At 37.7% G+C, this 72,089-nt stretch overlaps 3 protein-coding genes across 3 annotated transcripts in view; 2 read left to right on the top strand and 1 right to left on the bottom strand.

Annotated features, from left to right (window-relative positions):
• LOC108953220 (exocyst complex component SEC6) overlaps window positions 1-2,607 on the top strand; it is a 15,588-nt gene extending 12,981 nt beyond the window's left edge. Inside the window, exons 5-8 of the mRNA XM_065153113.1 lie at window positions 1-23; window positions 169-248; window positions 672-721; window positions 2,482-2,607. The exon at window positions 1-23 is cut by the window's left edge and continues 67 nt beyond it. Of these exons, the coding sequence (XP_065009185.1) occupies window positions 1-23; window positions 169-234 (89 nt within the window). The 3' untranslated portion in view covers window positions 235-248; window positions 672-721; window positions 2,482-2,607. The remainder of the gene's footprint in view (window positions 24-168; window positions 249-671; window positions 722-2,481) is intronic.
• Window positions 2,608-14,741: 12,134 nt separating this feature from the next.
• Window positions 14,742-42,459, top strand: LOC135639378 (exocyst complex component SEC6-like). The gene is made up of 9 exons (XM_065153114.1): window positions 14,742-14,997; window positions 15,081-15,878; window positions 15,964-16,007; window positions 25,246-25,301; window positions 39,463-39,532; window positions 40,177-40,264; window positions 40,345-40,434; window positions 40,679-40,795; window positions 40,968-42,459. Exons 4-9 carry the CDS (start codon window positions 25,253-25,255, stop codon window positions 41,037-41,039), a joined length of 486 nt encoding a protein of 161 aa, XP_065009186.1. The 5' UTR covers window positions 14,742-14,997; window positions 15,081-15,878; window positions 15,964-16,007; window positions 25,246-25,252; the 3' UTR covers window positions 41,040-42,459.
• Window positions 42,460-42,598: 139 nt separating this feature from the next.
• LOC135639379 (small ribosomal subunit protein uS17-like) lies at window positions 42,599-45,668 on the bottom strand. The gene is made up of 6 exons (XM_065153115.1): window positions 45,554-45,668; window positions 45,022-45,062; window positions 44,841-44,941; window positions 43,696-43,847; window positions 43,546-43,628; window positions 42,599-42,897 (listed from the first exon to the last, which is right to left on the bottom strand). The coding sequence occupies exons 1-6, from the start codon at window positions 45,563-45,565 to the stop codon at window positions 42,804-42,806; spliced, it is 483 nt and encodes a 160-aa protein (XP_065009187.1). The 5' UTR covers window positions 45,566-45,668; the 3' UTR covers window positions 42,599-42,803.
• Between the last annotated feature and the right edge of the window lie 26,421 nt (window positions 45,669-72,089).

The raw sequence follows: 72,089 nt of genomic DNA, 5'->3' as shown, positions 1-72,089 counted from the left end.
AGGAACTCATTCACACATTTGAGGTGCCAAAATTTCTATTTAATTATAACAGAGCACACGATTTATTGACTCATGCAACTGGCTCAGTTATCACTGCACTACAAATTCTGAGCTGCTTATACATTATTCACCGTGTTATTCTTTCTTTCTTCCTTGTTGTGGTGATAGAGGTTAACAGCACTGGATGGTAAGCGGCGTTTTGCATTAGCAGCTGCAGCATCACACAAGGAATAGGTTGGAAGGCTGAGGTAAAATTTAACATTTTATTTCATTTTTGGTTCAATAATTGATCAATTTTGATATGAAATTGGTCAGTCTGCTTATTTTTCTCTCCATACTACACTTAATAATTCACATATTGATGTTTGGTCAATGCATCATTATTTTTCTATTGCTATCTAGTTGATTTATTGCTGTTGCTTGGTTGGTCCAATTATTGCATTGTCGTTCTAGTTAAAAACAGGATCAAAAGATGCAAACTTTTTTATCACTTTCATTGATAAATGAGGAAGATGAATGCAAATTTATCATTAGCATTATGATCTACCTCATTTTCCTATTATTTTATGTTTGATAAAGCGTGTAGTTTAATTAGTTTCTATTATCTGATGATGCCATTGTTTTACTTCTTTTGCTTGATAGTTTCATGATGAAATTCATGTTGTTTACAGAGAATACTTTGGGGTCATATCTCCAACTTCTTTAAGCTGGCTAAGGAAAGGTAAAGGTTTCATCATGAGAGTTCTTTGTATTACATTCATGGTGCAATTTAAGTTAGTTTAAATTAGTTTTTTTTATTCTTTTATGTTGTTGTTCTCAGTAATGATGATTCCGGTGGAACTTTTGCTACCTTAAACTATCTTTATAAAAGTTTCAAACTTTGGTTTCATTTCTTAAAGGGAGTTCTGTCACCACTCGAGCCTGATAGGTTAATTGGCCTATCAACTTCGTTTGGCCCAAATCACTAGTCAAAATGCTTAAGTTGAAGTTGACAATAGTACACCGATCAGACCCTTATAAGTTAATCTTAATCTTGCCCACTTTCGATATGGGACTAATTGGAGATGTTACAAATTCCGCATATATTCTTTCGTGAGTTTTATATTTGAACTCTTCCTTCAAGCAGTTCTTTGAGTATATGGCATAATATTCTGTTTTTGTACTTATTTAACATTTTGAAGGGGCTCTTGGTGCATTCTTTTGTTGTACATATATGATGATGTGAGTCTACCCAAACTTTTATTACTAAAGGAGAAATTTCTTTCCCCAATTTCCTTTTCCTTTCCACCCATCTTGTGTTAGTATTAGATATAGATATCAATCTTCCTTGATCTAATAGACTCTGGTTGAGATATATCTTTTAAACAAAAGCTTCTAAGAAGGATATTTTACCAGCAGTTAGTTGATTAGATAGATACCATTGTGATTGTTTACATTTTTTTTTTAGTTTTTGTGGTCTTTGGAAGTCTAGTTGCAGGCTATAGAGAACAAGAGTTTGTTATATGGATTTTTATCAATGAAAATGCATTGAATTGTCAGTTCACCATCCTCTTTTGCCACCTCATCACCATCTTCTTGTCCACCATTCATATGCCATTTTAAATCTCTTAAGTAGTCCATATCTGTTATAATGTTTGCATATATAGATATTATCTTGATGCTCTCTGAATGTTTTAAACCAAACTAAATTGGAGCGGCTCTTTAACACACCATGTCATTCCATGTCTATTTGATTTTTTGTTCTTCCAGCTCAATTAAACAAAATGCAATGAGCTAGGCACATTTAAAGTTGTCATATACTATGCTAGAGTTTATGGGACAAACAAAATACTGACATGCCAACTCTGAGAATTGACAGCTCTATGGTAAGGGTTTTCCATATATCTGGCTCTTTATATCATTTCTTACCTGAAAAAAATGAGCTACTACAAAAGAGTGAGATTAACTAAGAGAATATAACTGAAACCGAAGAACACTAAATTGTAATCTTTGTTAGCTTGTTAGCTGCACCTACTTTCACATTTATGTAAAACATGATACTACTCTGTCTCCAAAATGCACAATTGTCCTGAAATATGACAATTCATGAATTTAGTCCTATTTTGATCTATCTTACACACATTGTTCGTTCTTATGTGAAAGTAACAGAAAAATAGCAGCATAATTTGCATACAATGATTCTGATTCATAACTGACCTGAAGTAGTCTGATTAGTACATGTTATAGTGCTCTTTTTGGCTGCCAGTGAGATGATCTGTTTAGACATGGTCTCATTAATTTGTCTTAGAGCTTCCTTTTGGTCAGACCCACTTGTTCAAATCTATACAAGATACCATAACTTGATCAGATCATTTTATATGCATACCTATTCTCTTAATTACTTTGTCTGATAGTATGAGCTTATGCTTTATGTGATTTCTTAGTTTGTTTGAAGTGACATATTCTATCCAACTTTTTATATGATTTTTTCTTGCATTGCAGTCCACAGACAGACACTGGTGCGAGCTTTAAATTATGAATTATTGTTTCAACATGTATTGCTCCTTCCCATTAATCCTATCTTGGTATGGTGGTAATTGGCTCTGACTTTCTGGATGTTTGTTATTTTTTGAAACAGTGCTCGGATTTCTAAAACTAAATCTTTATTGAGCAAATCTTTGAAATGCAATTAAAGTGATAGTGGTCTGTGTAAATTTCTCTGACATGTAGTCCATTTATCTGACATGGAGTTTCCACAAAGTCTTATAGCAACATTATTGCTGCTTGGGCTCTACTTGTTTCTTCTCTTCCCTTCCACTATAGCACCTCATCTTTTTTTCCCTACGAAATGCAACCACGATGTTAGAACCCTTGCAGATTCTAAACTTGGGGTTGATCTCTTTAGGGGATCGGCCTCCTTTGAACTCTATAGGGGTTCCTCCCTCCAAGTTGCTGCTCAAAGGCTGCAAAAAAGATTCATCTATTGCTTATGAAAAGAGGTGGAATACATGACTATTTATAAGGCTTCTAAACCCTAACTCATAATAGGACTCTTACTTAAGACTCCTTTTCTAACCAACTCATAATAGGACTCCTACTCAAGACTCATACTTCTAACCAACTCCTAATAGGACTCCTACTCAAGACTCCTATTCCTTTACAACTCCTTATTCTTCTCTAAGAAACAACCTCCTAACCCTAGCCGGCCTCTTCACCTCTTTAATAGGGGTCAGCTTAGGTAGGTTTTACATGAATATCCCTCTCAATTAAGACTCTCCAAGCTAAAGTCCTAACAGACCCGCCCCTCTCCAAATCAGCCTTGTCCTCGAGGCTGATGATTCATGAATTCTAGGAATTTGATCTTCAAGTCATCATAGTTCTCCCAAGTGGCATCTTCTATTGGTAGGTTCGCCCACTGTATTAGCACTTCATTAGTGGGTCGTCGTCGTCGAGTCACGATCCGTCGATCAATAATGGCACTTGGTTGAGTCTGAAGTTCTCCTTGGGTAGTCATATTTGGTGGGTGGCTTTGGGCTGTCTCCAAGCACCTATTTACAACTTCCGTCTGGCCGTCGGTTTGTGGGTGATATGCCATACTCCTTTTCAATTTAGTACCCTGCATATGGAATAACTTTATCCAAAATCTGCTCGTGAAGATGCAAGTATAATATATCATAAGCACAATGCGTCCCTTGTAGTGTAATTCTTTTGAGTCCCAATTGTAATGAGCCATGGGGCTTGGTGCTTCATCCAATTTTTTTATAATCTTACTAGTCTCTGAATCTTCCTGTCATTCCATCTTAATATCCTTAAGAAAGTCGCTGGTCGGAAGTGAAATGGCCGAAACTTCAACTTGCTCGGGTAGTTGCGAAAGCGCATCTGCAAGAACATTCTCTTTCCCCTTTTTGTAAGTTATATCATAATCAAATCCAATAAGTTTTGTTACCCATTTTTGTTGCTCAGGGGATGATATCTTTCGCTCCAAAAAGTACTTGAGGCTTTTATGGTCGGTTTTAATTTGAAATCGTCGGCCAATCAAGTAGGGTCTCCACCTCGTTATTGTGCGCATAATGGCGAGCATCTCCTTATCATATGTTGACTTATTTTGATGGGAGGGAGATAATGCCTTGCCAGTGTATGTGAGTGGTCGACCATCTTGCATGAGAATGGCTCCAAATCCGACTCCAGATGCGTTGGCCTCAATAATGAAGGGTCGGTTGAAATCTGGTAGTGTTAGCACCGGCGTCGTCGTCATGGCTGCCTTAAGTTTGTCTAAGGCAGCGGATGCTCTATCCGACCATTGGAAGACATCTTTTTTCAGTAAGGAAGTAAGTGATGCACTGATCTCTCCAAAGTTTTTCATGAACTTGCAGTAGTAGCCTGTTAAACCCAGAAAGCCATGTAGCAATTTTATGTTCCTCGGGGTCAGCCAGTTTTGCATTGCTCCAATTTTGAAGGGGCCTACTATCACACCTTCCTCTGATATGATATGCCCAAGATATTCCACCTTCTTTTGAAGAAAGCAAAAATTCATAGTGGTTGTTGTGTGTTCAAAAGGTGGTTTTCGGTATGTCTTCTTCGCATACTCGTATTTGATGATACCCGGATCGAAGGTCCAGCTTTTTAAAGATTTGTGCTCCCTTTCATCTAGCAACTCATCTACTACTGGAATAGGGTATTTATCCTTGATGGTTATGCCATTGAGAGCTCGGTAATCAACACATAATCGCCATATTCCATCCTTCTTTCGTATGAGGAGCACCGGTGAAGAGTAGGGGCTGTAACATGGCCGAATAACTCCTGTTTTAAGCATCTCTTTTACAATCCTTTCTATTTCATCCTTCTGGAGATGTGGATACTGATATGGCTGAGCATTTGCTGGAGATTTGACTGAAAAAATCATTATACAATGATCATGCCGACGATTAAGAGGTAGGTTGTGCGGCTCATCAAATATATCTGAAAATTCAGCAAGCAAAGGAAATAGGTTTGAATCTTCAAATTCTATTGGCTCTCCTTTAATTTGCTGCTCAAGTTGTACCAAAAAGCCCCTGCATGCTTTATGCAAAACCTTCTCTATTTGTTGTGTGCAAATCATCGTTACGTCGCCCTCACGTTTCCCGTGCAGTATCACTTGTTTCTCCTTACTGTAAAATTTTATAATTAGTTACATAAAATTCCAAGAAATATCACCTAATGTCATCAACCATTTAATTCTGAGTATGGCCTCATGATCATCAAGAGGGAGGAGGAAGAAATATGCAATTATTTCTTGGTCCTGCAGCAACAATTTCACCTGCGGGCACCTATGATCACACTTCAAAATCCGTCCGTTGGCGACCTTAACGACAAACCTGCTGCAATTCTCAATAGGTAAGTTCATATGGACATCAACCTTACTGTTTAGGAAGTTATTAGTGCTGCCCGTGTCGATGAGAACAGTGATAAGTTGTTGTTTGAGAAGGCCTCCAACTTTCATCGTTTGCGGGTTTGAGTAGCCAGCTAGTGTATGTACCGTAACTTCGGTCGGTTGTGGCTCTTATTCTACATCTTCTTCTTTATGTTCAAGGCTCTATTCTGGATGTTCAATGACCTCTTCTTCTATCGATTCAATCATAAGAAGTCCCCCTTTACTACAGCGATGCTCACGGCTCCACGGCTCGTCACAATGCCAACATAACCCCTTCGCATATCGCTCCCGAAGCTCTTCTCTTGTTAATCTTTTTGGTGTAGGAACTTGGTCGACAGTAGGGGGGGCTAAGGGCTTCAATATTACTGGTTGAGCGACCCTAGTCCTCCGAGCTTCATGGTTCAATTGCTCCTCTTGATGTCGTACGAAAGAGATGGCTGCCATAAGCGTATACGATTGTCGCGCTTTAACTTCTCCTCGGATCTCCGGCTTCAAGCCCTTAATGAAGGTCCTCAATAGCTGTTTTTGAGACCAATCATGAGTTTGATTAGATTACTTTTCAAACCTGGTTTGGTAGTCTTGAATGGTAGAGGTTTGTCGGATCTTTGCTAGTTGTCTGTCAATATTCTCGTAATCGGTTGGTCTGAAGCGGATCAGCAATCCTTCTTTGAATTGTTGCCATGAAAGGACTCCATAAGTATGTTCAAACCAGTCAAACCACTGTATAGCATCCCCTTCAAGATTTATAGCTGCAATTTTCACCATAGATGCATCCGCGATTTTATGGTACCGAAAATATCGCTCCGCGCACGAGATCCAACCAATTGGGTCTCCTTCTTCCCATCTAGGGAAGTCCACTCTCATGCATGGATAGTTAGGGTCGGTCATAGAGCTTCCCCTCTTTTGGAAGTCATATCTTCGAGCTTGGTGCAATTGGGCAAAGCTCTCTCCTTGATGTGATTTCTTCGGGCTTAGTGGTCGGCCCAATCTGAGTTCGGTAAAGAGCATCCGAATCTTATCCTCCATTCGCGCCTCGAAGGCTTCAAATTTAGCATTGATTACCTCCTCAAATGCCATAGTATATCCCGCCAAATCTGTGATGTTAAGATCTCTCTTTTGTTGTCGGGTTAAAGGCTTGTATTGGTTGAGAGAGGTGATGGTCGAAAGGGTTGGTGGATTGGTGGATCTAGGCTACGGTTTAGGCTTGTTTTGTGGCTATTTTGGGTGCAGTTTAAGGATGTGGTTTGGTGGAGTTTTAGGGCTGTGGATGAAAGTTTTGGATCTGTGGTAGATGGCAGCAAAGGTTTGATAGAAATCAATGGAAGTTGCAGCAAGTATGTGCTGTCTTGTAAGAGCAGAATTGTCGTCAAAGAAACAGCGGTTTCTCGATGTAATTTTCACCAAAAACTTGAGAGAATTGAGGAGGGAATTAATAGCAAAATCACAGTTTATATGACAGCAAGGATGACTAATTTAATCAAGAAAATTTCAGCAGTATAACAGCAAGGAAATTGGTGCAAGTTGCGATAGCAGAATTCTCGTCGAAAAATTTTAGCGGGTTACGATGAAAATTTGCAGCAACACAAAATCGTTTTTAGAGATGAATTCCTTAATATATCAATCTTAGATGGAAGCCAAGATGATCTATGAAGTGTATAAGAAATTTCATTTAAAAAAGATTGCAAATAGATGGGTTAAGGAAACAATATGCCGCTGAAATTTTTTGCAGCACAGATTTTTAAGTATAGCAGATTGAATGTAAAAGATTAGTGGTTTATATTGATAATTTTTTGATGAAACCAAAGGAAAATCCACTGTTAGGAAGTGTTAAAGCTATCATAAAAATTTCGTAGAGATTTGAATAGAAACAATGTAATATCAAGATCAAATAAACAGTGCTATGCGGCTGAAATTTTACAGTACAGATTTTCAAGTATAGCAGATTAGACGTAAAAGATTAATGGTTTATATTGAGAATTTTTTAAAAAAACTAAAGGGAAATCTGCTGTTAGGAAGTGTCAAAGATGTCATAAAAATTTCATAGAAATTTGGATAGAAAAAGCACAGTAGCAAGATCAAACAGATGGTGCTATGCAGCTGGAATTCTGCAATGTATCTTTCGTCGTAGAGATGAAAACTTTGTGACGAAAGGTTTATGCAGCAATATAGGAACAGTTTTTTTTTTGGATTTTCGAATAAGGATAACTAAATTGCAGCAGTAGTAAGGTAGGAAACCAGAACCTATTGCAATTCACAGGGAGATCAAAGGATGATCCGCGGTGGTGGAGATGATGGCGGAATTCGACGACGATCTTTTAAGCAATTATGGGAATTACTTTGGATGGTTGTGGAGGGTTGATAGATGGCTGTGGAAGGGCAGCGAGACGCCAAGAACGCTGCTCTGATACCAAGTGTTAGAACCCTTGTAGATTCTAAACTTGGGGTTGATCTCTTTAGGGGATCGGCCTCCTTGGAACTCTATAGGGGTTCCTCCCTCCAAGTTGCTGCTCAAAGGCTGCAAAAAAGATTCATCTATTGCTTATGAAAAGAGGTGGAATACATGACTATTTATAGGGCTTCTAAACCCTAACTCATAATAGGACTCTTACTTAAGACTCCTATTTCTAACCAACTCATAATAGGACTCCTACTCAAGACTCCTACTTCTAACCAACTCCTAATAGGACTCCTACTCAAGACTCCTATTCTTTTAGAACTCCTTATTCTTCTCTAAGAAACAACCTCCTAACCCTAGCCGACCTCTTCACCTCTTTAATAGGGGTCGACTTAGATAGGTTTTACATGAATGTCCCTCTCAATTAGGACTCTCCAAGCTAGAGTCCTAACACACGATTCTAGTTTCGCGTCAAACATTTTTGGCTCTTTGATATGAATGTAAAAAATTGTTCACAAATGTTTGTATCTGCTTAAGAATGAGACCTTCATACCATTCCCTGAACATTTATATAGTCGGGCCTATGTACGTATTTTTGCCATTGCTCACACTGTCGTAGACTCCTATTGTATCTTTCCTCTAACTCCTATTTTGCACCTTTCACAAATTAACTTGCAAAATTCTTTTTTCATTGTGCACACTATTTTTATCTTAATCATACAGATAAGCTTTACTGCCTAATATTCTCATATCAAGCACAGCTGCTAACATATGTTCATGCCCATATATGTTTGTGATGACGCCCCTCTGCAATTTTAACCTTTGTTTATCAGTCCCAAGAAAATGCACTTTCAGGAAATTTTGCTGACTTCCATTAGAAATTAGTGGAAATACAACTACTGTCAAATCATTAATTTTACAGCTATTTTTGGTGGTGGCACTGACTGTTGATAATAATTTTTTTGCTGAAATGAATATGTCATCTTCTGTCATAAGTGTATAGAATGCATAAGGAAATTAATTGCTAGCACTCTGAAGCTTTGGGTTCATAAATTTTGAACATGTTTGTTACTTAAGCATTGTCAAAACCATCATTCATCCCAGTGTGAGAATGTAGGCACAAGGAAACTAGATTGCCAGTAGTTTGTGGCTTCATAAAAGTTGACGTTTGTTTATTTCTTTGAGCTTTACCCAAAGTGACAAGTTTAATCAGCCTAGTGTTTTTTAAGTTGTCTTTCACAATTATTTTGCTGAAGAATGGAGTTTAATAATAGCTACTCAATGGCTACGATGAAGCAGTGCAAGAGTACTTTTCACTTTAAAGCACAAATTCATAGCCTAAAAATGATAGTATGATATGGCAACAAGCTATTCTACTACTTGTAAATTAAAAACTGACTCTTATTTTAGACCTAAATGTGAACTTGATGTAGAGTATATTTGTAACTTATACTTTGGTCATGCCGGGATTAGGTTTGCCTAAGCTTAATTTATTAATATTCTTAATGCTGATTTAGAGCACTGGAATTATTAGTCATGTATATTTTCAATAGTCGTTGGCGACTATGTATTAGTCTATTAGCTATATATCAATTCATGAACAGCAACATAGGTATCCATCTTATACTTGCATTTTATCACTCCACTGGGTTCATCCTCTTCCAGTCATAAATTATTATAAGGACCAGTGTATCATGATTTTATTAATTCAATATTTAATAAGAATTCGTGGAGATGTACCATGGGTGATAAGACTTATGGTTCTAGGACCAGCAGTTCTGGGGATTGACTCAGCTCTCTCAAAACCACTAATGGTGGTTGCAATGGCCCTATGGGGGTCAATAAAGGTAAAAGTCAAATTCATTTGGGTTATTCGCTCAATTCCAATCGAATGCAACTGGATCTAGCAGAGTCTGAATTGGCGTTCAGAACATATATGGGTAGAACTTATAATGGGATCTCGAAAAATGACTAATTTTTGCTAGGCCTGTTTCCTTTTTTTTTGGTTCACTAGGATTCTTAGTGGTTACAATTGAAAGACTTTGAACTGTGGCAATCTTGGATTGATTGAACACTTGAGCTCTTCGCAACTATGGAGCATTCATAGGATTATGGACTAGGTGTTGTATCTTGACCTGCATTGGGGTTTAGAGCATACTAGATCGACTTGAGCGGTTGCCATTTAACTGTAGACAGCTAGAGATCAGATCAATTTACATGGTCGATTTCTTTTTCCTGCAACCATCTATTTCAAACCTGCATAAATAGCTAGGCTTTATAGGGTGGGCTCGTTTAACTATATGCATTGTCTTTTACGTTGGGACTTTGGTAAATTTCACCACTCTGTACTATATCTTGGGCACGAAGCCTTTTAAGAAGATAAATTTTGGAAAAAAATCAAGTAAGAAGGTTAATAAGGTTTCACTTTAGAAGCTTATACTATCATGAACCATTCGTCGCTCTCGTCTACATGTACAACTGCTTGGCAGCATGTTTTGGCTTGGTTTTAAGTCCTTTTGCTTTAAAAATGTAAGTTCGAACAAGTTGTAGCGCTATAGTGCGATCGCTCACCGAACCGAGCAAAACAGCCCAAAACAGTTCCGTTTTCGCGTGCCACGGGCTGTTTTCTGCAGCCTGCTGTTGCACGCGAAACGTCAGCCATCTCAGCACCCTGGAACCACTCGAGTGGCACCATGGGGGATGGAGTTTCGGTATAGTGTCGGGCGTTGAACACTCTTTCGCAAGTTCGCACGTTACCTTAACGGGAACTTGTTGTCGCACCCGGCACCCGGTGAGTAGCTGTTTGTGGACTTGCAGCTATTCGTTCAACCCTCTAAAGTCCTTGTTTTCCTCCTGTCCCTCTTTTCTCTTGTGCACGCAAGGTGCTCATTGAATTGCTTGTAAAGCTTCCCCTTTTTGCGAGACGTCGAGACTTGTCCGTCGCTCGTTCTTCGAACTAATCAACTTTCTCTTTTACAGGTCCTTCGGGACCTATGAGAGGTTGCAAGTGGGCTGATCTTTGCGGACACAAATCGCAAGGGCGAAGCGCGACTTAGGCAACGCAAGCTAAGTTCGCGTCTTTGCCGCAAGAGTGCCTCGCGACTTAGGCAACGCAAACTAAGTTCGTGTCTTTGCCGTAAAGGTGCCTCACGACTTAGGCAATTCCAGCTAAGTCCGTGACATATAATTGCTTATTCTTTTAGCATTGCAAACTTAAAGTGTTCTCCTTACAAAAATTATGATTCTCTTGATAGTTTTTCATACTTTTGTATGGATAACAGACCAGTAACCTATAAAGAATAGAAGTATTGTAACATATGGAAATCACTTTATTATTTTTATTTGAGATTTTAGTAGATTTTAGTAAATTTATGATTATTTGAGATTTTAGTAAATTATGCAAATATCACGGAATGGTACTTCAAGTTTACGTCATACGATCACAAAATTCAGATTTGCATCAGAGGAGAGCATCACAGTAAAGCATCTTCATCAGTCAGTTTTGGAATTGTTCCTTGTGAACTTTTGTTGCATCTGGCAACATGTTGTCATTTAAGCAGCATATGTGGTGCTAAAAATTCTTCGTTCACATAGATCTTAAATTCATCATTCACATATATCTTAAGCACTAGGAATGTTGGTTTGAAATTTGATACTTTTGTACTTCATGGCTGCACACCTCTGTTCATACCTAGTTATATAGGATAATAGGAATAAATTTTTGACCTAGAGGAAAGGATATGATCACTTGTAATATGTTCATTTTTTGTTTTGGTTTAAGATCATGAAACAATATAAACTTTGGTTTCTTTTACATCTATTGTAGTATTATTTAAGCATGTACGTAATTTGACAGTATTAAGACCTTTCATGTGTGAATCTGTTATTTTTCCATTGTGATTTCCAATGTAGTCACCAACAACAAGTTGCAATGTCTCACCCTTTTGGTGTTCACTAGATGGATATATATATTTTTTGCTATTGAGCTTTGAGTAAGGCAACATCTATAGTTAAGCTAGGGCATTTGAAACTCTTGTTGTTGTTTCCCTTCTCATATCATTAATCTCAATCAACTCACCTCCTTTACTTACAACATCCATAAGTTCAAATATCTCCCTTGTTCTTATAAATTGGTATCTAAAGCCCATCCTTTCTTTCTTCATTAGGTTTTTTTTAATTTCCAAATTTTATAAAATAAGCTTACTTTTACTTTGTATTTGTTGTGTTTGAACTCATAATTGTGTTGTTTAAATAAGTGATTGCAAAAGGCGCTCGGGCGCTCACCTAGGCGCTCGGGCGAGGTGAGGCGAGGCCCGAGCGCCTCGCTAATGTCCTAGGCGGCGCGCTTCAAACAGGCGCTGAAGTGTGCCGCCTGGGCGCTCGCCCAAGCCCAGGCGCTGGGCGCTTCGGGCGAGCACCTGGGTAAACCAAGGCGACCGAACCAGAATTTTAGGTCTGGTTCGGTTGTTAGTTGGTTCAATCGAACCAACTAAACCGATATAACCCCAACCCTAACCCTAACCCTAACCCAACACTAACCTGCTGCCGTTGCCGCTCTCGATCCCGATCGCGATCTCGTCGCTCGCTGCCGCTGCTCCCGCTGTCGCTGCTCGCCACTGTCGCTGCTCACGCCTCCCGCGAGCCTTCCCGCTGCTCGCGCCTCCCGCAAGCCCTCTCACTGCTCGCGCCTCCTGCGAGCCCTCCCGCTGCTCGCGCCTCCCGCGAGCCTTCCCGCTGCTCGCGCCTCCCTCGAGGCCTCCCGCTGCTCGCGCCTTCCGCTCCCTTTCCCTTTCCCGCTGCCGTTGCCGCCGCTCGCCGCTGCTGCTGCTACTGCCGCTGCCGCCGCTCGTCGCTGTTGCTGCCGCCGCTCGCCGCTGCTGCTGCCGCCGCTCGTCGCTGCTGCTGCCGCTGCCGCCGCTCGCCGCTGCTGCTGCAGCCGCTACTACCGCCGCTCGCCGCCACTGCTGCCGCCGCTCACCGCTGCTTCCTCGTTTCTCCATCAGGCTCAATATACTCTTAATATTAAGTTTATTTGAATTTTGAAATGATTAATTTTCTGTTAATAGATTAATAATATATTATTTTGATTTTAATGTTATTAATTTTTATTTATTTGAAATTATTGTTAGGTTTCAACATAAATGGCAAGTGCAGAAAGCAACTCAATAGAGTCTCCAATGGTATAAAAAAAAGATCCTGCATGGAAGTATAATTATTTGAAGGATCCGAAAGATCCTAATGTAGTGACTTGCATATTCTGCGATAAGACTACCAGAGGTGGTATTTTTCGTGCAAAACAACATCTAATAGGAAATTTCAAGAATGCAGCAGCTTGCAAAAAATGTCCACCTGAGGTAAAAGAAGAGTTGCTGAATTATATGAATGAAAAGAAGACACAAAAGAATGAATCTTATGGGAATTTACCAGAAGACAATGTTGAACATATCAGAGATGAAGAAGAAGATTATTCTACGAGTATTAACCCAAGTGAAAAAAGAGTATACGACAAAAAGGGAAAAGAAGTTATGAGTACTAAGAAAGGTAGAAAAGGACCGATGGATCTATATATGCTTCAAGGATCCCAGAAACAACAAGGGCAAGCAGGAGGCTCAAAATTGAGACAAACAAATATAAGTGATGCTTATGATAAAGAAATAAGAGGAAGAACAATTCAGCACATTGCTCGCTTCTTCTATCAGGCTGGTCTTCCCCTTAGTACAACTCGTTTAGATAGTTTTAAGGATATGATTGAAGCTATTGGAAGATATGGTGCAGGATTAAAACCTCCAAGTTATTATGAGATGCGAGTTCCATTTCTACAAAAAGAGTTGAATTATATAAATGACTTACTAAAGGGTCATAAAGAATTATGGGCAACACATGGTTGCTCTATTATGTCATATGTTTGGACTGACAGGAGGCGTAGGAGTATAATTAATTTTATGGTTAATTGTTCTTTAGGGACTATGTTTGTGAAGTCAATAGATGCTTCATCTTTTGTAAAATCTGGAGACAAGATATATGATTTACTTGACAACTTCGTGGAAGAAATTGGAGAACAAAATATCGTTCAAATTATAACCGACAATGGAAGCAACTATGTTTTAGCTGGTAATATTCATCTTTTGATTTTGTTAATTATTTTATCTTCAATTAAGTGTGTTAAACTCTGAAGTCTTATCATTTTTGTTATCCTTTGTCTCAGGTAAATTGCTTGAATCAAAAAGACAACACTTGTATTGGACTCCATGTGCAGCACATTGTATTGATTTAATGTTGGAAGATATTGGAAAGATCTTAGAAATCAAGAAAACCTTAGAAAGGGTAATTTTTGTTGTTGGATTTCTTTATAATCACATTGGGACTTTGAATATGATGAGAGAATTTACAGGGAATAAAGAATTAGTGAGACATGGTGTTACCCGATTTGCTACTTCATTCTTGATATTGCAGAGCGTGCATCGTCAAAAACATACTTTGAGAAATATGTTTACCTCTGAGAAATGGGTGATAAGCAAATGGGCAAAAGAAGCAAAAGGCAAGAGGGCTGCTGATATCATCTTAATGCCATCCTTTTGGAATCATGTAGTTTATATATTAAAGGTAATGGGCCCTCTTGTTCGAGTCCTTTGGTTGGTGGATAATGAAAATAAGCCTGCAATGGGATATATTTATGAGACTATGGATAGAGCAAAGGAGACGATTAAAAGATCTTTTAATAAAAATGAAGAAAAATATGAAAAAAAATTTTACAATCATTGACGAAAGATGGAATTGTCAACTTCATTGTCCCTTACATGCAGCAGGATATTATTTGAACCCTAAATTCTTTTATAAGATTAAATCTGTTGGATTTGATGCAGAAGTTTTGGGTGGGTTATATCAGTGTGTTGCAAGATTAGTTCCCAGCATTGAGGTTCAAGATAAGATTATTCATGAATTATCTTTATATAAAAATACTGAAGGTCTTTTTGGAATTCCAATTGCCGTTCGATCCAGGACAACTACCTCTCCAGGTATTAATAATTTGATATAATTAATTTCATATATATTATGTTACTATGTTATTGCTAATAATAACATAAATTTTACAGCTGAATGGTGGAGTCTATTTGGAAATTCCACCCCGAACTTACAGAAATTTACTGTCAAAGTACTTAGTTTGACATGTAGTGCTTCGGGTTGTGAGCGAAACTGGAGTGTCTTTGAGCATGTAAGTATTACTAAATATTTTTATTTTAATTAATTTATTTAGATATATGTATTAATATATTTTTAAATTATATGACATGACAGATTCACTCGAAGAGAAGAAATTGGTTAGAACATCAACGATTGCACGATCTTGTTTACATAAAGTATAATCAAGCTTTGAAGACTCGTCATGATTTGAAAAATAGATTTGATTCAATCTCATTGCAAGATATTGATGATTCAAATGAGTAGTTAGTAGGAGAAATGAGTGCTAACTTGTAAGATGCTGAAGACGAGCTTGTATTTGAAGATGATAGATTGACGTGGGGAGATGTGGCAAGAGCTTCAGGTGCTGGAGAATTACAAATGTAATATCCCATTAGTCCCACATCGGAAGTGGGGAATGTGTATGATTAGCTTATAAGGGCCTGATCAGTGTACTATGATAAACTCCCACTTAAGCATTTTGGTCCGCTAGGTTATGTCGGGCCTTGACGAGGACGTCAAGCTAGGCTCCTGCTATTGTTGAAGACATAGAGAATGAAACATATCTTGATGAAGAGGAAGGAATCGAAGAACAAGAGGAAGAAGACGAATTCAATGAAGATGATTTGTGTGAAAATGACGATAATATTGATTATGATAATATTTTTATATTTTAGCGCCTCGCTTCGCTCGGGCGAGCGCCTAGCGCCTCGGGCGTTTTTGGACCTTGGCGCCTTTTGACGCCTAGCGCTTTTTAAATCACTGGTTTAAATATTTTCAATTTTAGAAAAGGTGCAAATTCAACAGTTGCTTCCAAAAATATGGTGGTTAAAGAGTCACGGAAAAGGTTAAGACAAGTGCTATGAGCATATCAGGAAAGCTGTTGAGGCAAGGTTCAACAAGTTGTTGACTGAGGTACTTCATGATTCTACATGTAAGTTTTCATCAGACTATGAGAATCATTATTTAACATGTATCTAATTGTAATTTGTTTATGCAGATGAATTTGAAGATCTAAAATCTGCCCTAGAGGAAGCTAAAATGGTATGCGATCTTTACTTATGGAATACATTTTTAAGTTGTCACGTGCACTATGTGCTTTTACGGAATAGCTTGTTGTCTGACATGTTTGATATACAGCAAAATTTTAAACCTTAATTGATATAAAAAATGAGATAAATGTAGATTTTTCTATGCGCACATTAGAATTCTTTTGTGCCCTTTTCAATAGCCAATTAAAATAAGTCCCCTAAACATTGCATCAGACTTCCTAGGAAAGAACTCATCTTAAGTTCAGGTCAAACTGAAGAAGGTGATGTAGTCCTATGAACACTTCTACGGTTGCCCTTGTACTACTATTGGTTTTTTTGGTAATCATTCAACTGCCAACATACACTAAAGTTGGTAACTTTGATTTCTCAGAAAGAACTCATATGTAAAGTCAGGTCAAACTGAACAAGGTGACATAGTCCTATGAACACTTCTACGGTTGCCCTTGTGCTACTATCTTTGCTTTCTTGAACTCATTCAATTACCAACACACACTCAAGTTGGTAACTCTGGTTTTATGGAAATTCATTCTTATAATGGTTGATAATTGGTTGGCTAAGTCTTCAACTAATCAGCTCAGAACTATTTATCAAATACTCAAACTTTAAGAATCTTGATAAATTGTAATGAAAATACTTCACCTTGAATTGAGCGGATGATCAAAATGCTAAAAGGAGTTAACGTAGAGGGGAAACATGAGTGCTAATTTATCATCATAGTACTTAAGTTTCCAGGAGAAAGAGTTGAATGGTGTTGTGAAAAAAAAAACAATAAAAATTTACCTAGATGCTCTATTTTGAGAATTTTTAAAGTTATTGGGCTTTGGTCACTTATGTCAGGCAAAGTAGTTGTCCTCTATCCTCATAGTTGTTTGATCAAATAGGTCACGACATTGAATTGCTTAGCCAACATCATATGTTATCTATATTGCTTTGTGGGAATTCAATTCTTTATTGAAATCCAAATTTAATGACGAATTGTAGATGTTTAAGTGTCATATTTCCTTGCATGGACTTTACTTTGGAAAGACTTGACAATGATATTCATTATAAGTAGGATCACTGGAATCACCCTCCAAACTCACATTATTAATTCACACATTATAATCTGATGTGGTTTCTTCCTCAAGTTGGGGAAGAGGAGTCAACTATTTGGCTTGTCAATGGAAAGGGTTGATGATTTTTTAAGAGATCCGTTTCAGTTTATGGTCTTCCTGACGTAATTCCTTGCATGAAGTATAGTCTGAAAGGATTTGACAATGATATTCAATATTCAATTATTCATTATAACTAGGATCACTGGAATCACCCTCCTAACTCAGATTGTTAACTCACACACCTTATAGTCTTGTGTGGCTTCTTCCTAGGTTGGGGAAGAGGAGTCAATTATTTGGCTTGCCAGTATAAAGGGTTGATGAATTTTTAAGGATTCTATTTCGGTTTATGATCTTCCTGATGTAATCCGTTAAGACTGTTACCAGTGACGTTGCACCATGGAACTCCACACAGACTTGCTCTATCTATATTCATAACTACTGACACTAGACATTTCATGCCTCCATGATAGCATCAAGGCATTGAGACCATTGTAGTGAACCATATTTAGATTGTCCATGCTAGAGAAAATAGCTTAATTAGAATTTTGTTGGTACAAAAATAGTGCATATGAACTTGCTGGTTAGAACAGCTATAATAGAGAATCCACTCGGCAAGATGAAAGGAAGAAGCAGTTGGAAATCAACCTCAACCCACAAGCGTTTATATTTCACTCAAACCGAGTCATCTTCTTAAATTGTCAACAGTATAGACGTGAACAATCCTTGAAACACATGTTGTATCCAATCATGCATAAAACTTAAAAGTGAACAATTTATCTCAAAGTACATACATGTGAACAATCTGTTAAAACCATCCTGTATCAAATGATGCATGAAAGTTAAAGAGAATGAACTTATCTAGGGCAAGATAAGTTTTCCCCATTTAAGGTTCATATTTAGCAAACAATAGGCAATTCAACTTTTTGCATGAGCATCTGTTCGTTGATGTTGATATTGGAACAAACGATGTGATGAACAAATTCCTTGATATGAAGTCTAAAACAGATGATGAAACCTTGAAATTATCACTTGGAATTACATCACCAAAGTGATAATCTTTTCGATGATGGTGGTTGAAGTTGGTACAAGTCAATACTTCTTCGGTGTTACTAATATCAATAGCATTAATTTGAGGTCAACATTTTAGAAGTATTAAAGTTGAATCTAGGTCACTGTAAACCAAGGATTTTAATTTCGAATGATACCGTCCGTACCGAGCGGTACATACCAGTCACCAGTAGACCGGTACATAGACCGCACGCTACCGGGCGGTATCTATTAGGATCAAGAGGTCGGCACTAAGAGGGGGGAGTGAATTAGTGCAGCGGTGAAATTATGTCAACTTTAAAAAGTTTCGTATGATAAAACCGTTTACGTTGAAAACTGATTTCGGAAACTTAATTTAATTTGAAGGCGTACGTAAACGTATTGAAGGCAGTAAGCTATTAAAGAGGTTTGCAGTATGTAAATGGCAAGAATAAAATGCAAACCAGAGAATACGACAGTTTTAGAGTAGTTCGGTCAACGTGACCTACATCTACTTTTGGCTTCCTCCGACGACGAGGTCACTGGCGTCCACTAGAGGCCTTCCTTCAATAGGCAAAAGCCAATCACCTTTTACACCCCTCTTCTCCTTTTATCGGGTTTAGGAGATAACCCTTATAAGCACTCACACTCCTCTTACAGAAATCTAAGTATAAGTTAGAGGAGGGAATTCACTTATGATCGCAACAGCATTTTCTCAATTTTAATCTCTTTGTGCTTGTGTACTTTAACCAGGGATGAGAGGGGTATTTATAGGCTTCAAGTTAATTCAAACTTGGAGCCTAAAACTTTCCCATCCCGGGTTCCTCGTGCACGGGCGGTACCACCGCCTAGTGTCAGTCGACGCTAACACTGTCCTGGGCAGTACCACCACCTAGGGGGCAGTGTTGGGCAGTACCACTGCCCAAACTGGCGGTACCACTGCCTGGCACCCTGCCAGGGGCGGTACAACCGCCCAGATTTGCGGTACTATCGCTTGACACAGTCTCGAAGACTGTGCCACGACGGTGAGACTTCTTGGGGCACTGTTTCGACCTCTTATTATACCAAACACAGTTCTTACATGGGCGTAGCTAGCTCCTAATTGGGTTGGCCAAAATCCAAGCCCAATTACGTGACAACTATGAAATCTTAAGACATTTGCTAAGCAAAACAAGTCCCTATGTCTATTCTTCCGACGAGCTTCCGATGAACTGCCGACAAACTCCTGGACTTCACGACGATCTTCTTGGTGAGTTCCGACGGGCTTCTCTGGCAAGCTCCGAGACTTCTCGGCTAGTTCCACCAGAACTTCCGATGAACTCTCGAACTCCCAACGTGATCTCAATCTTGACTCCGGGACTTCATTTTACTTCATGCCTTGCTATCATAGTTAATCCTGCACATGTAAAAACACACTTCGATCTAGACAATTAATACCAAGCATTAATCAAGTTGTCCGGCATCTCATTGGTCCCTCGACGCTTCGTTCGATTCCTCGGCGCATCGTCCTCTCTTGCGGCCTATTGCTCAATCGGCCAATTGACTCCACAACTCCGATATCCTTGGCGTAATATCCGCTCTTCTTAGTTCGATGCCCAAATCCACGACCCGAAGCCTTCTATCGATACGTCGACCAATCCACCGGCCCGACGTCTAATCTTCTGACATGTTCCTCCAGCCCAACATAATTTTTTCTGGTTTAATTGTCTCATCCTGATCGAAGCATCCTGCGTCACTCAAAACGCAGATTAAAACATAAACACATATCGATTGGTTTTATTATCAAAATCCGAGATTCAACAATCTCCCCATTTTTTATGATGACAACCAATCGACGACGGAGTTAACCTTAACTCCCGGAGTTTAAACAAACTCCCCCCTATCAATATGTCATAATGATAGAGACTCTTGGATTCAAAAATCCAAGCAAACATGTTATGATCAAATCATGCATGACATTAACATACTTCTCCCCCTTTGTCATCAACAAAAAGGAGAAGTTCCACTTTCTAGGTGTTTGGAAATATAAGTTCAGCTTATTGCATAAAAAACATAATATCAAGTTTTATCATCATGCAATTTGAAGCTAGAAAATTTAGAGTTTTGCAAGTTTATAAATTTTGCTAGATGTGTAAGTTTGGCATTTTTGCTTCTCGAGGTAGGCAAGATAATACTTCTTTGTAGTGTTCAAGATAACAAGTTCTACATCATGCAAGCTAGCAATTTAGAGAATATTCAAGAAAGCAACACTTACTTCGTGAAATATGTAAGTTTTACAACATACAAGCTAGCAAATTTAAAGATATGCAAGTTGGCATATTTGCTTTTCTTTGCGATGTGCAAGATAGCATATTTTTACATCTTCTAGCAATTCTTGGTGATGTTCAAGATATTAATTTCTTCTCTTTTGAGAAGTGCAATTTTTGCTTTCTTTGCAATGTTTGAGCTAGCAATTTTGCTTTCGTTGCAAAGTGCAAGTTAGCATGTTTTCCATCTTGAGCTAGCAATATTTCTCCCCCTTTGTCATTGTCAAAAAGAAGGGAAGACCCTTTACATCAATTTTTACATCATGACAAAGGTATGTATCAATCTTATTTGTGCATCATTATATTTTCAAATTAAAACATACACAATTTCAAAACCATACATTTCATTTTTCATGCATGATAAAATAAACCAATCATTATTATGATCATATCATACATGACATTAAAATTTTTAATTATTTATCAATATTTTGATCATGATATCAAACATTCATCATTTAAAGTATTCATGATACCAAACATACATCATTTTAGTAATTAATCATAGCATTTTAAATCATGATGGTATCTAAATGTCAAATTACATTGCATCTCATATTTCATGAATATTTTTATTTCATCATATTCATTTCATCTTAGCAAGAAAAATTAATTGGGTGATGAATACAAGGAGTTATACAAAAATAAATCATATCATGAGAGATATAATCATGTAAATAACAAGAGACATGATTCATATATTAAATCTCCTCTTAAATAAAATACCAAGAAGAAACAAGGAGAAAAAAAGGATCTCAATTCATAGAAAGATCCCAAGTTATAAATCTCGAAAAATCAAGATAAAGCTCATTCAAATTTGAATCGTCAAATCAAAATCGTTTTCAATAGTTAAAAAATGATCCAAATAGATTCATCAAAATCAATTCATGGTTCACAAAATTCATAACATAAATTGATTTTAATTCCAATGATAATATATTTTCCTTTTTATATGTTACATTTTAAGTGATTGATTTCATATTAGTATGCCTTTTTCATTTATGTCAAATCCAAAAACATGCATCAACGTTTAAAACCGAAAAAGTTACTTTCATTATAGTAAAATCGATAATCCATAAATCGTAAGAATCATCATGCATAATTTCAAAAGAAAAACTCATTAAGTATGATCATTATGCATTACTTCAAATCAAACATGATTTCATTTATTTTCAAAATATTCATCATGATAGGACATACAAGCCAAAGAAATCATTAAACATAAAGCATATTCATCAATCATGGTTTCATTGAGCATAAGGCATTTTCAACCAAAATTATTTTGTTATTAAACATATAATTTTTACTATCATTTTCGAAATTACTAGCATGATCCTAATTTTTGTATTTTTATTATATTTTTAAACATGTAATTTTCAAAGAAAATAAATTTTTTAAATTAAATAAAAAAAGAAAATACATCTTGAAAAGCATATGTAACTTTGAAATAAATTAAGGGAGTTTCGATTATCTCATCGTTGAAAGCCGTTAAGACGTAGTTTACCACCTCGCCTTTGTTGATTTTCTCCTCGTCTTCGGAGGAGCTCGATTCATCTTTTGACAACTTCTTCTTGTGTTTAAAACAAGTAGTTGTATTCTTTTTATTCTTTAATTTTTGTTTCATGAACTTTTTAAATTTATTAGTGAGGAGTTTATGTTTACCATCACTTGAGCTTATGCTCGAGTGGTCTTCAATTGTTCTAAGTTCAAAACCCTTCCTGTTCTTTAGAAAGTGGTTCTTATGTTCGTCAAGTGTCACATTGGTCATTTCGTAGGTCATTAAAGACCCAATTAGTTCTTCAATTGGAAAATAGTTCAAATCTTTTGATTCTTGTATTGTCGTTACTTTCGAATTCGAATTTTTAGAAAGAGATCTTAAAATCTTGTTAACGAGTTCAAAATTTGAAAACCTTTTACCAAATGCTTTAAGACTATTGACGACATCCGTAAAACGGGTGTCCATGTCTCCAATAGTCTCTCTTGGTTCCATACAAAAAATCTCAAAATCGTGCATCAAAAAATTTATTTTAAAATCTTTTATACTATTTGTGCCTTCTTGTGTGATTTCAAGAATATGCCAAATATCGAAGATCGTTTTACACATAGAAACCCGATTAAATTCATTTTTGTCTAAAGCGCAAAATACGACATTCATAGCCTTTGCATTTAGAGAAAACATCTTATTTTCTAAATCATTCCAATTGTTCATTGGAAGAGAAGACATTTCAAATCCGTTTTCGGCTATATGTTATAAATCAAGATTCCATGAAAACAAGAAAACTCTCATTCGAGTTTTCCAATAAGTGTAGTCCGTCCCATTGAAAAAGGGAGGACGAATGAGAGAGTGACCCTCTTGAAAGCCGAAAAGAGCCATTTCTATTTTGGTCTTAAACCAAATTAGAAAATCGTGGCTCTAATACCAATTGTTTAGGATCAAATGGTCGGCACTAAGAGGGGGGGGGGGGTGAATTAGTGCAGCGGTGAAATCACATCAACTTTAAAAAGTTTCTTACGATAAAATCGTTTACGTTGAAAACTGATTTCGGAAACTTAATTTGAAGGCGTATGTAAACGTATTGAAGGCAGTAAGCTATTAAAGAGGTTTGTAGTATGTAAATGACAAGAATAAAATGCAAACCAGAGAACACGACAGTTTTAGAGTGGTTCGGTCAACGTGACCTACATCTACTTTCGGCTTCCTCCTCCGACGAGGTCACCGGCATCCACTAGAGGCCTTCTTTCAATAGGCGAAGGCCAATCACCTTAAGTGAATTCTCTCCTCTAGCTTATACTTAGATAACCCTTACAAGCACTCACACTCCTCTTACAGAAATCTAAGTATAAGCTAGAGGAGAGAATTCACTTAAGATCGCAATAGCGTTTTCTCACTTTTAATCTCTCTATGCTTGTGTGCTTTAACCAGGGATGAGAGGGGTATTTATAGGCTTCAAGTTGATTCAAACTTGGAGCCTAAAACTTTCTCATCCCGGGTTCCCCGGGCATAGGCGGTACTATCGCCTGCGTTGGGCGGTACCACCGCCTAGTGTCAGTCGACGCTGACACTATCCTGGGTGGTACTACCGCCCAGGTCTGGCGGTATCACTGCTTAGGGGGCAGTACTGGGCGGTACCACTACCTAGATTGGCGGTACCACCGCTTGGCACCTTGCTAGGGGCGGTACCACCGCCTGACACAGTCTTGAAGACTGTGCCCCGATAATCAGACTTCTTGGGGCACTGTTTTGGCCTTTTATTGGGCCCAACATAGTTCTTACATGGCCTAGCTGGCCCCTAATTGGGTTGGCCTAAATCTAAGCCCAATTATATGTTAACTACGAAATCCTAAGACATTTGCTAAGCAAAACAAGTCCCTATGTCTATTCTTCCGGCGAACTTCTAACGAACTCCTGGACTTCACGATGATCTTCTTGGTGAGTTTCGACGAGCTTCTCTGGCAAGCTCCGAGACTTCTCGGTTGGTTCTACCAAAACTTCCGACGAATGTCCGAACTTCCGACGAACTCTCGAACTTTCAACGTTATCTCGATCTTGACTCCGGGACTTCATTTTGCTTCATGCCTTACTATTGTAGTTAATCCTGCACATGTAGAAACACACTTTGATTTAGACAATTAATACTAAGCATTAATCAAGTTGTCCGGCATGCAATTGGTCCCTCGACGCTTCATCCGACTCCTCGGCGTATCGTTCTCTCTTGCGGCCTATTGCCCAATCGGCCAATTGACTTTGCAACTTTGATATCCTTGGCGCAATATCCGCTCTTCTTGGCCGATGCCTGAATCCACGGCCCGAAGCCTTTTATCGATACGTCTACTGATCCACCGGCCCGACGTCCAATCTTCTGACATGTTCCTTCGACCCAACATGATTTTTTCTACTTTAATTGTCTCATCCTGATCGAAGCATCCTGCGTCACTCAAAACGCAAATTAAAAAATAAACACATATCGATTGGTTTTATCATCAAAATCCGAGATTCAACAGTATCAACCTGGTTGCGGTGAGGGAAGAAGTGTCGAGGGAGAAGAGGGAGAAGGTGCTCGAAGAAGAGGGAAAATCGGGAGAACCTCGACGCTTTCCGATCCAGCACCGCCTTGCCTCGACGATCCCGATCCAGGAGGTTACAAAGAGGCGACAACTCGGCTTCTTCTTCACCATGTTCTTCGCCGAAGGCTAGAGACACCTACAGCCTTCGCGCATTCTTCACCAAAGGCCGGAGACGCTTACGGCCTTCGACGTGTTCGTCGAATGCCGCAAATGAGGAGAAGACCGCATTCTTCTCCTCGTCTGACACGACGAGAAGAAAAGGAGGCGACGTCGCCGAGACAGCATACGCCACCTTTTTTTAATTTTTCAATAATTTTAATCTTTTTATTATATATATATATATATATATATATATATATATATATATATATATATATATATATATATATATATATATATATATATATATATATATATATATATATATATATATATATATATATATATACGTACCATAACGTACGAGCAAAGCTTGAAACACTAGTACGGTATAAAATTCTGAACCTTGCTGTGAACATATTTCTCCCCTCAAGCCATAACATTTAGAGTTAGAAAGTATACACATTTCATATTTATAGATTATAAGGTTTATATTATTATGCAAATTTATTGAGACATAACATTCCAGTTGCTTTTTGGTAAATGATACACCTGCCCTTAAAATTGAAGTATTTTATTTTCCTTAGCATAAATAGTCCAATTATATGTCTATTATTATATTGTTGCTATCATTTTGTAGATTGGCGATGAGCTTGCTGATATTTATGATTATGTGGCCCCTTGTTTTCCACCAAGGTTTGTACAGTTAATGCAGTTGCTACTTCTAGCTCCGTCTTCTAAATATGTATTGTTTTGTGCTACTAATTATTGCTTTCCCAAAATCATTGAAACATTTTGTTCATTAAAATTGTTACCCTATTATGGGGATTCTATTAGTGTTTCTCACAATGGATACAATTTAGAAAAGCATTGTTTAGAGTGATAATTTAAATAAGTCATCAAGTTCTAATTAATTGTTGGTCTCAATCCCACATGAGAAAGATGGAGGGTTGTGTTAGGTCATTGATAACCAACGTAAAATTATATCAGATCTCATGAACATGGATCTCAATCGATTTTAGTATAGAGCTAGGTTGTCATTCGGAAATGATTATTAGGAAAGGGTCGGCACTAAGAGGAGGGGGGGTGAATTAGTGCAGTGGTAAAATCACGTCTTCAAAAACTTTCGTATGGTAGAATCTATTCCGATGAAAACCGATTTCGGAAACTTAACTTTGAAAGCGTACGTTTATGAAGTGAATGCAGTAGACAAGTAAAGATTCAGTTTGCAATATGTAAATGACAGGAAGTAAATGCAAACCAGAGAACACGCCAATTTTATAGTGGTTCAATCATTGTGACCTACATCCACTCCGCCGATTCCTCCTCCGTCGAGGCCACCGGCATCCACTATCGATCTTCCTTTAATAGGCGAAGATCAACTTTCTTCTTACACTCCTCTTCTCCTTTTCACGGGTTTAGGAGTCAACCTTTACAAGCACACACACTCCTCTCTAAACAGAATTCTAAGTTTAAACTAGAGGAGGGATTTCTCAAGAGATTTAGATAATGTTTTTTCACTTTTAAACTCTCTGTACTTGTGTGTGTTAACCAGGGATGAGAGGGGTATTTATAAACTTTAAATTAATTCAAACTTGGAGCCTAAAAAGGTCTCATCCTAGGTTTCTTGGGTACTGGTGATACCACCGCCGTTCCTAGGCGGTACTACCACCCAGGAATCCCGGTACTGGGCGGTACCACCGCTGGCAGCATTGTTGCCGGCGGTACCACCACCCAGGAATCCTGGGGTGCTGTTCCCCAGGTGGTGCCACCGCCGGCCAGGGTTGTTAGGATCGAGAGCACTAAGAGGGGGGGGGGGGGGGTGAATTAGTGCAGCGAAAATCTTTCAGCGATTAAAAACGAAAGTTGCGTTCGTTCGATAAAAAATATTTTGATGCAAAAGCTGATTCTAAGATTACTTATGATTAAGTGCAGTTTACGTTTAAACACAGTTAGCGTCTAAACGCAGTTTGCGTCTAAATGCTTATTGCGTCTAAACTCAGATTGCGTCTAAGCGCAGTTTGCGTATAAGCGCAGATTGCATCTAAGCGCAGTTTGCGTCTAAACACAGTTTGCGTCTAAGCGCAGTTTAAGCAGAAGTATAAAGACAATGTGCTGCTATTGTACAGCTCAAAAAGTAATCTGCAAAAAGCAGATTTACGTCTAAACGCAGATTTACGTCTAAACGCAGAATTACGTCTTAAACGTAGATTTACGTCTGAACTTTGAAACTCGTTTGTATATTCGCAGAAGGCAGTATGCAATTGAAATCAAGATGTAAACGTAAACTGAAATCTGATGATTGTGCGAGGAAAGCCGATTTACGTCTAAATGCAGTTTTACGTCTAAATGTTGAAACTCGTTGGTAAAATTGCAGAAGACAGTTTGCAGTTATAAATAGAATCAAAATGTAAATGTAAACTGCAAAGAAACTCGTTCGTAAAAGCGCAGAAGACAGTTCGCAGTTATAAACAGATTCAAGACGTAAATGTAAGCTGCAATGTAAAGATCGTACGAAAACACCTTTTGACGTCTGAATGCAGATTCGGAAAGATTAGAACTTAGAAGCTTGTTCGTAAAAGCGCAGAGAGCAGTAGCTATGTAGGAGGTTTGCAGTAATGATAAAGTGCTCAAAATAAACGCAAACCAGAGATTTAGAGTGGTTCGGTCAGTCTTGACCTACTCCACTTTTGGCTTCCTCCACCGGCGAGGTCACCGACGTCAACTAGAGACCTTCCTTCAATAGGTGAAGGCCAACCACCCTCTTACAGATTCACTCCTTTTGGCGGTCTTAGGAGACAACCCTTACAGAAGTTTTCTCTCCTCTCTTTACAACTCAAACTTGAAGAATAGAAAGAGGAGAACTAGCAGTTTTGAGCTCTAAGAAACACAGAAAGATAGCAAGATTTCGAGTGTGTGTTCTGTGCTTTTAGTGCTGAATGGGTGGGGTATTTATAGGCCCCAACCCAGTTCAAATTTGGAGCTCAAAACGATCAAATCCCGGAATTCTGGGATCAGGCGGTTGCACCTCCTGACTGGAGAGGTTGCACCGCCTGGCAGAGCTCGAAGACTGAGCTCAGGCGGTTGCACCTCTCTGTCAGGGGCGGTTGCACCTCCTGAGTCTGGCTCGGAGACTGAGCCCCAGGCGGTGCCACCTCTTGACTGAGGCGGTTGCACCTCTCTGCCAGAGCTCGAAGACCGAGCTCAGGCGGTGCCACCTCTCTGTCAGGGAGGTTGCACCGCCCAGTCTAGCTCGAAGACTGAGCTCAGGCGGTGCCACCTCCTGGCTGGGGAGGTTGCACCGCCCAGTCTCGCTGGGAGGCTTAGCCCAAGCGGTGCCATCTCCTGGCTGGGGCGGTGCCACCTCTTTCACTATTTCAGCTCACTTGGTTTGGCTCCAAACTTGGTCTAAACCAGTCCGAACTTGGGCCTAATTGACCCCTACTTGGGTTATAGGACTAACACCTAATCCTAACCCTAATTAACGTGCTAACTATGATTTTAAAGACATTTTCTAAGCTATTACAAAGTCCGCAAGTCAAGACTTCTTCTGGCGAGCTTTCGGCAAACTTTCGGCGGTCTTCCGATGAACTCTCGGAAACCATTCTGCGGACTCCCGACAAGCTCCTAGACTTCACGATTTGATCTTAGCGAGTTCCAATGAGCTTCTTCGGCAAGCTCTGATCTTTCTCGGCGAGCTCCGCGAACTTCCAACGAACCTTCCGGCGAGCTTCCGAAAATCCTTCGGCAAGCTCCCAACTCATTCTCGGCTAGTTCCGGTAGCATTCCCGATGAACCTTCGGACTTCCGTCGAACTCTCGAACTCACAACAAATCCTTCGCGCTTGACTCCGACACTTTGTTTCGCTTTATGTCTTCATCGTTATCATAGTTAATCCTGCACAATTAAAACAAAACTTCGATCGAGACAATTAATCCTAAGCAATTAACCAAGTTGTCCGGCATGTCATTGGTCCCTCGACGTTTCGTCTGATTCTTCGGCGCATCGTCCTCTCCTGCGGCCTATTGCCCAATCGGCCAGTTGACTCCGCAACTCCGATATCCTTGGCACAATACCCACTCTTCTTGGCCCGATGCCCGAGTCCACGGCCCGAAGCCTTCTGTCGATACGTCGACCGATCCACCGGCCCGACGTCCAATCTTCTGACATGTTCCTCCGGCACAACATGATTTTCCTGCTTTAACTGTCTCATCCTGATCGAGGCATCCTGCGTCACTCAAAACGCAGATTAAATCATAAACATATATCAAGTAGTTTCATCATCAAAATACGAGATTCAACAAGGGTTTCAGCACCTTGGTTGGGCCTTGAATCCGGCCCAAACCACTCCAGCTTTGGGCCCAGTTGGCCCCTAACAGAGTTGATGGGATTACCTCCCAATCCCAACTCTAATTATGTGTTAACTACGATTCCTAAGACATAATCTAAGCAAGATAAGTCCGTATTCTTCTATCGAGCTTCCGGTGATCTTTCGGTGAACTTTCGATGATCTCTCGGCAATGTTCCCGCGGACTCCCGGCAAGCTCCTGGACTTCATGATGATCTTCTTGGTGAGTTCCGATGAGCTTCTTTGGTCAGCTCCTGGACTTCTCGATTGGTTCCGGTAGAACTTCCAATGAACATCCGAACTTCCAACGAACTCTTGAACTCCCAACGAAATCACGTTCTTGACTCCGGGACTTCATTTTGCTTTATGCCTTGCTATCGTAGTTAATCCTGCACACACAAAAATACACTTCAATCTAGACAATTATTACAAAGCATGAATCATGTTGTCCGGCATGTCATTGGTCCATTGACGCTTCGTCCGATTCTTCGACGCATCGTCTTCTCTTGCGGCCTATTGCCCAATCAACTAGTTGACCTCCGCAACTTCGATATCCTTGGTGCAATATCCTCTCTTCTTGGCTCGATGCATGAATTCATGGCCCGAAGCCTTCTGTCAATACGTCGACCGATCCTCCGGCCCGACATCCAATCTTTTGACACGTTTTCTTCCGGTCCAACATGATTCTTCCTGCTTTAATTGTCTCTCCCTGATCGAAGCATCCTGCGTCATTCAAAACACAGATTAAATCATAAACACTTATCAATTGGTTTCGTCATCAAAATCTGAGATTCAACAATCTCCCCCTTTTTGATGATGACAACTTATTGATGACGGAGTTAACCTTAACTCCCAGAGTTTAAACAAACTTCCCCTGTCAATATGCCATATAACTCTTGGATTCAAAAATCCAAGCAAACATGTCATGATAAAATCATGCATAACATCAACATACTTCTCCCCCTTTGTCATCAACAAAAAGGAGAAGTTCAACTATCAAGTGTTTGAGATATAATGTCAAACATTGCATTTATCATCATGCAATTTGTAAGTCTGAAATTTTAGCAAGTGCTACATCATGCAAGCTATCAAGTTTTAGATATCCAAGGTAGTAAGATAGCAAGTTTATACAAGCTAGCAAAAATTTTGAAAGCAAATGCAAGATAGCTTTCTTGTTGAAGTGTGTAATAGCGATTCTTGCTTTCTATTGCAATATACAAGTTGCAAGTTTTGCTTCTTGAGATTGGCAAGATAGTGATGTTCAAGATAACAAGCTCTTTCTTCTCTTTTGAGTAGTGTCATTTTTGCTTCCTTTGCAAAGTGCAAGCTAGCAAAATTTTACATTATTTTACAACATACAAGCTAACAATTTGACTAGTGTTACTTCTCTTTGAAGTATGAAGGCTAGCAAGTTTTTGAAAAATAATACAAGATAACAAGCTAGCAAGATACAATGTTTTACATGAAACAAGCTACCAAGTTTTATATTATGCAAGCTAGTGAGTTTTTTGCAAACTTTTTACATCTTTTGATATATGCAAGATAGCATGTTTTTGCATCTACTTAAAACGTGCAAGCTAGCATTTTTGCATTTCTAGCAATTCTATCTCCATATATCATCATGCAAGCTAGCAATATTTCTTGAGTTTTGCAAGTTTATAAATTTTGCTAGATGTGCAAGTTTAGCGTGTTTTGCATCATTTTGACTTGTGTAAGCTAACTATCTCCCCTTTGTCATTGTCAAAAAGAAGGGAAGAATACAATTTTGTATCTCTTTTTCCCTTTACAATAATTTTTAAATCATGACAAAGGATAAATAACAAAGATGAAAAATCAAGTCATGAATATTAAAACAATTTTTCATCATGAATATTTTATCATTGCATGCATCATTATCATAAGTTAAAGTATTACATGCATAATGCTAAAACATCATTTATAATTACATCAATATTTCAATCATTATTTCAATATGTTTGTGCATCATTACAGTTTCAATTTACGATATGCACAATTTTAAAACATTACACATCATCCTTACTCTATGAATGATACTAACAATATATCAATCATCATATCATACAAGATACTCAAGCATTCATAATACATCAATTTAGCAACAAATCATAGCATTTTAAATTATGATGGTATCTAAATGTCAAATTACATTGCATCCTATCATGCATGATCATAACTTCTCATTTGTATTTCATGCATATTTTTATTTCATCACATTCATTTCATCTCATCAAGAAAAATTAATTGAGTGATGAATACAAGAAATTACATAAAAATCATATTATGAAAGATAAGATCATGTGAATACCAAAAGGCATGATTTCTTTTGAAAAATCTCCTCTTAAATAATCGAAAGAAAATTGTAGGAGATCAAATAATAAAAGATATTCAAAAAAAATTTTAAGTCATGAATTTTGAAAAAGATATTCTCTTTAGTAAATCGTAAAAGAAACTTAGGAGAAAAAGATTTTAATTCATGCATATAAAATCTTGACTTACGCATAAGAAATCTCAATTCAAATCATTAAATCAAAATCATTTTCAAGAGATTAAAAAAAAAAATATAGATAGATTCATTAATCTCTCCTTATTGAAAAATTGATAAAGTAGAGAATTTTTTTTTTTTTAAAGGAGAAAGCTTTCTTCGTTCTAATGATTCAATTCATAAGATTGATTTCATAGATGTATGCCTTTTTCATTTTTGCCAAATAAAAACATACATCAACGTTTAGGATTGAAAAGTAAATTTTATCATAAAAACCATCAAGACCAAAAAAGTATAACATATTAAACATAAGGCTTCTTTAAACAAGAGATTTGATTTATCATTTTAATTCTAATGATAATATATTTGCTTCTTTATGTGTTTTATTTTAAGTAATTTATTTCATATAAGCATACTCAAGTGTTTTGTATGAAAACCATACATCAACGTTTAAAATGGAAAGATAAAAAATCATCAAGATCAAAAAGTGTAATACATAATTCCAAAACATATGATTTCAAATCACTATTTCAAGTCCTCATGCATAAAAATCATCAAACATGATGTAAATATTTATTTTCAAAACATTCAGAAAACATAAAGCATATTCATCGATCATGGTTTCATTGAGCATAAAGCATTTTCAAACAAAATCATAAATCAATACGAAAATCATCAAGATATACATTATTTCTTCTTGAAAAACATACATAAGATTATCATTAGATTTAAATCTAACATTTTATTCCTTTAACATAAAACATATAATTTTCATTATCAATTTTAAAATTACTATCATGATAAGCATGATCCTATTTTATTTTTGTATTTTTCATTACATCATTAAACATATAAATTTCAAGAAAAATAATTAAACTAAATTAAAAATAACTCATTAAAAGCATCATGTAATTTCGAAATAAATTAAGGGAGTTTCGTTTACCCCGTCGTCAAAAGCTGTTAAGGCGTAGTTTGCCACCTCGCCTTTATTGATTTTCTTCTCGCCTTCGGAGGAGTTCAATTCGTCTTTTGGCAACTTATTCTTGCGTTCATAGCAAGTAGTTTCGTTCTTTTTGTTCTTTAATTTTTGTTTAATGAACTTTATAAATTTCATGAGTAGTTCAAGTTCACCATCACTTGAGCTTATGCTCAAGTGGTCTTCAATTGTTCTTAGTCCGAAATCCTTTCTATTCTTTGGAAGGTGGTTCTCGAGTTCCTTTTTTGCCACATTGTTCATTTCATAGGCCATTAAAGACCCAATTATTTCTTCGAGTGGAAAGTTCTTTAGGTTTTTAGCCTCTTGTATGACAGTTACTTTTGAATCACAATCTTTAGAAAGAGAACGTAAAATTTTATTTACAAGTTCAAAATCCGAAAAACTTTTACTAAGTGATTTTAAACCATTGACGACATCCGTAAAACGGTGTACATGTCAACAACGGTTTCGCTTGGTTTCATATGAAACAATTCGAAATCATATATTAAAAGATTAATCTTCGAAACTTTTAATCTACTAGTGCCTTTGTGTGTGGTTTCAAGAATGTGCCAAATATCAAAAGTCGTTTCGCATAAAGAAACCCGATTGAATTCGTTTTTGTCTAAGGTACAAAATATAGCATTCATAGCTCTAACATTTAGAGAAAATGTCTTCTTCTCCAAATCATTCCAATCGTTCATTGGAAGAAAAAACCTTTGAAATCTGTTTTCGACCATATTCCATAAATTTAAATCAATCGAAAGCAAGAAAACTCTCATTCGAGTTTTTCAATAAGTATAGTCCGTCCCATTGAAAAAGGGAGGACGAATGAGAGAAAGTCCTTCTTGAAAACTGAAATAAGTCATTTCTCTTTGGGTGTTAAACCAAATGAGAAATAACAAGGCTCTGATACCAACTGTCAGGAAAGTGTCGGCACTAAGAGGGGGGGGGGGTGAATTAGTGCAGTGGTAAAATCATGTCTTCAAAAACTTCCATACGATAGAATCTATTCCGATGAAAACCGATTTCGGAAACTTAACTTTGAAAGTGTACGTTTATGAAGTGAATGCAGTAGGCAAGTAAAGATTCAGTTTGCAGTATGTAAATGGCAAGAAGTAAATGCAAACTAGAGAACACGCCAATTTTATAGTGGTTCGGTCGTCGTGATCTACATCCACTCCGTCGATTCCTCCTCCGTCGAGGCCACCAGCATCCACTATCGATCTTCCTTTAATAGGCGAATATCAACCTCCTTCTTACACCCCTCTTCTCCTTTTCATAGGTTTAGGAGTCAACCTTTACAAGCACACACACTCCTCTCTAAACAGAATTCTAAGTTTAAGTTAGAGGAGGGATTTCTCAAGAGATTTCTACAGCGTTTCTTCAATTTTAAACTCTCTATGCTTGTGTGTGTTAACCAGGGATGAGAGGGGTATTTATAGGCTTCAAATTGATTCAAACTTGGAGCCTAAAAAGGTCTCATCCTAGGTTTCCTAGGTACTGGCGGTACCACTGCCGTTCCTGGGCGGTACTACTGCCCAGGAATCCTGGTACTAGGCAGTACCACCGCCGAACAGGGGCGGTACCACCACTGGCAGCATTGCTGTCGGTGGTACCACCACCCAGGAATCCTGGGGTATTGTTCCCCAAGCGGTGTCACCGCTGGCTAGGGTTTCAGCACCCTGGTTGGGCCTTGAATCCAGCCCAAACCAATCCAGCTTCGGGCCTAGTTGGCCGTTAACAGAGTTGATGGGATTACCTCCCAATCCCAACTCTAATTATATGCTAACTACGATTCCTAAGACATAATCTAAGCAAGATAAATCTGTGTTCTTCCGGCGAGCTTCCGGTGTTCTTCTAGCGAACTTCCGACGATCTTCCGGCGAACTTCCGACGATCTCTCGGCAATGTTCCGGCGGACTCCTGGCAAGCTCTTGGACTTCATGACGATCTTCTTGGTGAGTTCCGACAAGCTTCTTTTGCAAGCTCCTGGACTTCTCAATTGGTTCCGGCAGAACTTCCGACGAACGTCCGGACTTCCGATGAACTTTCGAACTCCCAACAAAATCACGTTCTTGACTCCGGGACTTCATTTTGCTTTATGTCTTGCTATCGTAGTTAATTCTACACACACAAAAATACACTTCGATCTAGACAATTATTACTAAGCATGAATCATATTGTCCAGCATGTCATTGGTCCATCGACGCTTCGTCCGATTCTTCGATGCATCGTCCTTTCTTGCGGCCTATTACCCAATCGGCCACTTGACCTCTGCAACTCCGATATCCTTGGCGCAATATCCGCTCTTCTTGGCCCGATGCCCGAATCCATGGCCCGAAGCCTTTTCTCGATATGTCGATCGATCCTCCGGTCCGACGTCCAATCTTCTGACACGTTTTTCTCCGGCCCAATATAATTCTTCCTGCTTTAATTGTCTCTCCCTGATCGAAGCATCCTGCATTACTCAAAATACAGATTAAATCATAAACACTTATTAATTGGTTTCATCATCAAAATCTGAGATTCAATAATGACATGAGGCACCTTCACCACCTAGGTGTCCTAAATTGTAAACAGTGATCTAGGAGGTCGCCCTGAGCAGCCCATCACATCAATGCCTGTATGTGGTGCTAAATGGTCAAGCATTCTCATTGTTTTGGACCAATGAGAGTAAAGAAGTTAGTTTAAGAATAAAGGGTTAGATTAGCAACTTGGGATTTAGGAACACTTTCAGGGAATAGATTAGAATTGGCAGACACTGTAATTAGAAGAAGAATAAATATTACAAGAAACTAAGTGGGTAAGGGAAAATCTTAGAGAGATTGACAGTACCAGATTTAAAATTTGGTATACTGAAAAAGTTAAACATGGAAATGATGTAGGACTTGTTGATAAGGATCTTAAGAACAATGTTGTACATATAAAAAGATTTGGAGATAGAATTATAGTTCTAAAATTTGTGAAATGACAAGATATTTTTAATGTCATTAGTGCTTTTGCCTCTCAAGCTGGATTGGATGATCAAAACAAAAGAGAATTTTGGGAAAGCTTAAATGATATCATTCAAGGAATGCCTATAACCAAAAACCTTATAATTGAAGGAGATTTGAATGATCATATAGGGAAAACATATAATGAATAGAAAGGGGTGCATGGGGGCTTTGGTTATAGAGAGAGAAATGAAGATGATGATATAATTTTAGATCTTGCAACTTCGTATGATTTTATAATTGTAAATACTCACTTTAAGAAGAGATATGAACATTTAATTACTTATAAAAGTAGTCACGATTGTAGTCAAATATATATTTTTATCATTAGAAAATAGATAAAGTTCTTTGTAAGAATTGTAAAGCTATACATGGTGAAAGTTTGACGAATCAACATAGATTGATGGTATTAGATATTTATGATAGAAAATGAAAGAAGAAAAAGATAGTAGAAAAATTCACTAGGACTAGATGATGTAATTTTTAAGAAGATAACATAAACACTTTTAAGAATAGGATGGAAAGAGATGCGACTTTAAACTTAGATGAGGATAATATTAATATTATTTAGACTATGATGGCTAATAAGATTAGGATTTTAACAAATGAGATTCTTGATGAAACTAAGGGAAGAGATATAACTTTAAGAGAGAGTTGGTGGTGGTGTGAGGAAGCTCAAAAAATAATTTTTACTAAAAGATCATGTTTTAAAGATTGACAAAATTGTAAAAATGAGAGAAAACCTGAGGTTCTTGCCAAATTCTTATTGGTGAAACGAGGATTGAATTAACAAAGAGAATCGGAAAAGAACCACATAAACAATTTTGTGGATTATTAAGAAATCTCAGCCTGTACAGAAATTCAGGAATAGAGCCTGGCTATGTTACAATTTTATTATAGAATATGATCAGCCTTGTGTAACTGGGCCTATTCTATTCTGCAGTTTCAAGGACTGTAGTCAAGCAAATGGCAAATGATAGGTAAATAATGTCTTTTACTTATTTTTGTTGAGAAAAAAATTTATCCATTAATATTTTCTTTTATTTGAAGACAAGAACCACCCAGTTTGTTTCTAGATTGTGTTGAAGTTTTCGAAAAGGTCCTGTTGAATCTCATCCTCTCAATATAGGTGGCTCATTTATTCAGACTTCGAATTCAGGTGGAGTATTCAAAAGATGACTCTATCGTTTCTTTAGTGGCCAACCATACCAGAAATCTGGCCGAGTGCTTAAGACTGATAACTTTGGCCCCAAACAGAAGATAAATTAGTCCTTCGAAGAAATGACTTGAACGAAATTATGTTAACTAATAGAAACTTATAATATGTTTGGGCCTTTTAAAGCCACCATTTTGCTGTGCCTGTTGGTTGACTTCATTGAGGTTGATGGGTCAATTGCAATGCTTCTAATGTAAAGCCTGAGATTCCAATTAAACTTAAGTGTTATTCACTGGCCAATAACTAAACCTTTAAAGAAAGGTTCAAGGTGATAGATGTGCTAACGGACAACAAGCTGGGATGGTTGCAGCAATTAGAACAGCTCCATACATGGGCAATTCAGTACATCACTTTTCTGGCATTTAAATTCTTTTGATTTGCACGGGGACTTCCCTTATTGTGCCTGCTCATTGCCATGGGAGCATGCTGTATAACTTGAAATCTTGTCTATAGTTCTTGAGTTGTTGGGGCTTTCTTGAGTTAAAGTTTTTGGAATTGTTGTAGATGGAGGAATGTTGATACGGGAGTGTCTAATTTACTATAATCTGATCATATGAACCTTAATTATGATATAGTATTTTTTTCAGTCAACAATAATGCCTCATAATCTTCAACTCAGCCCATTCAAATATGATAGTTCATCAGTATATTCTCTGCATAAAGTGAAAGCTGTTTCATTATGCTTTTCTTCATGACAAAGGAATGCATTAAAGGAGTTGGTTAGCAGTTGTGAACATTTCTTCATAACCAAGGAATGCATTAAATGAGTTGGTTAGCAGCTGTAAACACTTAATTTCGAAATTCCCTATGCATGAAGGGTTATTTCATGCACTAATATTTATTTTGGTGTTTAGGACTTAGAAAGAACTTTAGAAACTGATGATATCTTGGCAGAAGCTCTCTTGGAGAACTCCCTTAAACTCTGTATCTCTTGGATGCGTCCTTGAGCGGTGAGTCTTTTGATTTATGTTCTGTATCCTCGTTTATAATATTTGGGATGGTGAATTTCTGTATCCCTTTGTGATTTTAACTTGGTGGTGAACTATTTTTCGATCTTATTTAAGTTTTATCATGAGTTCGTGCCTTTTCTATTCAAAACACTTATTCCAATAAATACAACTGTACTGCGACTTTTCTTCAAAAGTTCGTTCCTTGTCTATTGTGACATTTTCTACCTGAAAAACTATTCCATTGATTTTTTTTTAAATCCATTCTGCATTTTACCCTCCCCGATATCAAATGTATTGAAACCAATTAGATTCCATGGAACTGATTTGAAAAAAATTAGTCAACCAGTTTGATACCGGGGTAATATGGAATGGATTTTGAAAGAAAGCTGGTAGTACAGTTGTAATTGCTGGAATAAGTTCTTCGGATTGAAAAAGAATGAACTCACGATAAAACTTTACTAAAATCGATAAATAACTCACCACCGAGTTTAAAATCACAAAGGGATACAGAAAATTCACCACCTCAAGGATGATAAACAAGGATACAGAATTGAAAATAAAATACTCACCACTCAAAGAAGCATCTGAGAGATACCGAGTTTAAGAGAAAAACACATTTCCTATGTAATCTCTTCCGGATCCAGTACTAATATGTGGTATGATCCTTGGGTTAATGGGAAGAGTATATTTCAATTATATGGTGACAGAATATGAAAAGACCTTGAGGCTCCCAAAGAGTATATTTCAATTATCCAGTAATGAGTATATTTCATTACTAACGGTACCTAGTGTCTCCCTAATCCGATTTCTCCTGAAATGTTATCACTTTGGCTGACTATTACAGCTATTCCAATCAGGAACAACTCTTTAGATATACTTATTTGGCCTCATGACAATGGCAAATTTAGTGCTACATCAGTATAGAATCAAATCAGGCAGAGGAACAACAAGTGGATCCCAAGCAGTTGGACATGGGATCGACCGGGATCACAGAGACATTCCCTATGCACATGGCAGGCCCTTCTTGATAAACTACCTACAATAGACAATACGAAGAGAAGAGGTATTTATCATGTTAACCAATGCTCTCTTTATATGCAACAGGAAGAAAAAGTATTGTTCCATGTCAAACAAGAAATTCTTGAGCTCCTTTGCGTCCCTAGCACCTCCATAGTAATGAGGCTCAGGTGTCCTTAAGTTTTGTGGCGGCGCAACGTGGGTGTTGCTTCCTCCCGCATTTAGTACCATTGTGAGTGTTGTCACTTTAGAAGTGAGTTCCGCCACGACTTTATGCAAATGTTGAACGGAGTCTTTGGTATTGTCCGTTAGTCGATCGACTTGGGCCTCAACCTTGTCGATTCGAGATTCAACTTCTTCTTGCGAGCTCTCTACCTCAAGAAGCTTTCGTTGGCCTTGGTAGAGTTCCTCCAAGCTTGCTTTAAGAACATCCAAGCGGGTTTCCGTCGCTGTGAGTCTCTCCTTATGGCTTTTTTTCTTGGTTGGCGCTTCAGATTACGCCTCCTCCGCTCGCAGAGAGTAGCCAACTTCTCGCTCATCATGTTCATTGCCACGCTCCTCCAAAGCGACTCCAATAGCATGAGAGCGAGTTTGCACTTGCAGCCCACTTGTGGCCAAGGCAATGGTCTGGCTTGCCCCGTCTTGTTCGATTCACCATGATGCTTTGCTATGGCAAATTGTGAAGTTTCTTCGTTGCTTGCTCGAATTGCTTGCCTGCTCTGATACTTAAGGAAACATCTTTATAATCTTCAACAAACTTTATGAGCCTATTTCTGTATCATCTTTTTGATATTTTAGTGAAGACTCTTACTTCTGCTCCATTGATGTGCTTATTGCAATTTTGTTGGTTCCAGATTGGTATGAGGGCCTGGGAACCGAGTATTTGATTGCGACATTTGGTGATTATTTCAGAGACATCAAAATGTATGTATTTTCTATTTTTCTGATTATTGCGGTAATGTACATTGCGGAATTATAATTTCCTTGTTCTTGAATATTTTTCTAAGTTGCTTTTGCAGTAAACATGGATTTAAGTGTATCCCAATGTACTTCTTTCACATTTTGTCTTATTAATATTGTTTCATGAATAATCTACTTTAACCAATCTTTTCCTGATCTTATTATGCACATATATACTAAGTCAATTGACTATTAATTTAAATTTACATGTTCAACTTCATTGAATAACCATATACACATGATCTTCATTGTGAGAAAATAATTTTAGTATAATTTTACTTGATGCTAATTAGTTTGCCTTGTAAACCATCTTTCCGCTTTCTGTGATTATCAAAACACATCAGGACAAAATTTGTCAGTCTTTTTTGCTTAGATGCTATTGGTCACTGTTTCCTAAGTGCAGGACTGTCAATGCAGAGGGATTTTATCACACAACACCCATGCAGCCATTATGTAGCTAGCAGGCATTTGCTTTGCTTCCTTTTTCTCTCACAAAAATATTGCAGCATCTTTTTCAAGAAATAAACTGTTTATATTTGACATTTGACAGGATATTAGAATGTACTTGTGTTGACTGTTCTTTAAGACTAAACTTGTCTTTTCTTTAGGTATATTGAAGACAGATCATTCAGGAGATTTGTTGAATCTTGCCTGGAAGAAACAATAGTGGTTTATGTTGATCATCTGCTTACACAGGTCTGCACCAATGTTCTCCAGTAAGATAGCTTGTTGCGTATGAGGCTAAATGTACTGTGCCATGTGTCTTTCCTGTGTAGAGAAACTGTATTAGGGAAGAAACTATTGAGAGGATGAGACTAGATGAAGAGGTACTATTGGATTTTTTCAGGGAGCACCTTAGTTTAAGAGTGAGTAACTTTATCCTTTTAATTTCCTCTTCTAATTACGTATCCTTGTAGAAGTTTGTCTCTTTTACATTTTTTCCATTTTAAAATGCTTATTTGTGTAGAATATTTCGATGTATGCATGTAGCAGATTAAACTATGATGTATAGTTATTATTTCTGTTATCTTATTTTATCATAAATTGCCTCTCTATGTGTGCATACGTTCCCGTCCTATCATCTTAAGTGTTCTTTTAGTTTTGTTGCAGAAAGTTGAAAACAGAGTCAGGATTCTGAGTGACCTAAGGGAGCTTGGTTCAGCTGAGTGCTTGGACAGTTTTACCCTTATTTACACAAACATTCTTGAACATCAAGCAGATTGCCCAGTAGTTATTTCTCTCAACAAATCATTTATAAATCATGTTGCTATTACTGTATAGGCAATTTTCATGGTCACTTTACAGGTTGTTTATAGTGTTGTTGGGAGTTATTAAGGTTCAATTATGCCCTCCATAACGAGGTATCAATTTTACTTATATGCTGGTAATCTTTCTGCAGCCTGAAGTTGTTGAGAAACTTGTTGCATTGCGGGAGGGCATACAAAGAAAGGAAGCCAAGGAGGTAAAATAGTCATATCATATTCCATCAGTACAGCTGCTGTTTTTCATGGCTTTTAAACATTTTATTGTTTAACAGCCAAAAACGTCTATATTTCACCTAAGCATACTGCATATGATATTGCAAACCACATTGAAATATGTTCTTCATGAGTGAGGTAGGTATTGTAGGGGTAGAGTTTGCTATCAACCGATGGTTTGTCTTAACATCTACATGGCAGTTAGTTAGCCATCATTACAATTCAAAGCTTAAGTTGTTGAAGTTACGGGCCACTCTAATATATGCAATACCCTATTATCACTAAGCAATGTGGGACGAATCATTTGGCTTTCTCAATTGATATTATGCTTCCTATTATAGCACAGTCTATTTGTCCTGGCCGTCCATCATGTTGCAGCCTATCTTGACCAAACTTGCATTCTAGCTCAGTTATTCTACATCATCTTGGTCATCTGGCTCTTTTATAATATTATATCATTGGTTTGGGTTGAGATGTTTGGCTAGATGCTGTTACTCAGAACTTGGATTAGTCATGTTGGATCATGTTATTGGGAACATTTAGTATTATTAATCGAGTCAACGAGGACATCAAATCATCACAAATTGGTATGAAGTTGGCCAGTGGACCTCAAATAGGAAAAGACTACTTGTAGGACAGTAAGCGGCACACACAAACACTAGCAAGGACATTAGGTATTTTAGTAGCATGAGTTTATCTTTACCTGATTGCTCATTGTCCTAGTAAAGTTTAACCGAATGGACCTTAAGCTTAATTCGCCGGTGTTTACTGTGTGGCTTTGGTTTTAACTTGTAACCTTTTACAAGCCAATTGTTTGAGGAGTCGAGATGGGTTGGTTTCAATAAGGGCAAAGAAATATACCAAAATTCACTAGTGGACGGCAATCCTCCAAAAGGCAGGATTTGTCTTCGGTAAAGTCAAAGTGTCTTGCTGTCCTGAAAGGCTCACTGTGGAGGAAGCTCGGTCAGTAGCAAACCCTCGCAAGGGCTCTTTCGTCATCTGCCGTTTCCTGAAGCTCGGGAATGCTCCGCCCCTTTATGCTTGTATTCATTACCCAAGTCTCTGTTGTTCTGTTATAGATTTTTATTCTTTTCTTTCGAGTAATTTTGCATCTACTTTGCAATGATTTTAGTTTGTAAGTAGGGAGGTCTACTCGATTGTAAATTAAAGCAAAAGGCAAAGGTTTTAGACACAACATGCGGCATCCCTTGATTGGTCACCTTCATTTCCCTGATCTTCATTTTAGGAGTAAATTAGCTGTGAGCATACTTCGAGTACATGCCCGAATTGAGCAAACGAAGTGGCTGCTATTGAACTTGGTAGCTAGTTGTGTGATGTCTTACACATGCTATGTAGGATTTGGAATAGTAGAAATGAACCTTTTTTTTATTGTATCAATTTTTTGTATGTCTTTTTTTTTGTTTTGTACAAATGAATCTCTGATGGAGATGATCACCAGAATACAGCAAACGAGGGTGGCCTACGGCCAGAACCAATCACTGCCTCACTCTTTTCTTTCTGAAATCTGAACCAACACACACACAAGGCCATCTGATCAAAGTAAGAGCTACCATCTGATGGAAATTAAGAACACAAGTTATCCAAAGGAATTTAAACAATCAACCTTGCACGGTTCCAGCAAAAAGAGAACGATAAGTAGTTCTAAACTAAAAGAACCCAACAGTGTCAATCCAGATTAAAGTTCCTTCTATCTAGCTCCGGCCTGTTTGTTGGCAACCAAAAATGCATGAGATTCTTCAAACTGCAGCAAAAGCCTTCTTTCCGCCTCCGCTTGTTGATCCAGCTGGAATAACTTTTAACACATTGAATGTCACAGTCTTGGCCAATGGCCTGCACAAGATGAAATCTGTCAAAATCTTTGATTCATTGATTATGTCTCAAGTTTGTGTGCAGGATAAGTTTAACAAAAATTCCAATGCTGACCAAAAGCAATTGTCACCATTTTCCTTAGTACAATTTGTTGGCATTGACTGAAATAGTATGCTCGTCTTCATTCGAGCGAAAGGGATTGATGTCTCATGCACCGAGCCACATCATTTTTATAAGTTTTTGGATAACAGGTGATAGTTGTAAGCTTCAGTAGCCAAGGGTTTGATGTCTACAAATAACCACAGCACTGGTACCCAAATGCTTTGAAAAGCACATTGGTAGCTAGAGATGGCTCTTAAGAAGATGTGGAACATGTCACAGGGAGGTCCCATTATAAGCATTGGCTATCTTACTGGCTTAACAATCCCCATTTTTTTTTCTTTGCATTAGGAAAACAATCAGAACAATTATATAATTGAACTCCATGGTAGGACTCATCAAATAGAAAAAAAGGGTTCATATAGGATGATCAAAGTGCTTTGTTAAGGCTAAGTCTGATGAAGACCAACATCATGGAATTTTAAAAATAGAAAAACAACCAAGCCTGCATTGAAAAAAACCATATTGCTGACCTATGGTGACATGTCTATAGTTGAGAAACAAGCTCACCTGCACTGGCCTATGATAACGTGATCACCTTCCTTCACTCGGAAGCAAGGAGAAATATGCGCAGCAATATTTGAGTGCCGCTTCTCATACCTATCAGAAAGTAAAGAATTCAAATTTGATCTTCATCAGAAAAAATAAACAAAAAGGTACCACATGCCTTTGATATTTCTTCACATAGTGAAGATAGTTTCTGCGTACTATGATGGTTCTGTTCATCTTGGCGCTATGGCATGTACCAGCTAAAATCCGGCCCCTAATTGATACATTTCCAGTGAATGGACATTTCTTATCAATATAAGTCCCTGCATCAAAAATCACAATTCATTCATGTTGGAAACAGTGTTTTATAACTCAAATCATGCTGAAGCAAACAATTGAGGTATCAAGGAGACAATCGACATATACTACCTTCATTTTTTGTAGATATAAACAAAAGTTGTAAATTATCTTTACCACTTTTTCCTCAAAATAGAACATTAATATTGGTGAAACAAGTGACGAACTTGAGTTTGTAAGTATGAAATGATGTCCAAAATAAATCAAAACATATCTATTTGCATATAAATAACAGGACAAAGTATGTGATCGCCCTAACAGAGACAACCCATATATATTACTGCCAGTAACTAAAGTTGCAAAACAACACTTCTGAGGAACAAATCTAAGAACAAACACAAAGGAAGTGAATCATCTAAAACAAAACTGCAGCAATCATATATAGTTCTAAAAATATCCTTAGCAAATCCATTACAACCATGGACATCAAAGAAAATTCAAGTACAGAATATCAAAACCAAATGCCTACAATATATTCATTTGTCATTAAGATGAAAAAAAAAATGCCAAACAATCTATTAAATATCATTAGTTAGCAAGCAAGAATACGAGCAAGAACCAAATAAACTGAAACTTTTGATACTGTTAAATTGAAAGATTTAATTTAAAAGGAATAAACTTATACAGTCAATAATATGGTTCAAGTATATCAATTAAACAGGGATATCAACCATGGGTCCCTGAAATATGTAAAAGCGATTATTATAAATATTTATAAAGTTCCAACCAAACTAACCATATGGTGAACCGCATGAAACATGACATTCAACTAACAGTACAAAATATTTTAAAATCACTTAGTTTCCAAGTCAACCGTATATGATGCCTCCCACAAATCTATAATTCACAAGATAATTAGCAAGATGTTTCGGATTAGTCCAATGAAAATTGCATTTTCAAAGGAATAAAATATCGATCCAAAATCAACACCAAAATAAAAGAGAAACAAGATCTCCCACCTTCAATAGCTTCTTTTGGGGTCTTGAACCCAAGCCCGATACTTTTCCAAAATCTGTTTCCACCCTTGCCAGGCCTCTTCCCCTTTCCAGTTTTCTTCGAGCTGCAATATCCACTATATCATTGATCCCAAACACTAATCAAACGCATAATATATTTGACGTTAGGAACTCATTGTCTTACCAAAGAAACACTTTTGACTGCTTAAGGAATGCCTTCTCCGTCTGCACAAAATTTCGTTGAAGAATCAGTAAGAAGGGAAGTCGCATCCCAGCATGCAATATACTTCAAACTAGAAAAACCGTGGTTTTTCAATCACCACAATCAGAAAAGCAAGATCTTAATCTTTGGCAGTTTGTAACATTATGTTTAGGCGGTTATACATCACGAAACGGCCTCAAATGTCGCATGACACAATATCAACCGGTAAACGTAAAATTTTACTAAAGTTCACATCAAATAATAATCGATTAATCCACTCGACGAAGAGATATCAAGAACTGCAACTCTACGATCTAATGTTCGACCGTCCCGGCCCAACTAGCGTTTTCCAAACCCCAGAATCCTTTTCGCTTCCCTTGTACCACGAAATGACTTCGAATCATAACAAGATTAGCCCGAGACTTCCACAAACCAAGAGAATTCAAAGAAAGAAAACGAAAGATGGGAAAACAGAGAACTTGAAGAAAAGAAACCAGGCAAGACTGGTGCTGACCTGTTCCGCCATGATCGATAAGCAACGTGGGTTCCTTGGACAAGGAGATCAAGCGCGACGGCGGAACGAAAGGAGCAGCCTGGACGGCTCCGAGAGTGAACCCTAAGGGTTTATTATATACGGTGGAGGCGGGTGGTGCTGAGTCGGGGCTAATGAACGCTTCAAGATTCGCGCTGACTATAGATGTACGATGGATGCTTGACCTTTCGTGCGGCACCTGATGGCTACCGGAGAGAAGGCGAAATGTCATCGACTGAATCGTCCGAGAACTATTTCTGGGTGACGTGTTTACTACGGATCTGATCCGGTGAGACCCATTATATTAATTCGAAAATTTTTACTAATGTTAACTCATAATAAATTATTAATATAATAATATATTTAATTTAAATTTAAAAAAAAAATTAAGGTCTATTTTATCCTTTATAGTTTTGATCATAGATCACCTTAGCCCTTATGGTATACTCATGTCTAAAATAACTCATATATTTTCAAAAATATAGCATATAAGCCCCTCGTATCAAGTTTGAGTTATAAACGTTAGAGTTTATTTACGTGACATGTTGACTCATAATAAATCATTAATATAATGACACGTATAATTCAAGTTTAAAAAAGAGTCAAGATACATCTTATCGAGAAAAAGAAAATGATGGAGACCGTAGCGATGAATGAAGACAGAGAGACAAAGGTAGGAGAGGCGGAGGCTGAAGTGAAAGAGAGCTGGACCACTATGTCGTAGGCGTAGTGGGTGAGGCATAGGATGCTAGTTATAGGTGCATTGCAGGTCAATCATGTGAGTGATGGCATGTGTGATAAGCATTTTTTTTTCTTGTTATATTTTGGTATTTTTATCATTTTATATTGCTTATTACATATATATATTGTGATGTCCGTGGATTTGTATAATGGGAATCAGATCATGATGAAATCATGATAATAAGATCGATTCGCCTTTAAACACAAGCCCTAAATAATTCTGGTCATAAATTACTCGAGAGGGACATCGAGTTAATAAGATAGACTGGTATGTTGTATAGTCGTCCATATGATGGAGGTAGCTGGTCTCATAGCTGCTCATGTGGGGACACTAAGGATACAGTGTAAGTGCTCATTAGAGAATGAGTTCACTGATTGATCCGCTTACGGAATACTAGATGGTTGATGATGCCTTATTGTTAAATAACGATTCCGTAGTCCCAATAGTGTATCTGGTCCTTAGACTTGAGACACCAAGGATGTCCTGTATGAGTACTCCACTCTTTGATACTAGACTTATAGGTTTGAAAGTTCAAAATCTAGTACAGCCGGTTATTGGTATTAGGATCGAGTCAGTACTAAGAGGGGGGGGGGTTTGAATTAGTGCAGCGGATAAAAACGTCAGTTAAAAAAAAACTTCGTACGTTAAAATAAAAACCGATCTAGGAAGATAGCTTGAAAGCGTGTTTGTTCGTAAAGATAATGAAAGCCAAGTAAGGAGAAGGTAAAGCAATTGCAGAGTAAGTAAGTGACAATAATAGAAATGCAAACCAGAATTTATAGTGGTTCGGTCGTTGTAACCTACATCCAGTTCCGATTCCTCCTCCGTCGAAGTCACCGGTGTCCACTAATGGTCTTCCTTCAATAGACGAAGACCAATCACCTCTTTATAGTGCTTTCTCCTTTTCACGAGTTTAAGAGATAACCCTTACAAGCCTCACACCTCTCTTGAATGATTATAAATCTAACGAGAGGGAGTAGTATGAGTCTTCTCACTTTTACAACACTTTTAACACCCCAACATTTATAATTTTTCAACACTTTGATTGCACTTTGTTACCCTTTCATGCAGAAAAGGGTGGGGTATTTATAGGCCCCAATGGCTTCAGAATGGGAGCCAAAACGTGTCACGTCCCCAGAATTCGAGGTACTAGCGGTACCACCGCCATTATTGCATGGTACTACCACCTGACACTACATTGCGTGGTACCATCGCTTGACAGAGCTCGGAGATTGAGATTTGGCGGTACCACCACTTGGTAGCATTAACTTCCGACGGTACCATCGCTTAGTCTGAGCGGTACTACCACCCAGTCTAGGCCATACCACCACCCAGTCTAGGCGATACCACCACCAAGACTACTAGTCATAGGTGCCCTGCAAGCCAATCATGTGAGTGATGACACGTGTGACTTGATACGTAGTCTTTATGCTTATTATATTTTGGCATTTATCACTTTATATTATATATATATATATATATATATATATATATATATATATATATATATATATATATATATATATATATATATATATTGATGTTCTTGGATCTATGCAATGAGAATCAGATCATGAAGAGATCACGATAATGAGACCAGTTTGCCTTTAAACACAGATCTTAAATAATCCCGGTCATAAGTTACTCGAGAGGGACATCGAGATAACCGGACAGACTGGTGTATTGTATACACGTCCATATAATGGATACAGCTGGTCTAATAGCTGCTCATGTGTGGACACTAGGGATACAATACAGGTGCTCATTAGGGAGTGAGTTCACTGATTGATCCGCTTGCGGAATGCTAAATGGTTAATGATGCTTTATTGTTAGACAACGATTCCATCGTCCTAGTGGTGTATCTGGTCCTTAGACTTGAGACACCAAGGATGTCCTGTATGAGTGCTCCACTCTTTGATGCTATACTTATAAGTTTGGATGCCCCAGATCTAGCATAGGCGGTCATCGGGAGTGGTAATCAATCTTATAAGGGCTATTGAGTGTCGATATAGGATCATCCACTCTCGGTGTTATGAGAGGAATGTCCCATGTGTTCTTACTCAGATAAATCCTTAGCTAAGATCATTCAGATTGAGAGAGAAAGAGTACTCTAGGAGAATCCGATTAGAGGGAAACTAGAGTAGAAACCATATGGGTCTAACAGCATCATGCCTGGTATACGATCTTTAGAATATTAGATGGATTGTTAGGATCAGAGCGGCACTAAGAGGGGGGGGGGGTGAATTAGTACAACAGATTGAAACTTGTAAGTTTGAAATCGATTTCATAAATGTGTAGAGATTTCGATTCGACGAAGGATGACTCAGTAAAAATAGCTCGAGTAAAGGAAGGAGATGAAAACTGAAAGTTTGATGCTTAGTAAATAAATGTTTCAGAAAGTTAAACACTCACACATTCAAGGAACACTGCAATTTAAAGTGGTTCAGTCAAATGACCTACATCCACTTGCGAAGTCTTCTTCGATGAGGCTCCCAACTTCCACTAGCAAATCACTTTGAAGGGAAGGACCAAATACCCCTCTTACAACCTTTTTACAAGTGGTTCACACTCTTATAGATTTTTCAAAGAGAAAGAGGGAGGTGAACACTTAAGCTATTAAAAATAAGACTTTGCTAAAGCTTTTTCTTAATTTCTAACTTCTCAAAAAGGTGCCTTCTCTGTTTAGAATTGAGGGGTATTTATAGACCCCAAGAGGATTCAAATTTGGGCTTCAAATTTTGAATTCCTTAGGGTTCCTAGAGGTGGCGGTGCCACTGCCTGTCAATGTCACATTGACCGTTTACTAGCGGTGCCACCGCTCAACCTTTCGGGTGCTGGGTGGTGCCACCACCCAGTCCGATAGTACCACCACTTAATCCTTCAGGTTTTGGGCGGTGCCATCACCCGTCCTTACGGGTCACTAGCTGGGCTCTAAATTTGGCCCAAACCAATTCATATTAGGGCCCAATTGGCCCATAACCAGGTCATAGGATTAACTCTTAATCCTAACCCTAATTATATGCAAACTATGAAATTAAGACATAGTCCTAAGCAGGTTTTTAACCAGCAATGTTGAGTTTCCTTCCGGCGATCTTTCGGTGGACTTCCGATACACCCTTAGATTTCTTTCGGCGGACTCCCAGCAGGCTCCCGATCTTGTGGCAAGTTTAGCGAGTCTTTGGCAAGTAGCTGAACCTTCTCGATGATCTCTGCGAACCTCTGACAATCTCTTCAGTGGACTTCCGAAAACTTTGGCAAGTCCCCGATTTCTTCTCAATTGGTTCTGTCAGCACTTCCGACGAATCTTCGGACTCTCAGCGGACTCTCGAACACCCATCGAACTTGACTCTGGTAGACTTACTTTATGTCTTCAAGCTATCGTAGTTAATCCTGCATAATTAAAACAAAACTTCGATCGAGACAATGAATCCTAAGCAATTAATCAAGTTGTTTGGCATGTCATTGGTCCCTCGACGCTTCATCCGATTCTTCGACACATCGTCCTCTCTTGCGGCCTATTGCATAATCGGCCAATTGACTCCACAACTTCGATATCCTTGGCACAATCTTCACTCTTCTTGGCCCGATGCCCGAATCCACGACTCTAAGTAGGTTTTAACCGGCAACGTCGAGTTTCCTTCTGGCGAGCTTTCCGGCGGACTTTCGATACACCCTCGGATTTCTTTCGATGGACTCCCAGCAGGCTCCCGACCTTGTGGCGAGTTCAATGAGTCTTTGGTAAGTAGCCGAACCTTCTCGGTGATCTCCACGAACCTCCGACGTTGTCTTCAGCGGACTTCCGAAAACTTCGGCAAGTCCCTGATTTCTTCTCAGTTGGTTCCGGCAACACTTCCGACTAATCTTCGGACTCTCAGCGGACTCTCGAACACCCATCAAACTTGACTCCGGTAGATTTGCTTTATGTCTTCAAGCTATTGTAGTTAATCCTACACACTTAAAACAAAACTTCGATCGAGACAATTAATCCTAAGCAATTAATCAAGTTGTCCGGCATGTCATTGGTCCCTCGACACTTCGTCCTATTCTTCGGCATATCGTCCTCTCTTGCGGCCTATTGCCCAATCAGCTAGTTGACACCGTAACTCCGATATCCTTAGCACAATCTCCGCTCTTCTTGGCCCAATGCCCGAATCCACGGCCCGAAGCCTTCTATCGATACGTCGACCGATCCACCGGCCCGACGTCCAATCTTCTGACATGTTCCTGTTGAATCTCGGATTTTGATGATATAATCAATTGGTGGGTTAATTGATCTAATCCATATTATTGAGTTAAGTGTGCAGGATTAACTACGATAACCAGAAAACATAAAGCAAGGATACCGGAGTCGAGCTCGATGGACGTTTAAGAGACCGAAGAATCATTGGAGATGCTGCCGGAACCAACCGAGAAGAAATCGGGAACGTGTCGGAAGTTCGCCGAAGAAATCGTCGGAGGCTCGTGGAGATCACCGAGAAGGCTCGGCTACTCGTTAAAGTCATCACAAAGATTGGGAGCTTGCAGGGAGTCCGTCGGAAGGAATTCGTCGGAAAGCTCGTCGGAACAAGACTCGACGTTCGCGGTTGAAAATTTGCTTAGGATGTTTTTGTGTTATGTAGTTCACTTGTAATTAGGATTAGGATTAAGAGATAATCCTATATCCTGGTTAGGGGCCAACTAGGCCCAAAGTCAGATTTGGTTTGGGCTAAAATTAAGCCAAACCAATGAATCGGAGAGCCAGGCGGTGAAACCGCCCAGCACCCGAGAGCTGGGCGGTGACATCTCCTTGGCTGGGCGGTTGCACCGTCTAGCACCCGAGCGCTGGGCGGTGGCACTGCCTAGCTGGGCGGTGGCACCTCCAGCACCGGGAACCCTAAGAGAATTCAAATTTTGGAGCCCAAAATTTGAATCCTCTTGAGGCCTATAAATACCCCTCAAATCTCAGCTGAGGTTACAACTTTTGAGAAGCATTTTGATTGAGAGAAAAGTCTTAGAAAGTCTTAGCAAGTCTTGTTTTCAATTTGCTAGAGAGTTCTCCTCCTTCTTTCTTATTGAAAATTTGTAAGAGGTTGAGCTGCTTGTAAAAGGTTGTAAGAGGGGTGTTTACCCTTCCATTTCAAGAGATTTGCTAGTGGAAGGTGGGAGCCTCATCGAAGAGGGGCCTCGCAAGTGGAGTAGGTCATTTGACCGAACCACTCTAAAATCGGCGTAATCTCTGGTTTGCATTTCATTATTATCATTTACATTACTGCAAATCTTCTTACTGCTTTAGTTCCTTATTACCCTTGCTGCGCAACTTTAAGAATACGCTTTCAAGTTAAACTTTTCAAGTTCCGTTCTTATCGTACGAAAGATTTTTCTAAAACCGAAGTTTTACTCCACTGCACTAATTCACCCCCCCCCCTCTTAGTGCCGCTCCAATCCTAACAAGTGGTATCAGAGCGAGGTTATCTCTCATATTTGGTTTAATACCCAAGAGAGATGGCTTACTCCGGCATGCAAGAGGGCCATTCTATTGCACGACCACCTTTGTTTAATGGGTCAGATTACACATATTGGAAGACTCGCATGAGGATCTTCCTCATTTCTATAGACTTTGAGCTTTGGTCTATTGTCGAGAATGGATTTCAAAAATCTTCTCTTCCGATGAGCGAATGGAATGAATCGGAGAAGAAGGTTTTTGCTTTAAATGCAAAGGCTTTGAATGCCTTCTTTTGTGCAATAGACAAGAACGAATTTAATCGTGTTTCAATGTGTGATTCGGCTTTTGATATTTGGAGAACTCTTGAGGTCACTCATGAAGGCACTAGCCGAGTGAAAGAGTCCAAAATCAACATCCTTGTGCACTCTTACAAACTTTTCCGAATGAAACCAAGTGAGTCCATCGGAGACATGTACACCCGATTTACGGATGTCATCAATGGACTCAAAGCACTTGGTAAAGATTTTACTAACTTTGAACTAGTAACTAAAATCTTAAGATCCCTCCCTAAAAGTTGGGATCCAAAAGTTACGGCCATTCAAGAGGCCAAAGACCTTAAAGCATTCCCTCTTGAAGAACTCATTGGGTCTTTAATGACCTACGAAATGACATGTCAAGCTCATGACGAGCTCAAGAACCCCCTTCCAAAGAACAGGAAGGATATGGCACTCAAATCACAAGAAGACCACTTGAAAGGAACATCAAGTGATGATGACAGTGACAATGACATTGCACTTTTGACTCAAAAATTTAAAAAATATTTAAGAAAGAACAAATTTAAAAATAATATAAAACATAAATTTGAACAAAAGAAGGACCAAGTGATTTGCTATGAATGCAAAAAACCGGGACACTACAAGAACGATTGTCCTCAAGCCAAAAAGAGGACATCAAAGAAGAAGGCGTTCAAGGCAACATGGGATGATTCAAGCGCGTCCGAAGAAGAGGAGTCCAACACCGAGCAAGTTGCTCATTACGCGCTAATGGCTTTAGGAGAAGAGGTATGTGATTTATTTAGTGAAGATTTATCTTTTGAAGAACTCTCTATCGCTTTTCATGAATTATTTGATGAATGTAGAACTATTAGCAAGAAGTTAAGTATCTTAAAGAAAGAGCATGCTTTGCTACAAGATAAGTTTGATAGTCTTCAAACTCCTCCATGCTCTAAGTGTGAGCATTTAGAAGCAATAAAAAATGAAAATTTGCTTCTTAAGGAAACCTTAAACAAGTTTAAGGTCGGTAGCAAAGGATTAGATATGATCCTTGCACACAAGGGTCACATCGCAAATAGAAATGAAATTGGATTTGTAAAAGGATTACATCAAAATCCTACCACTTTCATAAAAGGACCTACATTACATGTTTCCTCTTATATGAAATGTAACTTTTGTTGCAAATCCGGACATATTGCCTACAAATGCCCATTTAGGAAAATTAGTTCACAAAAATTAATATGGGTTCCTAAAGGAACTATAAAGGATTCAATAATAAATAACAAAGTTAGTGGGTCAATTTTTGAAGCACCCAAAATCAAATGGGTACCTAAAAATCATCCTCTTTTGTAGACAAACCCACAAGCTAGGAGCAAGAGATGGTATCTCGATAGTGGATACTCAAGACATATGACTGGAGATCTATCTCATTTCTCTATGCTCACTAGCAAAGAAGAAGGGTACGTTACCTTCGGAGACAACAACAAAGGCAAAATCATTGGCAAGGGAACTATTGGTAACAAATTTAATTTTTCCATTGATGATGTCTTACTAGTTGATGGATTGAAACATAATCTCTTGAGTATTAGTCAACTATGCGATAAAGGTTATATCGTTAGATTTGAATCAAATATGTGCATTATTGAAAAACCAAATCATAACATGACTATGATTGCTTTAAAACAAAATAATGTCTATACCATCAATCTTGATGAACTAAGTAATGAAATGTGTTTCTCCGTCGTAAATGATGATGCTTGGCTTTGGCATAGGAGATTAGGCCATGCAAGCATGAAAACAATATCTAAGATCTCATCTCAAGAATTAGTACGAGGAATTCCAAATATAAAGTTTATTAAGGACAAAGTATGCGATGCATGTCAACTAGGCAAACAAATAAAAACAAGCTTCAAACCAAAAAATCAAATTAGCACCACTAGACCATTACAATTGATCCATTTGGACTTATTTGGACCAATTGGTACAATAAGTCTAGGTGGAAGCAAATATGCTTTTGTGATTGTGGATGACTACTCTAGATACACTTGGACCTATTTCTTAGCTCACAAAAGTGATTGCTTCAAGTGTTTCTCTAAATTTTGTAAACTCACTCAAAACGAAAAAGGCTTCATGATTTCATCAATTCGGAGTGATCACGGTGGTGAATTTCAAAACCATGACTTTCAAAATTTCTGCGAAGTTAATGGATACAATCACAACTTCTCAACTCCAAGAAATCCTCAACAAAATGGTGTAGTTGAAAGAAAAAATAGAAACCTACAAGAAATGGCAAGAACTATGTTAAATGAACATAGTTTACCCAAATATTTTTGGGCCGAAGCCGTAAATACGGCTTGCTACATCATGAATAGGGTTCTAATAAGACCATCTCTATCAAAAACTCCCTATGAATTATGGAATAACAAAAAACTAAATATTTCTTATTTTAAAGTTTTCGGTTGTAAATGCTTTATTTTAAATGAAAAGGATGCCTTAGGTAAATTTGATGCTAAATCCGATGAAGGCATCTTTCTTGGCTACTCTTCCATTTCTAAGGCTTTTCAGATTTTTAATAAAAGAACCTTAGTAATAGAAGAGTCTATTCATGTAGTTTTTAATGAAATTTCTGATTTAAAGAAAAATAATTTTGATGATGATCTTGGTTTTGATAATTTGAATTTAAATGAACCCTCTCCTCAAAATAGCCATTTGAATGCATCTTCTTCCGAAATTTCTTTACCAAAAGAATGGAAGTATGTAGATGCTCATCCAAAAGAGCAAATTATAGGAGATACATCAAAAGGGGTTCAAACTTGTTCTTCTTTCAAAAATTTCTGTGCTAACGCCGCTTTCCTTTCTCAAATTGAACCTAAATGCATTGACGAAGCCTTAAAGAGATGATTTTTGGGTCATTGCAATGCAAGAAGAATTGAACCAATTTGAGAGGAATGAGGTATGGAAGCTTGTTCCTAGACCAAGTGACCACTTAGTCATAGGTACTAAGTGGGTCTTTAGAAACAAGCAAGACGAAAATGGTATCGTGGTTAGAAACAAGGCTAGATTAGTGGCCAAAGGTTTCAACCAAGAAGAAGGTATCGATTACGAAGAAACCTTCGCTCCCGTGGCTCGATTAGAAGCCATAAGGATGCTCCTTGCCTATGCTAGTAGTAATAATTTTAAACTATTTCAAATGGATGTTAAAATTGCTTTCTTGAATGGTTTTATTTCCGAAGAAGTATATGTCGAACAACCTCCCGGATTTGAAAATTCTCTTCTTCCTAATCATGTATTCAAATTGACTAAGGCCCTCTATGGCTTGAAACAAGCTCCTAGAGCTTGGTATGAAAGGCTTAGTTCCTTTCTTATTTTAAATAATTTTACTAAAGGCAAGGTTGATACTACATTGTTTATTAAACATTTTGAAAATAATTTTCTTATTGTGCAAATTTATGTTGACGATATTATTTTTGGCTCTTCGGATGAATCACTATGTGAATCATTTGCCAAATGTATGAGTCTTGAATTTGAAATGAGTTTAATGGTTGAATTAACCTTCTTTTTGGGATTACAAATCAAACAACTTAGTGATGGTATATTTCTTAACCAATCTAAATATACATTAGAATTGTTAAAATGATTTAACATGGATAATTCAAAAGCAATAAACACCCCTATGAGTACTGCGACTAAGTTAGATATGGATGAAAGTGGTGAAAATTTCGATCAAAAAACATATAGGGGAATGATAGGTAGTCTACTCTACCTCACCGCGACTAGACCGGATATTATGTTTAGTGTAGGACTTTGCACTAGGTTTCAATCTAATCCTAAATTATCTCATCTTAAGAGTGTTAAAAGAATATTTATGTATCTTAAAGGAACTCCAAATTTAGGATTGTGGTATCCAAAATCTGAAAAATTCGATCTAATAGCTTATGCAGATGCCGATTTTGGCGGATGCAGGATAGATAGAAAAAGTACATCCGGAACATGCCAATTTTTAGGACATGCACTTGTTTCTTGGACTTCCAAGAAACAAAATTCAGTTGCACTATCTACGGCGGAAGCCGAATACATTGCTGCAAGTGCATGTTGTGCACAAGTAATTTAGATGAAAAATACATTAGAAGACTATGGAATTCACTTTGAAAATATTCCCATAAAATGCGATAATACTAGTGCCATATGCCTTACTAAAAATCCAATTCATCACTCTAGAACTAAGCACATCGACATTAGGCATCATTTCATACGCGATCATGTCCTTAACAATGATGTTGTTCTAGAATTCATTGACACAAAGCATCAATTAGTAGATATATTTACAAAAGCTTTGAATGAAGACCAATTTGAATTCATCCGAAGGGAATTAGGCATGCTAAATTGTCCCTAAAATGAACTTCACAAAAAGGACTCGTTCTTTTCCCTTCAATTATGAATTTGAATTCTTCCTTCTTCTTCAATTCAAAATGATCCATTAAAGTATAACTTATGATCTTGAGCGAAGAAGCTAAACAAAAGGAAGGAAGAAAAATTTTTTTTCTTTCCTCCGCGTGATGCCAGTGGTGGCACTGCCAGATTCGACGGTGACACCGACCGAGTAACCCTTTTAACTCGAGGGGTTAGGGCCGGCGGTGACACCGCCCCCAACCCGAAGAAAAACCTCTCAAAAACCCTCTCCCATTCCCTCTAACCCTCATTCTAACTCTTAGAAACATTGGAGAAGGATTCTTGGTGGTCCAGGCTTTCCATCTCTCAACATAATCTCCACAAGGTAACACTTGAAATCCCTCTTTTCTTTTCTCTTTCTCTTGCTTATTTTTCACAATTTCATCATCATCTTGTCTAGAACATGGCTCCTAAGAGATCAAATGGAATAAGGATTGAAGGAGATTCATATAACCATGACCTTTTTAGATCAAAAGAGGTAGCCCTTAGCTTTCCAAAATTTGAAACACGATGTGTCCATAAGGGAAAATACGTTGATTTGGATGAACTAGAGGACTTAGATCCCATTAGGTGGTTTGCACACCTAGAAGCTCTACCTCTACTACAAATAGAGGAACCAATCTATCCACGGTTAGTGAGATTATTCTATGCCAACCTATATGAGGACAATGATAGCCTAAGCACTTACATTCTAGGAACACCCATTAGAATATTTGACAGCACCATTTGTGAGCAAATTGGCATAACTGAAAAAGATAGGGGATGCTATTTTAAAGGTAAATGGGACGTCAAAAAAATAGGAGCAACCTATGCCGAAGCCGTAAAAACAATTTTTGCAAATCCAAACCTTGACTTCTTACCCAAGAGCTGTGAACACTTAATGCCTTTCAACTCTAAAATTCTTCATCACATTATCACAAGCATCATATTCCCCAAACAATTTCATCTTGACGAAGTAAGTCAAATAGAGATAGGAACCATGTATTGGATTATGACCGATCAGCATAATTGTTTTGGGTACTTAATTCGCCAACACATGCAGGATATTATGACTAAAGATACTATATTGCCATATGGGAGGTTAATCACTAGAATTCTTCATGCCTATGACATTTGTATTCCACCCGATGAAGAATCTATTCAAAATGATCGATATAACATAATAAATAAAAACCTACTAAAAAGACTTAGGTGCACTTTTAGCAATGGCATATGGGTTAGGCAGCCTAGAAGGACGGATCCAATTCCTACACCAATAGAACAACCTGAAACACCAATTCTTATGGGAAATGAATCTCCTCCTCCTAGTCCCTTTGGCGCAGCACCTTCAGCTCCTGTTTCCTCCTCTGAAGATATCATTATGGCGGAGCTATCTCAGATCAAATCACAGCAAGAACAAATTCAGAATCAACAAGTTGAAATTTTGAAGACACTACGACAGATGAATGAAAAAATAGATATCATGTATCAGCACTGTGGATTACCTCCTAAGGATTAAATTGATGTATCTTTTTATTTTATTCTGTTTGCTTTTAACAACAAGTTCAAGTTTGTCATCGATTGAACGATAACTGATCTTTCCTTTTAGATAACTACTATCTTAATCTGCATAGATGATGATGTCTTTTGGATAAACTATTTCTGGCAAATTTGAATGATGAACTTTGATAAATGCTAAACCTTTTTCTATGATCATCAATTAGCTGGCTTGTCTCTTTTTGTTGATGACAAAGGGGGAGAAGTGATGACTTACACCAGAACGATAGCATGACTAATATGAATTACAAAAACTTGTATGATATGAATGTCTTATATGACTTGCAAATCCTTGAAAATATCACAAGATTGATATCATGAAATTTATATTGAAAATCTTTATCTTCTGTCATGGCAAAATTCGTCCCTTATCATTTTCATCGAAGTTTCGTACTTATTATTGTTTAATGAGGATAACGATAAGCTCTACGATTAGAACTTATCGGGTTATGCTTGAATCCAATGAGATGGAATTCAAGTGTTTTTTATCTTCTCATAATATGGCATATAGATAGGGGGAGTTATGTTTAACTCCGTTATCAATTGATTGTCATCATAAAAAAGGGGGAGATTGTTGAATCTCGGATTTTGATGATATAATCAATTGGTGGGTTAATTGATCTAATCCATATTATTAAGTTAAGTGTGCAGGATTAACTACGATAACCATAAAACATAAAGCAAGGATACCGGAGTCGAGCTCGATGGACGTTTAAGAGACCGAAGAATCATCGGAGATGCTGCCGGAACCAACCGAGAAGAAATCGGGAACGTGTCGGAAGTTCACCGAAGAAATCGTCGGAGGCTCGCGGAGATCACCGAGAAGGCTCGGCTACTCGTTAAAGTCATCACAAAGATTGGGAGCTTGCAGGGAGTCCGTCGGAAGGAATTCGTCGGAAAGCTCACCAGAACAAGACTCGACGTTTGCGGTTGAAAATTTGCTTAGGATGTTTTTGTGTTATGTAGTTCACTTGTAATTAGGATTAGGATTAAGAGATAATCCAATATCTTGGTTAGGGGCCAACTGGGCCCAAAGTCAGATTTGGTTTGGGCTAAAATTAAGCCAACCCAATGAATCGGAGAGCCAGGCGGTGGCACCGCCTGGCTGGGCGGTGACACCTCCTTGGCTGGGCAGTTGCACCGTCCAGCACCCGAGCTCTGGGTGGTGGCACCGCCTGGCTGGGCGGTGGCACCTCTAGCACCGGGAACCCTAAGAGAATTCAAATTTTGGAGCCCAAAATTTGAATCCTCTTAAGGCCTATAAATACCCCTCAAATCTCAGCTGAGGTTACAACTTTTGAGAAGCATTTTGATTGAGAGAAAAGTCTTAGAAAGTCTTAGCAAGTCTTGTTTTCAATTTGATAGAGAGTTCTCCTCCTTCTTTCTTATTGAAAATTTGTAAGAGGTTGAGCTGCTTGTAAAAGGTTGTAAGAGGGGTGTTTACCCTTCCATTTCAAGAGATTTGCTAGTGAAAGGTGGGAGCCTCATCGAAGAGGGGCCTCGCAAGTGGAGTAGGTCATTTGACCGAACCACTCTAAAATCGGCGTAATCTCTGGTTTGCATTTCATTATTGTCATTTACATTACTGCAAATCTTCTTACTGCTTTAGTTCCTTATTACCCTTGCTGCGCAACTTTAAGAATACACTTTCAAGTTAAACTTTTCAAGTTCCGTTCTTATCGTACGAAAGATTTTTCTAAAATCGAAGTTTTAATCCGCTGCACTAATTCACCCCCCCCTCTTAGTGCCGCTCCAATCCTAATAGTTCCTCCGGCGCAACATGATTTTCCTGCTTTAATTATCTCATCCTGATCGAAGTATCCTGCATCACTCAAAACGTAGATTAAATCATAAACACATATCAAAGTAGTTTATCATTAAAATACGAGATTCAACAATCGCCCTCTTTTTAATGATGACAACCACTTGATGACGGAGTTAACCTTAACTCCCGGAGTTTAAATAAACTCCCCCTATCAATTTGGCTTATTGATAGAAACTCTTGGATTCAAAACTCCAAGCAACATGTCATCATAAACTTATGCATAACATGTCATGTCATCATACTTCTCCCCCTTTGTCATCAACAAAAAGGAGAAGTTCCAACTCTTATATGTTTAGAGATAAAAAGTTCAAATCATTGCATAATAAACATAGTATCAAATTTTATCATCATGCAATTTAGCAATTAAAGATGTGTAAGTTTAGTAACTGTTTGCTTCTCTTTAGGCTACAAGCTAGCAATTTTTACGATATGCAAGTTTTGCTACATACAACCTAGCAATATGCAAGTTAGCTTTCTAGTGTAAGCTCATGATTCTTGCTTCCTATTGCAATGTGCAAGTTGCAAGTTTTGCTTCTTGAGATAGCTTAGATAGCACTTTTGTAATTTTTGTTTCTTAAGATAGGCAAGCTTGTGATGTTCAAGATAGCAAGCTCTTTCTTCTCTTTTGAGAAGTGTCATTTTTGCTTCTTTAGTAAAATGCCAAACTAGCAAGAGATAATCTTTTACATGAGGCAAGCAAATAATTTGGCAAGTGTTACATTTGCATCTTCTCTGGCAAGAAGGTAAGTAAGTTTTTGCATTTTTTTGACTTGTGCAAGCTTAGCTAATTTCTCTTTGAGATGACCCTTTACATCAATTCAAGATAGCACATTAGCAACTCTTTCTTCCACTTTATCATTGACAAAAAGAAAAGAAGACCCTTTACATCAATTTCTAAATCATAATAAAGGTAAATATCAATCTTATTTGTGCATCATTATGTTTTCAAATTAAAATATGCATAATTTTAAAACTTTACATTTATATTCTTACTTCATGCATTCTACAAATAAATTAATCACTATGGGCATATCATACATGATACATCATTTTAGTAACAAATCATAGTATTTATCAATATTTTAATCATGATACCAAGCATTTATCATTTAGAGCATTCATGATACACATTATATGCAAATATCATCACAATAAAAAGCAATTGCATGCATAATTTCAAATCATAAATGTTTCAAATCATGATGATATTAATTTGTCAAATTGCATCCTACCATGCATGATCAAAACTTCTCCCCATTTGTATTTCATGCATAATTTCATTTCATCACATTAGGAATATCAAGAAGAATTAATTGGGTAATGAGATAAATATTTTATGAATACACGGAATTGTATAAAAATCATATCATAAGTGTTTCACGCATTCATATCATCACATGAAGGAATATCAAAAAAAAATTGGTGATGAGATATTACTTCTGTTAGGACCGGAGCGGCACTAAGAGGGGGGGGGTGAATTAGTGCAACGGTAAAGTATGATAAACTTTCGACGATTTAAACACTTACGGAAACTCCGTACGATAAAAGCAACGTTTTGTTTGAAACTGTTTCGATTGTGTTTTAACTTGAAGGTATATGTAAGAAGGAGACAAAGAAGTAGAGCATCAAAATGAAGATGGTTTGCAGTAATATAAATGACAATAAGATAAATGCAAACTAGAGAAGACGGTAGTTTATAGTGGTTCGATCAATCGTGACCTACATCCACTCCTCCGATTCCTCTTCCGTCGAGGCCACCGGCATCCACTAATGATCTTCCTTTACTAGGCGAAGATCAACCTCCTTCTTATACCCCTCTTACAACCTCTTACAAGTGGTTCACCCTTTTACAAAGATTTCAATGAAAAGAAAGGAGGTGAACACTCAAGCTATTGAAAACAAGACTTTTCCTAAAGCTTTTCTCAACTTCTAGCTTCTCCAAAAGGTTATCTTCTCTACTGAGAAATGAGAGGTATTTATAGGCCTCAAGAGGATTCAAATTTGGGCTCCAAAATTTGAATTCTCTTTGGTTTCCGAGGCCGGCGGTGCCACCGCCTGTCAATGGCGGTGCCACCGCCTGTCAGTGTCTGACACTGACAGTGGACTGGCGGTGCCACCGCCCAGCCAAGCGGTGCCACTGCCCAGCTCTTGGGTGCTGGGTGGTGCCACCGCCCAGTCTAGGCGGTGACACCGCCTAGGCCAATTCAGCTCACTGGTTGGGCTCCAAACTTGGCCCAAACCAGTCCGAACTCGGGCCCAATTGGCCCCTACTTGGGTTATAGGATTAACACCTAATCCTAACCCTAATTAACATGATAACTACGAATTTAAAGATATTTTATAAGCTATTACAAAGTCCGTAAGTCAAGACTTCTTTCGACGAGCTTCCGGCGAACTTCCGACGGTCTTCCGATAAACTCTCGGAAACCATTCTGCGGACTCCCGGCAAGCTCCTAGACTTCACGATTTGATTTTGGCGAGTTCCAACGAGCTTCTTCGGCAAGCTCCGATCTTTCTTGGTAAGCTCCGCAAACTTCCAACGAACCTTCCGGCGAGCTTCCGAAAAACCCTTCGGCAAGCTCCCTACTCATTCTCGGCTAGTTCCGGCAACATTCCCGACGAACCTTCGGACTTCCGTCGAACTCTCGAACTCCCAACGAATCCTTCGCGCTTGACTCCGGCACTTTGTTTCGCTTTATATCTTCATCGTTATCGTAGTTAATCCTACACACACAAACCAAAACTCAACTCCGATCTAGATAATTATTACAACGCGAATTGACATTCTGTTGCCCGGCACGTCATTGGTTGGCGCTTCGTCCGATTCTTCGGTGCATCGTCCTCTCTTGCGGCTTGTTGCCCAATCGGCAGTTGACCTCCGCAACCCCGATATCCTTGGCATAATTTCGCTCTCCTTGGCCCGATGCCCGACGTCCGAAGCGTTCAGGCATCCAATATCCTGACGTGATCTCTTCTGGCGCAACGTCAATTCCTCCTGCGTTAACTGTCTAATCCTGATCGAGTAGACCTGCATCACTCAAAATACAGTTTAAATTATAAACACATATCAAGTGGTTTCATCATCAAAATACGAGATTCAACAATCTCGCCCTTTTTGATAATGACAACCACTTGATGACGAAGTTAACCTTAACTCCCCGGAGTTTAACTAAACTCCCCCTATCAATATGCCATTGATAGAACACTTGGATTATCCCAAATCCACGTAACATTCATCACATGTTATGAAAAACATTTAAACCATCATGTAAATATATATAAAATATTCAATTCAATGCATGAAGTCATCAATATACTTCTCCCCCTATGTCATCAACAAAAAGGAGAAGTAGCTCTAGCTATTTTAAAACATATTCAAGTTTTTATAACATGAAGCTAGATTTTCATCACAACATATAATCACAAAAGCATACCAAGATTCTTAAGTTCAATCATAGCAATTCAACACTTGAATTTTTGTGCAAGATTGCACTTTGCTTTTCTTTGCAAGTAACAATATTTATGATGTTTGATATAGCAAATTTCTTCATTACAATTATCGAGCTAGCAAATTCTTCGTTCAAGTGTGCAAGCTAGCAATAACTTTCTCCCCCTTTGTCAATGTCAAAAAGAAGGAGAGGAATCAATGGCTAAAAATTTCAACCATTCAACAAGCTAAATATGCAAAGAATTCATGAAATATATCGATAAAGATCAATTCATGAATACCAAAGATATGATTCAATGGTTCATTAAAATTCTTCTTAACAAGTTCATGATCAAGATTCATTTGAAAATATATAGCACAAAGAGAAACTTGAAACATTCTTATCAAGATCACATTTTAAAATATTCCAAGTATCAAGAGGAATTAATTGGGTGATGAGATAAATATTTCATGAATACATGGAATTGTATAAAAAAAATCATATCATATGTGTTTCATACATTCATATCATCACATGAAGGAATATAAACAAAAACTAGTGATGAGATATTACTTCATGAATACAATAAAATTCATATAGCATATCATGGTTTATTAAAATTAGTCTTCCTTTTGGTGAATAGCAAAAAGAATAGTAGGAGAGCAAGATCTCAATTCATGCACATCAAATATTCAATCATCGAAATCATGATTCATCTAGAAAATTCTCCTCTTTAAATATTCAAAGAGAGAATCATGATGAACATTCTTGGTTTACATAAAGTTTCAAAACATAATTATTAAGATCATGAATACTAAAAGATTAGGAAACATTTCGATGAATCTCCTTTTAAATAGAAAACAATCTTAATTCATAAAGGATTTCATGTTATAAATTTCAAGAGATCAAGATCGTGATTTCGATAAAAAATTATTCAAATTTAAATCATCAAAATCATTATCAAAATCCAAGAGATTCACAAGATGATACAAATGGATTCATCAAAATCAATAAGATCGAGCAAAATAATTTTCAAGAATGTTTCCCTCTTTTTGATTGTTTCAAAACATATGATTTTGTTTCATTTATGCCAAATAAAAACATGTATCATGTTTAAAACCGAAAGAGTAAGATTTATTACAACAAAGATCAATAAGGTACTTTTATTATGGTAAAAATCAATAATCCATAAATCGTAAGATTTATCATGCATAATTTCGAGATTTATTAAGCACGATCAATATGCATGACACTAAAACATGGTTTCAAAATGTTTAATATTTTTATTACACAATTTCATCATTATGCATCATTATATATAACTTTACAATGTCATGCATAAAATCATCAAATCATAGTATTAAAATATTAATATTTTCATTACAACTTTATGCATCGTTAAGTATACAATTGTCAAGCATGACACTTCACTATTTCATATAAGCATGCCTATTTCATTTATGTCAAATCAAAACATACATCATTTTTAAAGCCACTTTTATGTCAAATCAAAAAATGCATCATTAAGTATGATCATTATGCATTACTTCAAATCAAACATGATTTCATTTATTTTCAAAATATTTATAATGATAGAGCATATAAGCCAAAGAAACTATTAAACATAAAGCATATTCATTAATGATAGTTTCATTGGGCATAAGGCATTTTCAAACAAAATCATTTTGTTATTTGTTGTAGTCATACATTTTTCTTTTTAGGTGAATCTATCTTTTCATGCTTAAATTTTTTAATTTTTCAAAGATGCTAAAAGAAAAACATGATATAATTTTTGAAAAATAATTTTTTATTTTCTATTCCTACTATCTAAATTAAGCACTCATGAAAAACTTCAAGTAATTTCAAAATAATTCAAGAGAGTTGAGTTACTTACCTTGTAGTCGAAGCCCGTCAAAGCCCAATTCGCCATTTCATTTTTGGAAGTTCTTGATTCATCCTTGGGTGTCTTCCTTTTCTTTGGCCTCTTCCTCCGTTCAAGTTCATTGTTTATTTTAGATTTTTATTTAATGAACTTATTAAGAGTTAGTGTTCGAAGTTCAAGTTCATCATTGTCCTCATCACTTGAGTCATCACTCAAGTGGTATTCATTTGTCCGGAGTTCCAAATCCTTCCTATTCTTTGGAATGTGGTTCAAGTGTTCATTGTGTTCATCATGTGCATTGCACACCATTTCATATGTCATTAATGAGCCGATAAGTTCTTCAAGTGGAAAAATATTTAAATCTTTTGTTTATTGTATTGCCGTTACTTTTGATTCCCAAGATTTAGAAAGTGATCGTAAAACTTTACTAACAAGTTCAAAATTCGAGAAACATTTGCCAAGAGCTTGTAAACCATTGACGACATCCGTAAAACGGGTGTACATGTCAACAATGGTTTCGCTCGGCTTCATTTGAAAAAGCTCGAAATCATGCATTAAAATGTTAACTTTCGAGTCTTTGACTCTACTAGTTCCCTCGTGTGTGATTTCAAGTGTTCGCCAAATATCAAAAGCCGTTTCGCATGTAGAAATCTGATTGAACTCATTTTTGTCCAAAGCGCAAAATAAGGCATTCATAGCCTTTGCGTTTAAAGAAAAATACATATTCTCCAAATCCGACCATTCGTTCATCGATTTAGAGGGAAGTTGAAAACCATTTTCAACGATATTCCATAAATCTAAATTCATAGAAATCAAGAAAACTCTCATTCGAGTTTTCCAATAAGTGTAGTCCAATCCGTTAAACAACGGTGGACGAACAACCGAAAAGCCCTCTTGAAAGCCATGAAGAGCCATTTCTCTCGGGTATAAATCCGAAATGAGAAATACCGGGCTCTGATACCAATTGTTAGGACCGGAGCGGCACTAAGAGGGGGGGGGGGGGGGGTGAATTAGTGCAACGGTAAAGTATGATAAACTTTCGATGATTTAAACACTTACGGAAACTTCGTACGATAAAAGCAACGTTTTGTTTGAAACCGTTTCGATTGTGTTTTAACTTGAAGGTATATGTAAGAAGGAGACAAAGAAGTAGAGCATCAAAATGAAGATGGTTTGCAGTAATATAAATAACAATAAGATAAATGCAAACCAGAGAAGACGGTAGTTTATAGTGGTTCGGTCAATCGTGACCTACATCCACTCCTCCGATTCCTCTTCCGTCGAGGCCACCGGTATCCACTAATGATCTTCCTTTACTAGGCGAAGATCAACCTCCTTCTTACACCCCTCTTACAACCTCTTACAAGTGGTTCACCCTTTTACAAAGATTTCAATGAAAAGAAAGGAGGTGAACACTCAAGCTATTGAAAACAAGACTTTTCCTAAAGCTTTTCTCAACTTCTAGCTTCTCCAAAAGGTTATCTTCTCTGTTGAGAAATGAGGGGTATTTATAGGCCTCAAGAGGATTCAAATTTGGGCTCCAAAATTTGAATTCTCTTTGGTTTCCGAGGCCGGCGGTGCCACCGCCTGTCAGTGGCGGTGCCACCGCCTGTTAGTGTCTGACACTGACAGTGGACTGGCGATGCCACCGCCCAGCCAAGAGGTGCCACTGCCTAGCTCTTGGGTGCTGGGCGGTGCCACCGCCTAGGCCAATTCAGCTCACTGGTTGGGCTCCAAACTTGGCCCAAACCAGTCTGAACTCGGGCCCAATTGGCCCCTACTTGGGTTATAGGATTAACACCTAATCCTAACCCTAATTAACATGCTAACTACGAATTTAAAGACATTTTCTAAGCTATTACAAAGTCCGTAAGTCAAGACTTCTTCTGGCGAGCTTCTGGCGAACTTCCGACGGTCTTCCGATAAACTCTCGGAAACCATTCTACGGACTCCCGGCAAGCTCCTAGACGTCACGATTTGATCTTGGCGAGTTCCAACGAGCTTCTTTGGCAAGCTCCAATCTTTCTCGGTGAGCTCCGCGAACTTCCAACGAACCTTCCGGCGAGCTTCCGAAAAACCCTTCGGCAAGCTCCCTACTCATTCTCGGCTAGTTCCGGCAGCATTCCCGACGAACCTTCGGACTTCCGTCAAACTCTCGAACTCCCAACGAATTCTTCGCGCTTGACTCCGGCACTTTGTTTCGCTTTATGTCTTCATCGTTATCATAGTTAATCCTGCATACACAAACCAAAACTCAACTCCGATCTAGACAATTATTACAACGTGAATTGACATTCTATTGCCCGGCACGTCATTGGTTGGCGCTTCGTCTATTCTTTGGTGCATCGTCCTCTCTTGCGGCTTGTTGCCCAATCGGCGGTTGACCTCCGTAACCCCGATATCCTTGGCGTAATTTCGCTCTCCTTGGCCCGATGCCCGACGTCCGAAGCGTTCAGCCATCCAATATCCTGACGTGATCTCTTCCGGCGCAACGTCAATTCCTCCTGCGTTAACTGTCTAATCCTGATCGAGTAGACCTGCATCACTCAAAATGCAGTTTAAATTATAAACACATATCAAGTGGTTTCATCATCAAAATACGAGATTCAACAACTTCATGAATACAATAAAATTCATATAGTATATCATGGTTTATTAGAATTAGTCTTCTTTTTGGTGAATAGCAAAAAGAATAGTAGGAGAGCAAGATCTCAATTCATGCATATTAAATATTTAATCATCAAAATCATGATTCATTTAGAAAATTCTCTTCTTTAAATATTCAAAGAGAGACTCATGATGAACAATCTTGATTTACATAAAGTTTCAAAACATAATTATCAAGATCATGAATACTAAAAGACCATGAAACATTTCGATAAATCTCCTTTTAAATAGAAAACAATCTTGATTCATTCAATAGAAAATTCAAATTATAATTATGAGAAATCAAGATCATGATTTTAATAAAACCCATTAAATTCAAATCATTTTCTTAATCCATGAGATTCATAAAAATAATACAAATGGATTCATCAAAGTCAATAAAATAGAGAAAATTTTTTTTCAAGAAAATACTTTTCTCTATTTAGTTGTATTATACAAGCATGCTTTGTCCTTTTTGTGCCAAATATATATATATATATATATATATATATATATATATATATATATATCATCAATCATTTAGGATCGAAAAATAAATTTTGTCATAAAAACCATCAAGATTCTAATCATTATTTCAATCTACACATCATGAGAACAATAAATTTGCACTATAGACAATCTCATGTTTTATCATTCAAGCTAGCATATATATTTTCAATTAGCAAGCTAACAATTTCCTTTTTCTTTTATAATAGTGATTCAATCATATCATGCGATAAATATATCATAATTACAAAGGAGTATTGAATCATAAAGAAAATCAATTTATGCATAAAATGTTCGAAGCCTCAAGGTACATTTTCTCAAATTATGGGTATCGAAAAATCAAGAGAAAATAGCTTGATTATTCATTTTGAAAAATGGTCTCTTTGATAAAACGAGAGAATCATGATTAACAATCTTGGTTTATAAAATGAATACTCAAGTTATAATTCCAAGAAATCAAGAGAAACCGTGATTCATTTTAACAAATCTCCTTTAAATAAATAATGTAAATAATTCTTAGGAAATCATGAAAAAGATAGAATTCATTCAATCTTGTAAGAGAACAAGACATTAATTCATGCATATAGAATCTTGACTTAAGCATAAGAAATCTCAATTTATAAATTTAAAAAAATCAAGATAAAGCTCATTTAAATCATCAAATCGAGATAATTTTCAAGAGATTCACAAAAGTGATACAAATAGATTCATTAATTTCTCTTTTTGAAAAATTGATAAAGTCAGAAAAATAAATTTTTTAAGAAGAAACCTTTCCACTTTTTAGTTGTTTTAATTCATGTGATTTATTTCATACATGCATGTTCTTTTCTTTTATGGCAAATAAAAACATGCATCAATGTTTAGGATCGAAAAAAAAAATCATAAAAATCATCATGTATAACTTTTAAATTCTCATGCATAAAATCGTCAATCATGGTATCAAAACATTTAATATTTTCATTACATCATTATGCATTGGTTTCATTGAACATAATTTTGAATGATTCTTATAGATAACTAAAACTTCTTTAGTTTTAATTTATGTGATTGACTTTATATTAGTATGCTCAAATTTTGTTCTTATGTCAAAACCATACATCATGTTTGAAAACTAAAGACAAGGTTCATAAAAAAATCATTAAACCTTCCATACAAAAGCCATGCATCGTCATCAATATTAAAATCATCAAAATACACATTCTTGCTTCTTAAGCATATACATAAGATTAATCTTACTAGGTGTACAAGCATTATATTTATATCTAACATTTTATTGCATTAACATAAAACATGTAATTTTCATTGTCATTTTCAAAATTATGAGCATGATCATATTTTTACATTTTTATTTTTAAACATTTAATTTTCAAAAAAATTGATTCAAAACTAAATTACAAAAAAAAGTGCATTATGAAAAGCATTATGTAATTTCGAAGTAAATTAGGGGGATTTCGATTACCTCATCATTGAAAGCGGTTAAGACGTAGTTTGCCACCTCGCCTTTGTTGATTTTCTTCTCATCTTTGGAGGAGCTCGATTCATCCTAATTTATGTTCTTTTTCTTGTGTTCAAAGCAAGTAGTTCCATTCTTTTTATTCTTTAATTTTTGTTTCATTAACTTTTTAAATTTCTTTGTAAGTTCAAATTCACCATCACTTGAGCTTATGCTCAAGTGGTCTTCATGTGTTCTATGTCCCAAATCCTTCATATTCTTTGGAAGGTTGTTTTGTTCATTATGTTCATCATGTGTATTGTGCACCATTTCATATGTCATTAAAGAATCAATTAGTTTTTCGAGTGGTAAGTTATTTAGGTTTTTAGCTTCTTGTATCTAAGTTACTTTTGAATTCCAATTTTTAGAAAGAGAATACAAAATCTTGTTTACAAGTTCAAAATCTGAAAAACTTCTACCAAGTGCTTTTAAACCATTGATGACATCCGTAAAACAGGTGTACATGTCAATGACAGTTTCGCTTGGTTTTATTCGAAATAGTTCAAAATCATGCATTAAAAGATTGACCTTTGAAACCTTAACACTACTTGTGCCTTCGTGTGTGGTCTCAAGAAAGTGCCAAATATTGAAAGCCGTTTCGCACAAAGAAACCTGATTAAACTCTATTTTATCTAAGGTACAAAATCATTCATAGCTCTAGCATTTAAAGAAAAAAGTCTTCTTCTCCAAATCATTCCAATCTATCATTGGAAGAAAAGACCTTTTAAAGCCGGATTCGACAATATGCCATAAATTCAAATTCTAAGAAAGTAAGAAAACTCTCATTCGATTTTTTCAATAAGTGTAGTCTGTCCCATTGAAAAAGGGAGGACGAAGGAGAGAGTAATGTTAGGATCAAGAGCACTAAGAGAGGCGGGGAGTGGGGTGGGGGGGTGGGTGTGTGAATTAGTGCAGCGGCAAACTTTTGATGATTAAAACTGCATTCGTATGATAAAAGCAATTTTGGTAAGAAAGCCGATTCATAAATCACTTTAACTTGTGATCAAGCGAGAAGCAGTTAAAGCAAAGATATAAAGGCAGTTTGCAGTTATGATGGAAATCAGAATGTAAGCGCAAACTGAAATATGATGTTCGTACGATAAAACCGATTTCCGTCTTAACGCCGATTTGGAAAATACTTAACTATGAAACACGTTCGTAAATGAGCAGAAGGCAGTAAGCTACCGAGGAGGTTTGCAGTAAAGATAAGATGCTCAAAGTAAATGCAAACCGAGATTTAGAGTGGTTTGGTCAATCTTGACCTACATCCACTTTTGGCTTCCTCCTCCGATGAGGTCACCGACGTCCACTAGAGGCCTTTCTTCAATAGGCAAAGGCCAACCACCCTTTTTCAGTTTCACTCCCTTTGACGGGCTTAGGAGACAACCCTTACAGAGTTTTCTCTCCTCTCTTGAAAGATCAAAACTTGGAAGAAAAGAGGGAGGAGAACTTCTAGATTTTACAACACTTTTGAGCTCTAAAATCATAGAGTAAGATCAAGCTTTCGGTGCCCTTTCATGCAGGAAAGGGTGGGGTATTTATAGGCCCCAAACCAGTTTGAATTATGAGCTCAAAACTGTCATCTCCCGAAATTATGGGGTCTGGCGGTTGCACCACCTAGTAGAGCTCGAAGACTGAACCTCTAGGCGGTGCCACCTCTTGTCAGGGGCAGTTGCACCGCTTGGCAGAGCTCGAAGACTGAGCCTCTGGGTGGTGCCATCGCCTGACAGGGGCGGTTGCACCGCCCAGTCTCGCTCGGAGACTGAGCCCAGGCGGTGCCACCGCTTGACTAGGGTGGTTGCACTGCTTGGTAGAGCTCGGTGACCGAGCTCAGGCGGTTCCACCGCCTGTCAGGGGTGGTTGCACCGCCCAGCCTAGCTCAGATATGGAGCCCTGGTCGGTGCCACCGTCGACCTAGGCGGTGCCATTGTTGGCCAAGAAATCAGGGTCCGAATGGGCTGATCCATTCGGCCTTATTTGGGTCTATCAAGGGCCCAATTGCCCCAAGATTAAGTTAATGGGATCACCTCCCATTTCTAACTTAATCATCGTGCTAACTATAATATTTCTTAAGACATTTACTGCAACTTGCTCCGGTGCATCAATCGCTTCTTCCGGTGAGCTTCTGACGAACTTCCGTCGATCATCCGATAAACCCTCGGTAATGCTCCTGTGGACTTCCGGCAAACTCCTAGACTTGCGACGATCCACTTGGCGAGTTCCGACGAGCTTCTTTTGGCAAGCTCCAGGACTTCTCGGATTTGTTCCCGCAGAACCTTCGACGACCGTCCGGACTTCCGTCGAACTCTCGAACTCC

Source organism: Musa acuminata, chromosome BXJ3-6 (assembly GCF_036884655.1).
Source record: "Musa acuminata AAA Group cultivar baxijiao chromosome BXJ3-6, Cavendish_Baxijiao_AAA, whole genome shotgun sequence".
NCBI classification, from domain to species: Eukaryota; Viridiplantae; Streptophyta; class Magnoliopsida; order Zingiberales; family Musaceae; genus Musa; species Musa acuminata.
This window is presented reverse-complemented; position numbering and strand designations above follow the sequence as displayed.

Coding starts and splice junctions, on each gene's coding strand:
- LOC135639378 (XM_065153114.1), top strand. CDS start 25,253: ATGAGCTTGCTGATATTTATGATTATGTGGCCCCTTGTTTTCCACCAA. Junction 39,533..40,176: donor TATTTCAGAGACATCAAAAT/GTATGTATTTTC, acceptor TCTTTTCTTTAG/GTATATTGAAGACAGATCAT. Junction 40,796..40,967: donor AACATCAAGCAGATTGCCCA/GTAGTTATTTCT, acceptor ATCTTTCTGCAG/CCTGAAGTTGTTGAGAAACT.
- LOC135639379 (XM_065153115.1), bottom strand. Junction 43,629..43,695: donor AGAAATATCAAAGGCATGTG/GTACCTTTTTGT, acceptor GATAGGTATGAG/AAGCGGCACTCAAATATTGC. Junction 42,898..43,545: donor GTTATCATAGGCCAGTGCAG/GTGAGCTTGTTT, acceptor CATCTTGTGCAG/GCCATTGGCCAAGACTGTGA.